The 72089-nt window shown below is 43.9% G+C and overlaps 1 protein-coding gene across 2 annotated transcripts; it reads right to left on the minus strand.

Moving 5' to 3' along the window:
- Positions 1–1717: 1717 nt before the first annotated feature.
- On the minus strand, positions 1718–56386 carry ANXA13 (annexin A13). Of its 2 annotated transcripts, XM_061171453.1 has the most exons (12): positions 56312–56386; positions 54838–54960; positions 33963–34038; positions 21994–22088; positions 18743–18913; positions 15990–16023; positions 15812–15891; positions 14118–14186; positions 13605–13706; positions 9114–9189; positions 5292–5404; positions 1718–2342 (listed from the first exon to the last, which is right to left on the minus strand). In XM_061171453.1, the coding sequence occupies exons 1-12, from the start codon at positions 56360–56362 to the stop codon at positions 2223–2225; spliced, it is 1110 nt and encodes a 369-aa protein (XP_061027436.1). In that variant the 5' UTR covers positions 56363–56386; the 3' UTR covers positions 1718–2222. The 2 variants fall into 2 exon arrangements, with proteins under 2 accessions (XP_061027436.1, XP_061027437.1); XM_061171454.1 differs by lacking the exon at positions 54838–54960 and having other exon boundaries at positions 1720–2342; positions 56312–56381.
- Positions 56387–72089: the final 15703 nt, after the last annotated feature.

Consider the following 72089-nt stretch of genomic DNA (forward strand, 5'->3'; position numbering starts at 1 on the left):
TGCGTTTGAATTCTGGCCCTGATTCTTCCTGGGTGTGACCTTGAGCAAATGACTTTGCTTCTCCATCTTACTCAGCCTGTTTCCTCCCCTGTGAAATCCCTTTCCTCTCTTCGCCATGTCAATCATGGCCTTCAACACTCTCAAAGGATGGCTGTTTTTAATAGATCTCTTTTCAGTCCACTGGTTTGTTTTTCTGTCCTTACTACAAGCTCAGATCCCAAGAACTGGTTGCTTTTGTTTGTTTTTTAAAAGCACGAGGCCAGCTTTGACAAGTGAACATGAGTGTGTTTTGTCACAACCATTTTACATGTTAAAGCTCGTAATGACAGCAGTGTCTGTTAGGTAGATAAACCGGTATGTTGAGGATGCAGATGTTAACATAACTTCTTAATTTGTTGATCACGCTTTTACAGCTACTAGAAAGACACAGCACAGCGTGCTTGGGCTGGTATGCTCTGTGTTGATTACACCACCAAAGTGATTTCCCAAGGCCCAAATCTGATCATGTTCTCACTCATTTAAACGTCTCCAATGACCACCATTGCCCAGAGGACCAAACTCACACTTTGAAGGCAGAACCACGGCTGATGTGACCCAAACATACTCTTCCGCAGCTTCATCACCCGCCTCCCCGGCCCTCTCCTCCCTTTCACCACATCTGTGCCCCAGGAGAATGGATTTCAACGCCTCCTGAACACATCCTGCTCCCTCATGTTTCCAAGCCTCTACACATGTGCTTCTTTCTTTGTTTTTCTGGAAAGTTTCTATGCATTCAAAACCCAGCACAACTGCATCTCTGTAAAGCATAACCCCAGTTCCCTCAGGCAGAGCTCTGTGTTCCCTCTTCTTACTCATGGGTAGAGAGCTTTACATGCCTGTATCAATGTACTTACAGCGTCTGATGAATATTGGAGGCATCTGTCTACACTACTGGCCTGGGAATGAACTGCCTAAGGTGTGGCCAGTGTTCTCTTTATCTTTGTATCCCCAGAGCCCAGCACAGTGATTGGCAAATAGTAGGAACTTAAGCAGGTGAATGAATACAGACCCATTTCCATGTACTTTGTGTTATTTTTCCAAGAAAAGCGGTTACTAGGATGGATTCTGGAGTCCACCAGCCCTGAATTCAAATCTCGGTTCTGTCATTTGTGAATGAATTTAGCCAGGTTACTTAATGTCTCAGTTGCTTCAGCTCATAAATGGGAGTAATATTAACCTCATAGGGATGTTGGGAAAATTAAGTATGAAAGTAAGCTACTTAGCAGTGCCAGGCACAAATAATCATCCAATGAACGATAACTATAATTATTGGACCAAAGTGTCTATGTTCTCATGACAGACCCCTTTATGTGTAGCAGCACATGGCTATGAGACAAACACCTTGGAACAGAGATGCTATTGGTACAGAATCAATCCATTTGAGAGACCATTAACCGTGATCCTGTTGGCACTGTGCCCAGCCTAATTGTATTTGAAGGTCAGAGGGAAGACTCAAGTGGCTCAAATGTCTAGAGAAGCAAGAAAAACCATTTAAACCAGGTAGCAGATCAGGGAATTTTACCTCTCGTTACGTTTCATATAGGCAAGTCAGTTGTTTCCTTGCCGCTGGCCTTGGTGACTGTCCTTGGTGATTATTAATAAATGTAACTGTTTGCATTTTCCAAATATGTTCAAATTTCACAAGTCATTTATTTACAGGACAAACACCAAAGCAAATCAACCCAGTCTTTGGAAAAGCAGCTGATGTAGGTGTAATCCACATCTTCAATTAACATGGAGGATTTGAAATTGAGCACACAGAAGGAAAACGAATGAATTGCTTACTTTGGTCTTTCTTGTACTTTAACCATTTGCTCTTTACCCAGAACATACATATCCCTGCGTGATACATATTCTTTTAAATGTTTTATTCCAAGTGCATAGTTTTTCATCAACTGCAGATTTCCTCTGTGCTCAGAAAGCATTCAGTGACTACCCTCAAGGAAAATTAAGAGGCAGCCCAGATACTCGCTAAACCAGCATTCAGGGTGATCTAGTCAAGCGTCTTGAGGCTGCTGCCCTTAACTTAAACAGTTTGCCCTGGCCGCATGGCTCAAGCTGCCAAGGAAATAAACCAGGACCCCTGAGGGTGTTTCGTGCTGGAGTGGCATTTGCAAATCTGGTTTGGGAGGGGCTTTTGACAAAGGTGGTTCCTCCCTGTGCTCCTGCTGTGCTGGCTCGGTTCAGTGCAAGAGGGCCACCAGCAGTTTCTGGAAGTCCCCAGAGGTGTCTGAGCGAACCATGTCAGAGAGAGACTTCTGATACTTCTCTTGGAACTTGGCTTTTATCCCCTGAAGGTTCACCTGTAGGAGAAACGACAACAGCAACTGGGACATTTATAGCGTTTTCACCATAAACAAAGGCAGCCACTGTTCCGAGCACATCATTCTCACTTGCTCATTAATGCCTCAAAGCAACCCTTAGAGTCGGAGTTATTATTCTTCCTATTTCGTGGCTGAGAATAGGAAAGCTGAGTTCAGTGTCTGTGTGTCTGTTCCAGTAAAACTTTGTTTATGGACACTGAAACTTGAATTTCATATGACTTTATGTGTTACAAAAATATTATTTTTCCTTTGAGTTTTTTACAGTTACTTTAAAATAATCGTTTTCAGGTAACAGGACTGTACAAAAACAGGTGGTGGGCCTGATTTGGCTTGCAGGCCACAGTTTGCTGACTCTTAGTATAAGGTTAAGAAAATTGTCAACACAGTTTGAAATGACACCTTTTTTTTTTCTCTTGTACCCTGATCAGCAAGGATATTAGTGCCAAACAACAAGATTCAATTCATTATCAATTTTTAGGACTTATTTTGAATCTACGGTTGACCCTTGAGCAATAAAGGAATTAGGAACCAGACCCCCGTGCAGTCTAGAATCTGTGTATTGCTATCTCTGCCTCAAAAACAAAGGAATTTGATCAATGACTCACCCAAGGGCAGGAAGCTGAAACAGTTTGCATAGAATCAGGCCTCAAACCCTAGTTCTTTTGATTCTATGTATTGTGATCTCTAATGGAGCACAAACTTTTCCCCACACTTAGTTAATTTAAAGATCCATAAAATGAAAATACAGGTACTGTTATTTACTGAAAAAATCTGCATATGGGTGCACCCACACCATTCAAATCCGTGTTGTTCAGGGATCAACTGTAATTCATTGAAAAGCTTGAAAAACCTAGGTGCTGGAGGTGGGGAAAGGACTCAGAAGAAACACAAATAAAAAGATTGTTCTGCTCTGAAGATTCTGACCACCTAGTAAAGGAGATAATACTTGCACCATGGAAGATATAATTCCAGAAAGAACACAGTAAGTCTCATAAAAGAAGCACAGAGCTCTCTTTAACCAGGAGTTTTTTGTTTGTTTTTTGTTTTTAGCTTTGTTGTTATCGTTGTTTTTAATTTAGACTCTATCTTGCTTTCTTGAGAGACTCACAAACCATTGCTCAAGCTTCTGGTTCTTTTCTTCTCCTGCCCCAATTAGAGGGCCCAACAGGAGAGAGAAAGATGAGAGCAGGAGAGGGTAGGAGAGGGAAGAATTGTTGGAAGTGGATGCTGTGCAAGAGAGAGACTGCATCAGGCAGGTGGGCTGTGATCCCTGCTCCCCTGGCTGGTAGGCTGCTCAGCTGGGGGAGGGGCAGGAAGTGGGGAGGTGGGTCAGGGCAGGGATGGGGTGGGGCTCACGGGGCTCTGTTCTATTACCAGGTGGCTTTGGGGGATTAGGGGATCTGGCCAATATATCTGGCTGGGCCGGAAGCATTCCGAGGGAATGGTCCCCATGTGGAGATGACCCAGGACAGTACTGAGACCCAGTACTGATGACCCAGGACAGTACTGGTCAGTACTGAGATAGGACAGAGCATCTTGGAATAAACACGCTACAGCTCATGCATGCTGGAGTGAATATGGCACCCTGAGGAGCCCTTGGAGTGGTCCAGCCCCCTGGGGTCTTTAGAATCCTTGCTGGGCTTTGTCACCAACCTGCTCCTTGGAGTGTCTTAGGATCTCCAGAGACTCTGGCTGGGGGCGGGGGGTGAGTTACTAAGAGACAGAGAGACAGAGAAGGCTGAGACCTGGAGAGATAAGGGAAAGAGAATCAGAGCAACCAAAATAAAACAAAGAGAGTGGCAGAGAGACTGGGGGAGGGAGAGGGGAGGAGAAAAAAGAAAGGAGCTTTAAGAGAGAGAGGAAAATATGAATTGTGGAGGAGGAGGAGGAGGAGAAAGAGGGGGAGGAGAAATTCCAGGAATAGAAAGAAAAACGAAAGAATGGTTGTGTTGCTAAGTTATATTTCAAAACAGTGTCAGACGTTAAGTATTATTTGTCAAAAAGCTGGGGGCCAGAATTTGGGTTGGTATCTTTTCCCCCTCATTTAACAGGTTTTTGAGGGAAGATGTCTGTGGTTTTCAAGTGCCCAGTTCCACTTCACTTTCCAAGGCCTCTCTGCTGTGGATGAAATGCCATTTCCCATTTATTCTGTAATTCCTCCTCTCTGTGGCCGTGTATTCTGAATATGAGTCTTGACAGCTGCTCCCACGCTTCTGGCCACTCCTCTCCCTGTGCCTTTGTTATACTCATGCATTCTCAAAGGGGGGCGATATTGCTCCCAACGGGGGCAAAAACTGGTTCTTAGAGGGTGAAAAAAAATCTTAATCTTTTTGTGTAAAATTAACTACGTATGTACATAGGGAACATAAACAGATGTACAGTGTATGCCGTGTTAACATTTCTTGGAGGGGAGTGACAGTTAGGAAAAAACTGGGTCTAAGAAGGTTCCCTGGAGGTGAGGGTAGGCGATCGCTAATTTAAAAAAGGTTGAGAAACATTGTCTTGTACTGATGTGGTTTTTTGTGCAAAATTGTGCTTCTGGGGTGTGTTTAAGGAAATAAAGGCTTAGCTCAGGGGTCGGGAAATTACTTGCTCGGGTGATCTAGTCCATTGTTCACCTTTCAGAGTGTCTGTTTTACCTTCCTTAAAATGGAGCTGCCCTATCCGGAACGGCCCCTCCAGGTTCCCTCCACACACTACCCGAAGCTCTCCGGAGCCACAGATGACAGAAATAGAAGCCGCTATCGTTACTGTAGTTTTATAAAAAGGAACAGACTGAAGCACAGCACACTGTCCTCTGCAAAGTCTGGGAAGGCAAGGGCTCTCTCTGTTTTACTCTTTCTGTAAATAGGCTCTTACTAGAAACGACCTGTAGATGACATCAGTGGTGGCAAAACAAGAAGGTGGAGCCCAAGGAGTGCGTCTTACCTCCGCCTGGGTCACAATGATGTCAATGAGGGTCTCCTCGTCGGTCCCCGCACCCTTCATGGCCTTGTACAGACAGTCAGCAAAGTAGCCCTGGAGGTCCCGGGCACTCCTCACTGGGCAGGACAAAGGGAGAGAGAACGTGAGGTGTTCACATTTTGTGGAATGACCCAGAGACCCTCGGAAGGAACAGAGCTGGCTCAGAGTGTCAGCTGGCTGCTCTTGGAGCTGGTGGAATTGTGAGGCGGGTGTTTGAAAGGAGCAGACTTCACACTGTTGCTAATGGGATCTGGAAGATTCCCCTGGGGTCAGGGCATCTGGACTCTTCAACCAAAACCCCTTCAGACACATAAGAACCTCTCCTGTTCCCTGAAGACCCTTGGGAGGAGGAGGAGCACTGTGACCATCCTCAGGCCCTCCCTGTAAAGTTCATGATTCCCACCAGCAGAAATGCCTTCTCATCTCTAAGAGGAATCTCTGATGTCGGAGTTGGGTTTGGAGGGGAAACACGCACTGGCTGGCAACCTTGCCATGATAAAGCTTCGTAATCTTGAAGATACGCTCAGTTGGACCGTGGCCCTCCTGCCCATGCTAAACAACCTTCCTTTCTTTTGTTTTTCCTCACTAGGTTTTATTTTTTATTTAAAAAAAATATTTATTTATTTATTTTGGCTGCCCCGGGTCTTAGTTGCGGCACATGGGATCTTAGTTGAGGCATGCATGCGGGATCTAGTTCCCCGAGCGGGGATGGAACCCAGTCCCCCTGCATTGGGAGCACATAGTCTTACCCACTGGACCACCAGGGAAGTCCCTCGCTGGGTTTTGTTTGTGAGCCTCATCTCTGAATCTTTTCCAAGGTCCCCACAATCATCTTAGTTTTCCATCTGGGATGCGGGCTTGATGCAATGTTTGATCCTGTCTACAGAGCACCTTCCTGTGATGCTGCTAGTTGCTCTTTTCTGGCCCTGCCCCAGCCAGAAATGAATAAAGTATGATCTAATCCCCAAATTAACAAAGTATGGTTTCTATTCACCAATCAGGGGATGGGGTGCATCTCTGCTCCTGGGGATAAATCATGATTGCTCTCCCCTCCTCCAAGGCTCATATGGGTCCATCAGGACTAACACTTTGGGAGAATGAACCCTTTACTGTTTATGTTGCTGACATTTACCTAGAACACTTAACATTTTTGATGTTAGTGATAAATAATAAGTAATACATTCAGCATAAGTGTGGAATGCACATCCTTAGTATGTCCTGCAGTGAGAACTCTTGTCTTCTAGATAATTGCCGATAGAATGCTTACAAGGAAGGGGGAGGAACAGAATTAGGAAAGCAGAGTCTAGGTTGGGGGGGGGGTCTGTCTCCTTATTTTATAGGTCATGTGGCAGCCACCAGAGTGTCAGCGGAGAAGCCCAGACCCAGGAGTCTGAATCCACAAGCTGCTGGATTGGTGGTGGTGGTGATGGGGGGGGCGGGTGAACCTGGCAATTTGGGGAGCAGCGTGTTTGAGACTCGCTGTGACGCACACCCCCAGACGTTCTGAGCTAGTGGCCTCACAAGGTTTTCCCGGGGACCCCGTCCTGTGCACTCGTACTAACTGACGCTGCAGTGATGTCTGCCTAACTTCAGTGCGTTCCGTCCCTACACCAGTGACTTCCCCCTGACATTCCTTCTTCCTGATATTTTGGGGAGAAACTTTTCTACCGTATACAGTCTATGCCTGGTGAACAACCTTTGTTGTTCGCAGCGGCAGGAATACCCCGAAAGTTTGGGTGGGGCCAGCTTGGGAGGATGCGGGAGTAAAGATCTTCGTGCGTGTGAGAGGAAGGGCAGCCAGCCACCCCGCGGTGTCTCTTGCTCCTCCTGGCCTGCAGAACGGGGGTTCGCAAACTCCAGGGAGCATAAGGTGATCACGGGAGGAACTTGTCAGTGTGTGGCTTTGGGCTGCATTCCAGGAAGTTCTAAGTGGGTAACCTGGCATGGGCCTCCAGAAACTGCACTTTCACACGCCTCCCCATGTGAGTCTGATGCAGGGGGTCCACGGACCCCACTTTGAGAAGTGCTGCTCCAGAGGCTGCAAGCGGTGGGAACCGTTTGGTCTCATAACACCTCCTCCTCAATTTTAGTGGCAAACTGGCATCTTTGTGAGTTAGGCGGGAGTAGGGTGGGGAGTGTGTAGAGAATTTAGTCATGAAGTCATGTCCCACTCTTTGTGTGGTTCCTTTTCAAGGTCTTTTCTAATCTCTTTTATATTTGCTACCAGTGGAGTCCACCCAACTCCTGCATTTCATGGTCCCCCAACTGCAGGAATGGGTCCTTTCCTTCCTCTGTACCTGCCTTGCTCTGATTGTTTTTGGTTTTATCTTTACTGTAGCTCAGTCTGTTGATTTGTGAGTATCTGCCACGAGTTTGAAGCTTCTTAAGAACAGGAACTGGACCTATTTACCTCTGATCCCCACGCCTGGGACAACTGCTGGCCCAGGCAGGTGCTAAGTAAATGTTAAAGGGTTGAATGGTTTTATTACCATTAATACTTAATACTAATAAGAATTAGTATTAATCTTCTGACTGAACTCTGGCGTTTTCCTGCTTCTTTACACTGCAGGTACAGAAAGGGTTTGGAGCCTTGTAGCTGGGCCATGAGTAGATCTCTCCGTTTCCTTAAGACACTCATCCTTAAAGCCCTAAGGACAGTCATCTGTGTGTATCCATCGTGGGACAGGAGTGACATTAAGGATGTTCAGGCCTCTATAACAATAGCAGACCTGCTAATCTGAATGCATAATGAGGGTGGAAAAAAAAAAATCACTTGCTGACATTGCCCCCAAAATCCCATCAAAAAAACAAAACAAAAGAGTTTGGCAGCGAGAGCACATTTTTTAGCTTCCAGGGGCTGCTTTTTTGGTTCTTCCTCTTCTTCTGGGGATATTCTCTCCATTTCTCGTGCCATTTGGGTTGCTGCCCTGGCCTCCTCGCCACCGGCGTGTGGAAAATGGACAATGGACAATGCCTTCATTCCGGGGCTTGCAAAAATGAGAAAGGAGCCTGCCAGCCACAGCCCGGTACCCATCTCTCTGCTATTTCCTGTCTACGGGCAACACCTGGAGAGAAATGCCTGGCGTTTGCTTGGCACGGCCTTGATCTAGTCTCCCCCGCCTTGCTTTCTACACAGACCTCATTCATTCCAATGTTGAAGGGAACCAAATGGAAAAGGTCACCCTTGGGCCATCAGGCACCCGCAGAAACTTGTTCCTGGATCCGAACCTGGGTGCTTTTGAGTGTGTGTCACATGAAATGCATGCTGCCCCACGAGACTAGACAATGGTCCCAGGCTGTTGATGGATGCTCTCGGGGCTCCATGATCTTAGTGGGACTGTCGTGGATGCTGTGGTAGTTCCCCCAGCTGCTGTCTTCAGGACAGCAGGCAGTCATGCCAAGTGTTACCTGCTGGCTGCTCAGGGCTGAGTCCCTTCTCAGGAGGGAGGGACTGACTGGGGTCATATCCATTAGGAGTCAAAAGAGGGAGCTATCTTCCCCAAGGTTGCAAATGCTCCCTGGGTGCAGCCAGACGGCTGCTTGATGTTGGGTGTGAAGGCCTGGTCCCCTTGCCTCCACTTGGGACATCCTGACTTCAAGGCTCCTTGGGGGACCAGCACAGCTCCTGTTGCAGCTGCATCACATTCATTCTCTCCCTTCCCAATGCTGCTTAGATGTGTGGTTCCCAAGCTATTCCCTGAAAGCTTCCTGCACACAAACCTCTGTCTCCAAGTCTGGTTCCAGGGAGCCCAACCTAAGTCAGGGGCTTTCCTAGCTTTACTTTACCGAGAGTTAAGTAGGCCTTCTGCAGATCTCCTGACGTTTCTGCTTCGATGGCCTCTTCGATGTCTTTGCCAATGAGCTGGAGAAAGAAAGTGCAGCTGTTAGTCCAGGTTTTGCTTTTGGCCTTGGTGCACTTGAGGCTTGTTCTTCTACAAAAAGCAATAGAAAAAAAAAAAATTTGGTCACACAAGGACCAGATTTGGTCACGCAAGGACCAGAGGAACTCTGGGATTCCTCTCTGGCCTCAGCCCTTGCAGGGCTGGGGATGGTTGCCCGCCATTCGAGTGGGGACTCTCATGGCTTAGGAGTTAGTCCCGATTTGACCCCTAATGGATGTGACCCCCGTCAGGACCACTCCCTCAGCCTCAGTTTCCTCCTCTGTGAAATCAGGGAGTGGAAAAACAATGAATAAATACTGCAACAATATTCTTTATGTTTCTATCGTACTTGAGTTTCCTATGTGTTTATAAAAATTCTTTCCGTTTCCAGTTTTCCAGGAGGCTGTGGTTATAATCATCTCCCACACCTTCCTCCGTTGTGGACCGAGACTGGGAGCTCGGGCACCTACACTTTGGGCGACATGAGTAGAGGTGGTGAGGTTCATGGTAAGGACTTGGTCTAATGTTTCTGATACTGTGGGGCTACTTGGGCTGGCAGCCAGGGGCTGACCGCGTCAAATGCTGCTTTCTTTCCCTCTGGGGAGACTCCAGATGATCTTATATTCACCGCCAGCTCGTTCTGCACAGCATTACACATTAGGTTTCCTTCCAAATATTTATAGAAGCTGAAGTTCGGAGTAAATTGTGACCATGCTTAACACAAGTACCGCCTGGGCCAAGCTCAGGGCAGGCATATGAAGAGAAAAGAGAACTTTTGGTTGGGTTTGGGAAATGCCATTAAGCATTAGAAATACTGAAACTTCTTTCTTAGAAATTATCTCTTGAGGATATGACACAACTGTGAGTCTATAAATAATTGGGGCCTTTGAGGACATGCCAGTGGAGTTTATGTAGTTTATTCTGAAAACACTGGTAAACAACATATTCTTTGTGATACGAGCACAATAGATGTGGGGGGAAGGAGGGTCCAGATTTAATGAAACCCGTCGCTTGATCTCCTCATCATAGTTGGCCCATCTAGAGGTCTGGTGTGGAATCGACCTAGATAAGCAGGGGATTGGACTGGGGGGGCTTTCAGTCCCTTTCTTAGCTGTTCTCAGGTGTTGGGGGCTGGATGTGAGAGCTGGTGTTTCAGAAGAAACTGCTCTCACTTTTCCCGTGAACAGGGTTCTTGCTGTGTAGACTGAGATTGTGTTTCAAGAGGACATTTTCCTCACACAGGTCTGTGTTTAGTAAAAAAAAAAAAAAATCCTCACATTAAACCACTTTCCATTTTTATTGTTAGTACTGGGCTAGAACAGTGATTTTAAATTTTCTGTAGCATCTCAGCCTACACAACAGATAAAAGCAGGAAAGCAGAGCTGTTCTGGGGAGGCGGGAGATGGGCTCCTTAGCGCAGCCCCAGACGGTAATGCCAGGTTCCCGCCCTCTCAGAGTCTCTTCGCTGCCCAACTCCAGGGGGCACTATTCATGAGATACAGTGAGACGGCATTGCCCTTTCTTCTCCACCTACCTCCTCCCCCCATTCCCTCCTGGTAGCTACCAAGGCACCTCCAGGGACTCCATTGAACACAGATGGAAAACAATCCACTGGCCCAAGCTACTGAGATGCTCCTTTGCAAATGGAATGCTTCTCACTTATCGGAACACTTAATTCCTAGGGGGGCTCTTTGGACAAAACCAGATTTTCTGATCTCGGTACAAAAACCCATTGCCAGGGTGGATTCCAGACAAGCCTCAAAGGCTACTAGTTTACCAGGTAGCTTTGCCTGTGGGGAGATTATTAGAAGAATAGGAGACACATTTCTTTCTTTTAAAACCAATGCCCCAAACTGACAGCGTGCCCACGGCAGATCCCTGTGCACTCTGACTTTGGTTATAGCAGTTAAAGGGAAAGGGCTAAAGGTTCTGGAATGGGCTTAGGAACTCTTTAAGGGGAGGGGAGAAGTGGTGAGGGGTGTGGTGGTGAGGCAGTGACCTGGGGCTATGGGTATGTGTACCTACAATTTATACTGAGCCATGTTTGGGGAACTTTATACCTCTACAAGCCTTTCATATTTGGTAGATTTGGGGACGGTAATAATCTTTCATGATGCTGCAGAGTTGGGGAAGCTTTGTTGCTTGGGCTGGGATCTCTGAGAAGTGTCAACAGTTAAGACTCAGGTTTAGAGGGCAGATTAAGGGCAAAAACCTGAGTTTTTGCGCCAAAAATTAAAATTGGACTCTATGCCGGGACAACCTATGCTGTATGATACACTTCACTGATCTGACCCTAGCATCTTAGCGCTTTTAGCCAGAGACCATGAGAAAATTTATGGAGGGAGGTTCCCGAGATCAGGATGAACTCAGAAGATCAATGATAAAGATCAAGATGAACAATGTTCCAACAAGGCTTTCGGAATGATGAATAGGTAGCATTTGAGAGCTGTTTTCATGTAAAGAATTATCAGATCAATTGATTATCTTACTGACCATTTGAGTTTTAGCTCTGTTTTTTGATACTGTCGGTTCACATAAGGTGACTCATGACAACTGCTAATGTTAATTGAGCACCTATTGCATGCCAGGCAATAAATGCTTTAAATCTGTTAATTCATTTAATCCTTACTAACCCTGTGAAGTAGGTACTATTATTATCCCTATTATACGGTTGGGGGAACTGAGGCACAGAACCCTTAATAACTTGCCCAGGGTCATACAGCTAGTAGACTAGAGCAGACTTGTTAAACCTTAACATGTATCAGAATCTGGAAGATTTGTTAAAACACAGACTATAGGACCCTAACTCCAAGGAAGCTGATTCAGTAGGTCCAGGGCAGGCACTAAGAATTCTCATTTTAAACATTGTCTCAAGTGATATGGATTCTGCTGTTTTGGGATTAATTTTGAGAACAATCGGCCTAGGGAGTATGCTTAGATAGTAGTTCATGTACACACACACACACACACACACACCCCCTCACCCTCACACATATGTGTGTTTCTATAGTGATCCCCAATGACAGCCACCCCAGAAACTCCATCCATGGCCCCAGTCTTATGGGAAGAGAGTCTAGGTCATGGAGAAGACTTCCAGCTCAGTCTACACAGCTCCAGGCCCAGGGACCAGGGGAGTACAGGGTCAGCTGCCTTTGATCACGACTCTGGGCAGGATTTGAAAGCAGAGGGCCCTAAGGGCTTATATACAGTAATGATAAAATTCCAAAGCTTTGTTGTCTTTTCATCTGCTGGCAACACATAGGAAATGCTATTTTGAGTGAGGAGCGGCCAGCTCTAGCTGAGGTAGGAGCTCAGGCTGGGGAATCTTGGAGTTCTCATCCACTTTCTGCTACTGACTTGCTGTGTGGTCCTGATAAGTTACAGATGGTTCCTTACTTGTAACAGATTTTCCTCCTCCAGCAGTTGTGGGTAACAATGGCTCTTCAGCCTACATTTGAGTTACAGTATTCTTGTGAAATTGAAATGAGACACAGGGCACAGATGTACTTTGAATAGTTAAAAACATTCCACAAATATAAAATAGGAGACCAAAAAAAAAATCTGATATTCCGCAAAAGTCTTCTTGCAATTAAAGACTGATTTTCAGGGAAGGACTAACCACTAAGTGCCTTGAAATAGCTAACTCACCTCGTTGACTTAAAATTATCATTAGATTAAAAAAAAATAATTGTATAAAAGTAACTGATACACATCTTTCCAAGAGTGTATCTCTGAGGTGTTATCACATCTGTTTTGGGAGCAGTAGGTACTGTTAGCCCAACTGTCAATTGGAATAATAGTAACAGCAAACATTTGTAAGCTTACCACATGCCAGATACTGTCCTGAGCCTTTTATATTCATCTTATTTAACACCTAAAATAACCCCGTGAGGGTGGGATGTTGATGTTCACGGTCTCTGTTTATACAAATGAGGATGGTGACATCAGGTCACTTGTTAGTGGTAGAACCAGGATTTGAACCTGGACCCTCTGACTCTAGGGCTTTGCTCCTAAACTTGACACTCCCCTGCTTCCCTAGCCTCTGTTGCAAAGCGGGGTTTCCCAGCTTCAGCACTGCACTGGGGGCCGAATGACTGTTTGTTGTGGGAGGTGCCCTGTGCACTGTGGGATGTTCAGCAGCGTCCCTGGCCTTGACGCTCTAGATGCCAACTGTGCCGCTCCCCCCAACGCACCTTGTTGTGACAACCCCATGTGTTTCCAGACATTATCAAATATCCCTTGGGGGTGCAAAATCACCCCTGATTGAGAACCATTGTTGTAAAAGACACCCCGCCCCCTGCCGTCCAGTTCCATATCCCAGATCTCGGCTTCTTTTGGAAATAACTTGAGACTCAGTTTCCGTGTGAACTCCTTGCCTTAGTACTGGATCACTTACAACTTGGTAGGCTTGAAAGGTGGCTCGTAACTGTTTGTGATTCCTCTTGGCCAAGACTTCATTGAAGGTAAGCTCGTCCGTGCCCCAGCGGCCTTCCCCTGCCTAGAGGGCCGAGGGCAAACATTTTGAAAAAGCCTTTTGCAGAAAGACTGAATAAACAGAGCTGTGACCAGGCCTCCCTTACAGGAAACAATAAAATATGCACTGAATCTAAGCCACATTGATCGATCTAGCACTTTAAACTTCTAACCCACAAGTATTCCTCACATATTTATATGATTTATATCTTCCCTTGTTCCAGAATGGATCTGAGGTGGTTAACCCCAGAATATAAGAATAGAAAAAGCAATTCTTTTAGGTTCATGAAGACCGTATATATGAAAAATATTTTAAAGATCATACTTATTTCCCAAGTAATTCCAATTCGCATAAAATAAAGTAACAGTTGTTGAAAATAATGTTAATTAAAAAAAAAAAAGGAATTTGCAGAGACTGGCACATCTGCATACTTACGTCATACAGATCTTTGGCATCCTGACCAGCTAGATCTTTGTCTACATTATCTCCTTCATCGCGATTAGCCTAGAAAAATCAACACATTGTTATTAACTTGAGTTCCTGCTTGACCACAGAAAACAAAAAGGGAAAGTCCTAGAAAAGGGGGTGATTTCAGAGGGGTGGCCTGAAGCTAGACAAAACCTGCCAAAGTGGCAATGCTGCTCTTTGCTGCCATCTTTTGGGCACAACTGATAAACAGAGTAGCTTCTGTGACAACACATTTTTCCTTTTTTTTTGGTAGAAACCGGGGTCACTCACAAACCCCACTGACCTCTAAGAAACCTCATGATGTCCCCTAGAATGAGTCTGTTGGGAAGCTATTAGTCTTCCTTCCAAAATATCAAATTTCACTTCTCAGGGTCCCAGCCCTGAAGAGCCCTGAATGCTGGTCATGGAAAGTTTTGGAGGTCTAACCTAAGCCCTTAGTGACAGGTGGAATTCTAAGATGACCTAAGTGGACCACACTCTTGTATAATCCCCTTCTTTTGAGTGTGGGTAAGACCTGTGAATATGGTGAGATACCACTCCTGTGATCATATTATGTTTATATGGCAAAGGGGATGTTTGTAGATGTAATTAAAATCCCTAATCAGTTATCCTGGGTAGGTCTGACCCAATCAGGTGAGCTCTTTAAGGTCAGAGATGGAAGAAGTCAGAGACATGAACTCCTGCTGGCCTGGAAGAAACCAAATAACCATGCTCTGAACTGTCTATGGGGCCACGACAGGGAACTGCAGATGGCCTCTAGGAGCTGAGTGGTCTCTGGTTGACAGCTAGCAGGAAAACAGGGACATCAGTCGTACAACCACAGGGAACCGAAATCTACCAACAGCCAGTGAGCTTGGAAGAGGACCCCAGGCCTCAGATGAGATGGCAGCCCTGGCTGACACCTTGATTTCAGCCTGGCGAGACCCTGGCTAACCCGTAACAGGACCCCTGCCCCATGGAAACCGCTAGATCATGGGTCTGCATAGTTTAGGTTGCTGAGTTTGCGGCAATTTGTTATACAGCAGGAGAACACTTATATACTCTTCGTGCTACAGGTGAAGCCTACTCTGTGTATTCTCTGCTATCAGTCTCTCCACATCGAGAGTAATGAAGCAGAGGAAACACACAAAGCTCACAAAGATGGGTGTGTCAATGAGAGTGCAGATGCCATCTGGCTGGGGGCCACAGGGGCTATGTCCTAGCAGGGCCAATTCTTAAAGCCCTGCTTTCCAGGCCAAGCTCCCTGCAGCAGTTCTTACAGGCCTAGACTTGGGGTGAATCCTGGAAGTAAGTTGTGTCATGAAAAGGGCCCTACTTGGGGTCAGATGGCCTGGTTCTTGCTCCTAAGCTGTGTCTTACTGTGTGTACACCTAGAGGTTCCTCACTGGCAAAGTGAGGTGGTGATGCTTAATGAGATAACTCACTAACAAAAAGGGATTGTAAACTGCAAATGACTAGGCGGATTGTTATGATGGGAAAAATCCCCATTGAATGATTTCACAAGAGCTGGGCTGACAGAACACAGGTTGATGATCCCTCAGTAACATTTTTAATAAAAGAAGGAAATGTTTATCATCTAAATTACCTTTTTCATCATGGTCCCATGCTACCAAGGGCTGTTTCCCAAGATCATAAAGCAGGTTAGACCTTTTTACTTTTACCTGTAGCAGGGAGACCAGAATTTTTTTTAGGCTTCCACTTGTATCACCTTTGACATCTGATTCAAGGCTCCTGTCAAATACTTTTGGGGAAGAAGAAAGGAGGAGAGAAAGCAGATTTAGTCTCCCAGAGGTATTTTGGAAGGAACATTCTTTAAAGTCAGAACAAACGGTCACTTACACCTTTGGTAGGCCTCTTTAATGGCGATGATTTCCTAGGAGAGGTAATAAAAAAAAAATCAATACTCCAAGGTGCGGTTAATCAATAATATAGGCAGAGACAAGCAAAGGGAAGAGGCAGGAGCTTGTCTCTGGATACAGGATGCCTTTATGACTTCCTACAAAGGGGGTTGTCCCTACAAGTCAAGGTCTAGGCCTAGAGCAAGTCCCTAGCTGTGTGGAATCCTTTAGCATATGTCATCCTTAGTTAAAAGTGAAAACATTACAGCTAAGCTAACATCTTCTTTCACTACCCCCTCACCCCATCTCACTCCCCCTTCCCCACCCAGGTAGCCAGTGTTAGAAGTTCAGTGCATATTTTCTCTTTACATTCGTATACATATGTTTGTGCTGGTGCAAATATATAGAACTGTTTTGTGTATGTGTTTAAAAAGTGGAATACTGTTCATATTGTTTGTTTTTTGTCTTATTTTTTCACTCAGTAATAGGTTTTGGAGGTCCAGCTATGCTTGTACATTAGTTAGTCACCTAGTGTTTTTTTTTAAATGGATACAAAATATTCCATCCTACAGTAAGCCCCTGTTTATTTAACCAGCCTCTGATTGATGGACATTTAGGCTGTTTTCAATTTTTCTCTACTTCAGACAAGACTGCACTCAGTAAACAATTTGCTGTGTACAGGAGTGCAAGTCTCTCTCTAGGGTGTGTGCCAGGAAGAACTGCTTTACAGGCACACCTTGGAGATACTGTGGGTTTGGTTCCAGACCACCCCTATAAAATGAGTATCATAATAAAGTGAGTCACATGAATCTTTTGGTTTCCCAGTACATACAAAAGTTATGATTATACTCTACTGTGGTCTGTTAAGTGTGCAATAGCATTATATCTAAAAAAAACAATGCATATACCTTAATTTAAAAATACTTTATTGCTAAAAAATTCTAACCATCACCTGAGCCTTCAACAAGTCGTCATCTTTCTGCCAGTGGAGGGTCTGAAATATTGTGAGAATTACCAAAATATGACACAGAGACAGGAAGTGAGCAAACGCTTTTGGAAAAATGGTGCTGATAGGCTTGCTCGATGAAGGGTTGCCACAAACATGCTATTTGTAAAATCGCGATAAAGCGAAGCGCAATAAAACAAGGTATGGCTGTATATTGCAATGGCTTGACCCACTTGGGAGCTGCCTAAGTTTACACTTGAGCCAGCAGCGGATAAGAGCAGGCGTTTCCCTACAGCATCTCTCATAAACTATTTAAAATGAGAGTCATGGGGCAGTGATGGGAAGAAGGGAGTGGGAGCTATAGAAGATGAGGGCCAGGCCGATGTTGCTTTGGTGGGTGGGAGAGAGGAGGAAGCAGGTGGGGGCCGAACACCTGTGACTCTGCAGCCCCCTCCCCTTTCTCCTCCCTCCAGCCCACTCTCAGGCTCTGCCTGAACCCAGGGCCTGCTCTCTCCCTGCTTTTCTTCTTTTTACTGTCAGATCTATTTGATTGAAAAAAAAAGAAAAGATCTTGCTCATTGTTTGAGACCAGGACCTGAAAGAAATTAGGCTGAGGGTGAGCCACGTGTAGGCAAGTGTGATTAGAAAAGTAACGACCAAATTAACCTTCTTGCCAAGGCAGGCTGCCCAAATATTGGCTTCCTGGTCGCTAGGACTTTGGTGCTTCTGGAAAGGATAGGAATATTGAGTAAGGAGAGCTGTGTGGTTATTGGACTGAATTGATGCTGCCCTCCTGTGCTAACCCTCCCTTAAGGCACAATCCTAACCTGAAACTCCCCAAATGGAGGGGTTTTATTATCCTTTGGGAAGAAGTCCAGGGATGTTCAGGAAAGGGGTTTGCAGCTGTAGCGTGGAGCCTGCTGGTGCTTCAGGAAACGTGGATGGACGGCACAGGCTGAGCGGGAGGAACCAGCCCAGGTGGTAGGCACTCGGGGGCTTAAATGGCACTTCAGTGTCCCAGCACTGTGGCGGTTTTCCTCGCCGTCTTCTCCAAGTGCTGTTTCTGTTTCCTACCCGGAGACCTCAAGAATGTTGGATTTTCCTGGCATTTCCTCGCTGGACCTCCCCATCCTATGTGATGGGTGTTGTGGAAGAGGCAGGGGGTCTCCAAATAATGACCTGTGGGCCCTCTTTTCTCCTGATGAAGTCCTTGGCCCTTATGGGTTCTGGAACCAAAGATGAATGGGCTTCTGCAAGGGCCTTAACAAACGTCCTTTTCAGCTCCTGAAATGGTGGCATGTGCCCAAGGGACCAGGGGAGGACAGGATAGAGGACATGGAAACCTCTGGGGAAGTGGTGGTGGCCCCGGGGGTGTTCACTGGGACCCCCCTGGCACCACCCACCCCCCAGCCTGTTCTTGTGCTCTCTGCTAGATGCAGCCATGCTTGGACTGTTATTGTATTATTTGTGCCAGGAGACCCGCAAAGTCAGGCTGGGAGGGTAAAGTAGAACTTTCCTCCTTCATGTAAAACTGTGCATCTCTTTAGAAAAATGAAAGCTGGATTGACACTGTGCTTCTGGAAGGATCTATCCTGTCAAGCCAGGAGCAGCCACACCAAGACTGACCATCAGAAGATTGGAAGAGGGATCTCTCCAGTGTGAACCAAGTGGACGCGTTTCTGCCCAGACACTTGCTCACCCCGTGGGTGGAATGCAGGGAGGACTTTCCCTTCCGGCTGCTGTAACCATCTCTGATGGGCATATGGACGTTCCCTTGGGAGTTGGTCCCGGGCTCAGCTGGGACTCACCTTATTGGTTCTCGTGCACAGGACCTTGATGAGCACTGCCTCGTTCGTGCCCAGGCCCTTCATGGCCTTCTTCAGCTGCCGGGCGGCATACCCGCTGGGGTGGTCCAGAAGGGCCAAGGCTGTCTTCTCGAAGTTTCCACTCAGCTCACTCTTGAGCACCTCCTCCAGGTCCTGTGGGAAGACAGCGAGAGTCTTGTTGGGGAACGTCCTGAGAGCAGAGGGACAGGTGTCTGCTCTCCCCACCGCAGGACACCTGCTGTGGACACACGGGGCACAATCTAGACTGGAGCTCTGCAGGCATGAGTGACCTGCTCTGGAGGACAGTCGTCACCCAAGTGCCCATCCATCTTCTGCCAAGGCTGGCAGAGAGGCAGAGGGAAGATCCCCTGCTCAGGGCTGGGGACCCCAAAGATGAATCACAATAACAACCAGCATTTGCAGAATATTTTAGGGTTCAGAGAGCTTCCTCACTGATCCCTAAAACAGCCCTGGCAGGAGAGGTATTGCATTATCCCCATGGACTGAACCTCAATAAGATAAAGGACTCATCTCCAAATACTTGGCTAGAGAAGACTGAAATACAGGTTTGTCATCTCTAGGAGACCAGATCATTCATTGTCCAAGTTGGGATGCTTTTGACAGTGAAAGGGGGGGGGCACTATTAATAATTGCAGGGGGACAACAGGAATAAAGAGGGACTGTCCTGGGCAAACCTGATATACAGTCACTTTGGCATTTTGTTAAATTCTGAAAGGGACACACGTGGGAAAGAACTCAGGTGGGGGAAGGGAAGTACATGAAATTCTCACTGGCATCCTGTTTTGGGCATGCCCCCTCTAATCACAGGTGAACTGCCTACGCCTACCTGTCTCCCTCCGACCTGATGGTTTAATGAGAAAAGCGTCAAGAATGGGCGTTCAGTCCAACTAGAGTCATCAATGTTCCAAGTTAAATGAAGGACCTCAAAGCAGGACCTTCACACAGAGACAGCCCCGTGTGGGTCAGACTGGAAGCCGATAGACCAAATTACAGCATGGGGTGGACCTGGCTACTCAGCACCATGGCAAGATGTCTAACAACACAGTCATGTAGCTCTGTGACCTAGGAAGTGTGCTTAATTTCACCAACTGTCAGTTTCCTTCTCTGAAAAATGGGAAGAATAATAAGACTTACTTCTTAAGGTTGTTGGGAGAATTAAATAAGACAATCCTTGTAAACACTGAACACAGTGCCTGGCACATTTTCAATGTTCAATAAGTGATTATTATTATTATTATTATTTCATGTTGAAAGGAACTTTCAGAGAGAAGGCAAATCAACTATTTCTCAAATGAACCTCTGAGCTCCGGGCCTGGGAGGAAAATCCCAGAAGATTTTTGTCCAAGGCCCTGGGATCTGCAGTCTTAATAGCAGGTTGTGATATTACTGGCTCCATCCCATGGCAGTTGCTGCATCTAACCCTGATCTTGTGAAGACAGGCCTTTGGTCAGTACTCTGTTGTGGATCCACCTGAAGACTGGAAATATTTTTTCAAGTCAGATGGGCATTATATAGAACTGTAGAGAAGAGAAATCCCAGCTGCCTGTTCTCGTACGTCACACGGATGAAAACAAATCCTTGTGTGTTTACATTCTGTTTGGACCTAGGAGCCAGCTCAGGATTCTTCGGCTCTAATCCTGGTTTCCTGCTAACTAGCTGTGTCACCTTGGGATACTTATTCTCTTTGGAGCTCAGCTGACTTTAGATTTGATTGTCTCTAATGTCTTCTAGCTTTGTGGTATGATTCTCGATCACCTCTTTGGCAGTCTCAGCTGTTTGAAACACAGCTGAGAATTGGAAAGTAAGCAAATGATTGGCAGATATAGGTATTGCAGAGTTTTGTGCTAGAGCGTGCCCACTTTAGCAGAGCCCCTGAGTCCTCACTTTGAACCCATTTACACTTATTTTACACCAAAGCTTAAGATGCCTGTATCTGACTTTCCATATCAGTAGGATATGAGTAGACACAGCACTTGAGAGGATGCTATAGTCAGGCACGCTGACAAGGATGAAAGTTCAGTGTCATTCAATTCAATTAAATGCAGCTAAACTGAAGCTTCACTTATTTTCACCAATGTCATCAATGAGTGACATTGACAAGCCTGATTGTGAAGAGGGAAGCAGAAAAACTACAAAAGCACAGCTGTCTGGACTGTTTAATGTATAAATCAATAGCTCCTCTCATGGCAATGGATTCTTCAGGAGTGGAGGCTGGCCCTGGAGATGGAAGACTTAGATTTGAGTGCTGGTTCTTTTTCTTACTAAGTGTGTGGTTTTGCATGAGTCATTTAAACATATGAGCTCCACTTTTTCTCTCTGTAAGGTGGAAACAATCATACCTATCACAGCCTCCCTTTACTGGTAGGTGCCAGCATTACCCTGCTTGATTCTCACAGCAACCTGAGAAGGGAGGCAAATTACCATTTTCATTTTATTTGTGAGGAGACCAAGGCCTAGAGAGATTGTTGCTTGCCCAGTGACAAATAAGTAAGAAAATCCACCTCTATCTCTATATCTATTTATACATAGAGTTATTGAAACTGTAAAGGAAGTATAAATTTGGATTAGAATGCAGCATAATAATTCATATTTATTTGGCAAACTGATAATTCTAATGACATTAAGAAAATGTTAAATCATGTTCATGCTATATTAATAAAGAAAACAGAAAGCCTAATGCATCCTTAAAGATTTCTAAATGTAACACCATCAACAAGAAGAATGAAAGAAAAGATACGCAAAGAAAGAAAAAGGCATTGATGCTTAACAAAATGGAGGGTTTTTTGGTTTTTTAGTTTTTGTAACAATCACTTATGAAGAATATATCATTCTTGAAGACACCTGAATAAATGAAGAATTCTTACATAAAGACCCACCTGTGAAAACTGGTTTTCAAATCTCTGGCCTATCTATAAGTTAATATGTGGAATTAATCCAAATGAGTGGGAAAAAAAGACTGAGGAATCAATTTAAAAAGAAGTCAATTGGAAAAATAATGAGTTAACCAATATTGATTTTACAGGCTGTTAACAAGGCCATTTCAGTTTTTCTGAAGTCAATTAAAGTTTTAAATAGTTGTTTCATTTTGTTTCTCTTGCGCTAACTCAATAAAGCTTTAAGGATAGTCCTCACTGTCTTGGGAAGATCAAAGAAGCAGAAGAGACAGTCAAGACCAAGGCCGTGTGCACACGGCCGAGGACCCTCGGCATCACCTTGCCATACGTTGTCTTGTACTTTTGTTTTATTTGTTGCCTCTCATTCGATGTCCTGCTTGATAGGATTTCAATGATGGTGGCTTCATCAGTACCTGAAGTGCAGGAGAAAGAGACAAAATCACAATGAGCAAGAAACAAGATGGACATTATTTTAGTCAATCTGGGGAAGCCAGGGTGGTGGTCACAGGCTTTGGTGGAACCTAGGTGGACCCTTTGGCTTTAATATCTTATGCTGAGAACTGTATTCTTTTCACTCACTTGACAAATATCCACTGAGACCTCACACTGCATGAAGCACAATGCTAGGCATTGTAGTGGAAAGAGGAACGAATATGGTCTATTCCTTAATTTCACTCCTTGGCATAAATGCAAGAGAAATGAAAACTTATGTCTACACAAAACTTGTATTCAAATGTTCATAGCAGCATCATTCATAATAGTCAAAATGTGCAAACCACCTGAATGTCCATCAGTGGACAATGGATAATTAAAAGATGCTATATCCATACAGTGGAATATTACTTGGCCAGAAAAAGGAATGAAGTACTGACGCATTCTACAGTATGAATGGGACGGACCTTAAACACATTATGCTAAGTGAAAGAAACCAATCACAGAAGAGCGCATATTATGATTCCATTCATATGGAAGTCCGGAATAGGGAAATCTATAGAGACAGAAAGTAGAATAGTGGCTGGGGAGGGGGTGGGCAGAGGTGTGATAGCTAAAGTGTAGGAAGTTTCTTTTTAAAGTGATGAAAATGTTCTAAATTGTGGTGATGCTTTCATATTTCTGTGAATACATTAAAAACAACTGAATTGAACACTTTAAATGGGTGAATTGTATGGTGTGTGACTTATACCTCAAAAAAAGTAAAAAAAAAAAAAAAATATGGTACGTTCCTTGGTCTGCAGGTACTTAAAATGGAGTGGAAGAGATTAAGATATAGACCCAAATTGCTATAGTATCAAGCCCATCCATAAACTTGTTAATCTCAGGAGAAAAGTCCTGATTGGGAGCATGAGGGGCAGTTACCCTTTAAACTCTTTTGAATCACACTCTTTCTAAAACGATTTTTTCCCTGATGCTCATAGTAATACTTGTTCATTGTAGGTATTTGATCAGTACTGAAACGATAATGACTAAGAAAGAAGGGGAGCGTATCATTTTTTGAACCTGGAGACAGGATTGGAAAGATGACCCAGGTGTTGCAGGTGTGAGAGTGAGAAAGACTATTTGATCAGCGAACCCTGAATTCAATTTCTTTGGACTGGATTCAAATCCCTTAAACCGTATGACATCAGGCAAATAATTAGCCTCACCAAGCCTCAGTTTTCCCACCTATAAGATCGGGGTGATAATAGACAAGGCTATTGTGAGAATGAAATCCAAGTAGGGGTCCATGGTTGCCCTGAGGTGCACATGGGTCCTGGGACACCGGGGAGCATAAATGACCAAGTGCCCCAGGACTGCCTCAGATCCAGGCAAGGCTTGTGCTGAGGCCACTGTCCCTGGGCTGTCACCCCAGTGACTGAGCTGGAAGGAGCATCAGAAGCCTTCTGGCTCAAACTCGTATTTACAGAGGAGGAAACTGAGGCACAGCTCGGACCCTCTTCTTAGTTCTCGCATGTACCTTACTGTTTGGCAGTATTGGAATTTGTTGACTGTTCTCTGCTTGAGGGCTTTACCTCTGTCCTCCGTTCCTTCCTTCAGCCCCTCCACCATCTCCCTCTCAGCATCCTCCATCAGCCCTTCTTCTTCTACCTGCCCTCTACACTCAGCTGCCAGTTCTCCTTGCTAATTGCCATCACTCCCCCCACCCCAACCCGTGACCATTGCCCTTTGGCTGATGAATCCTAAACTAGCACCTCTAGCCCTTACCCTTCATGAGTTTAGATCTTATTTCCAGCTGCCTGTGGCCAGCTTCCCATGGAGATCCCAAGGCCTTTCAATTCCCCGTGTAGCTAAAGCTGAGCTCATCCTGTCTATCCTTGAATCCACTCCCCACCCTGTTAATTTCATCTCAGTGTGTGGCATCACCTGAATTAGAAAATCCAAAGTCACTTTTGAGGGCCCACCTTCCGTTTCTTTTATTTTCCGACACCGCCAAGTCCCATCTGTCTCACCTACGAGATGACTCTTCCCTCTTCATTCCTCCTGCCACTGCCTAACAGGCCCTGCTTGTTTTCAGTCTCCCTGACACGAGGCTGTGGTCTCTGCAGCCTGCCCTCCACACTGTCATCAGAATCATCATTTGGAAGTACGCGTGTGCTCATTTCACTCCCTAATTTTAAAACCTCTATTGATTCTTCATGATTTCCAGAATTAAATCATTGTTCCTTAATGTGGCATTGAGACTTCCTGCAGTACGGTCTCAAACTGCTCTTCTAGACCCATCTCTGCACACACACACCCCCAGGCTCACTCACCTTACCTGAACCACGTTTGTCAGTAGGTCAGGCACTTTCCGAAATCCCGAAACATTAAGTTTCTGCTCCCGCTGTTCCTCTAAAGAACATTGCTTATATACCTCTAGAGCCATTGCGTGTTATATAAGATTTTATCAGATTATATATATATAATATATAAGATTGCATGTATGTGACATTCTAAGCCTGGTACCTAGGCCATAGCGAGTGGTCACTGAGAGGTAGTGTGTACTATTAGGTGCCAGTTACTGCCGTCTTCCTTGGGTGAGTGGGGCTGTTGGGTCCGTCTTGCCTGTCAGATCTGCTCTTCTAGGGTGTGGTACTATGCATACCACTGAAGGAATGAAAGATCATTTTAGGACCGTTTAAGGTTTTAATAGTTATGTGTTTTTGTGAAATGCATACTGGATTTCAAAGACTTGGTGTAAAAAAAGTGTAGAATATCTCAATAATTTTTTTTTTAATTTTTAAAAAATTTATTTGTTTTATTTATTTAGTTTTGGCTGCATTGGATCTTCTTTGCGGTGCGCGGGCTTCTCATTGCAGTGGCTTCTCTTGTAGAGCACGGGCTCTAGGCACGCGGGTTTCAGTAGTTGTGGCTGGCGGGCTCTAGAGCGCAGGCTCAGTAGTTGTGGCGCACGGGCTTAGTGGCTCCGCCGCATGTGGGATCTTCCCGGACCAGGGCTTGAACCCGTGTCCCCTGCATTGGCAGATGGATTCTTAACCACTGCGCCACCAGGGAAGCACTATCTCAATAATTTTTATATTGATTACCTGTTAGAATGTTAATGTCTTTAGTTAAACAAAATATATTATTAAAATTAATTTCACTTGTTTCTTTTTACTTTTTAAAAAAATGTGGCTTCTGGATATTTGGAAATTCCATGTGTGGCTTGCATTATGTTTCTATTGGGCAGTGCTGCACCGAGTCTCACTTTTACTCTCTGGGAGAAGGAAGTTATGACAATCTGATCGCATAGGGGCTGTGAGAGGATGAGACAGAGACTCTGAAAATTCGTATCTAGACAATAATAAAGCTCTGTTCGAATATTATCACTTTTTCCATCCTGGCACTGGCAGACCTCCCATCCGACTCCTCTCTTGTAACCTGGCTGTCGCGGGACACCTACTATTATGTGTTAAATTGTGTCTCCCCCAAATACATTGAAGTCCTAACCCCCAGTACCTTAGAATGTGACCTTATTTGGAAATAGGGTCATTACAGAAGTAATCGAGTGAAAATGAAATCATTAGGGTGGGACCTAATCCAATATAACTGGTGTCTTTATAAAAAGTGGAAATTCGGGCACAGAGAGAGACTTACACAGAGGGAAGATGGTGTGAAGGGACACAGGAGAGCTCCTTGTGAGTTCGGAGGATTGGAGTGATGCATCTACAAGCCAAGGAACGCCTGCGGCTACCAGAAGCTAGAAGAGAGGCATAGAACGGTCCTTCCCTAGCACCTTGCGGGAGGATGGCCTGCTGACTTCTTGGTTTCAGACTCCTGGCCTCCAGAATTGAGAGACAATAAGTGTCTGTTTAAAGCCACCCAGTGTGTGGTGCTTTGTTATGGCAGCCCTAGGAAGCCAGTCCATCCACTGTCCTCAGCAGTATCTCAAGACTTCAAGAAAGGAATAAAAAACCCCCTCTTCACAGCCCAAAGTCTGGAGATTTCCTGCATTCGCCTGTTCCTAGCCCTCCTCTCAATGTCTGCTCCCTGTAAATAGCATGCTTGGCAATTTTTCAGTGGAACTGAATTAGTTGGACTTGTACGATGGCTCCTGTTCCGCTGAGAGATCAGGATCCTGAAGGAACAAAATATGGGGCAGATGCATTTTGATAGATGGGTTGGGAACAGGAAAAATCTGGGTCAAGGGTGTGGGAAGGGATGAAGGGGGACCTGGCTGGAGACGGGGAAGGGAAGAAAAAGGGGTGTTGGCAAAGACTTCAAGTGTTTGACTCTGGCCCCGACTCTGGCCCCAGCCCTCAATGCCACGTTTGGAAAGCCAGTGCTGGGACTTAGAAAGACTGCTCTGACCCAGGGGTGAGAGAGCTGTGCGCTGCTCCTAGGACAGCCACCAGCTCTGTGTCCGTGGCCTGTTCACCTAGTCTCAAGGACTAGTTCCACCTTTACGGTTCCGGGAAGATCTAGCTCTCTGATTCCAGTTGGAGAAACAGAAAATTCTAGGATGAGTTCACTTGCAACAATAGTCAGCGTTCGTTGCCTGCCTCATTCCGGCTCACTTCCAGCACTTATTTCGGTCCTTCCTCTTCATTTCCTCCTGTAGCCTCACCTGCGTACTGTGTATCCAGTTACTTCCTCTGTGACATTGTTTCTTTTTAACCACGGAGTGCCACAAATGTCACCTCAAAAGGGATTTCTTTTTCTCATAAAAAGTCTCTGAATCCAGCCCCCCAACTTTTTTTTTTCACATGGGCTGCTCCAGCCCAGGTCTAGGGCCTCCGCATCTCAGACCTTTATCCTTACAGTTGTCATCTCTGGAAGGAGCCTTCCTGCCTCCCAGGTGGCCCATTCGCTGTATTGTGCCAGCCGGGAATGGAGGGGTGCGGGTGCTCACCCCTGGCTCTCTCTTTCCCCTCGCCCCACATCTAATTTGTCACCACGAAGACCTCACCATTCACCTCCTTGGTAGCCCTCATCTCTCTCCATCCTCACCTCTGTCGTATCATTCACCAGCGCTGATCCCCAGATGGCGTTCCTGTCTTACTCTCACCTTTTCCAATCAGCACTCACAGTCTCCAGAGTGACCTTTCTGTGGAGCAGATCAGCCTGCTCACTCTTCTGCTTCAAACCTTTCCATCTAGGCCCCTTCAAATCCAGAATAATAGCCCGGGGTCTTCCCTCTGCCTGCAAGACCTCTAAGCTTTGTCCCTCACCTTTATTCCCATTCTTCTTTCAGGACTCAACTCGCTGGGCTTTTCTGGGACACCTGCCGTTATCTGTCCTACTCCTCTGTCCTGTCTCTGCCACCCCACACTGCAAGTTCCACAGGAGCAGGGGGCTTTGCTCATTGCAATATCCACAGAGAAGGCTCTCAGTCTTCATCAGACTTGACTTGCTGAGTGAACGAATGTGTAAATGCATGCATGGAGAGGTTTGCACTGCATTATGATGGAGCTGGTCTCTGCATGCGTGTAAGCTGTGTGTGCTACTCAGGTGGCCTGTATGTAGCAGGGACCAATAGGAAATCCTCTACTCTGTTGCTATAGTCAACCCATATCTGCATAATTCTGGAAAATTGAGTTAAAATTTTAAAAATAAGGTTTTTTAGACTTTCCTTCCTGAATGTTCTTTTAAAAGGAGAGCAGAGAGCAAAGCAGTCTGGGGATGTCCCAGCAGCAGCCTGGAGGTGGGGGAGAGCCTGGAACTGACTGGATTTCTCTTGAGCCCTTTGAGTCCGGGTGTCAGGTTCATCCAGGGAGCTGTTCCCACTACCCGGCCGAGAGGCGATTTACCGGACGGTGACCTCACTTTACATTTCACAGTATGTGTGTCATATAAGCAGTCTGTGCAGTGGAACAATTTCCTGTAAACATTTACAGTGATTTGAGGCACTGGGGCCAGTCCCCAGTGGTTCTGGGAAAGACTTTTTCAAAAAATGAGAAAAGAAGGAACCTCAGCTCTGACTGTTCATCTGACGCAGTAATTACACAGTAGAGGTCAGAACTGGGTGACCGTCAGCCCCGGGAGTGCCGGAGGGCCTCCTGGCTTTGGCTCTTCCAGCCATTTTCTGGGAACACACAGAGCTGAGTTTCAGCAGGGTGGGGACCTCTGGGTTTGAAGTCCCCTCCCCGTTACCCCTGGGACTCTGGTGCCTAGTGAGTGAGCCACTTCCCAGCAGGCCCCAAAGCCAGCCACAGCCGTCTCTCCCCATAGCAGCTCCATAGCAGCTTTTCCCTCTAAGCCCCTGTTTCTGTGTTTCTCGGAGGGAGAATGACAAACATCCTCTTACGTTTCAGAGAGGATAATGAATGTTGGGGTCCACACACTATCGGATTAAGACGTCGTCTTCAGAAGGGCCTTGCTGGGATGGGGGCAACAGGGTGGGCATGGAGCCCTGAGAGGAAGGCCTGACAGTGTCAGCGTCGGGGGTTCTGGGTTAACCAAGACCCAGACCAGGGAGCCAGGTCTTAGGAGCCAGGAAAGCAGGGGCACCAAAGAAACCACAAACAAGGAAATTTGTCAGTTTTATGTTATTTGTAAGAATCAAATATTATTTTATGGTACAGCATTCTTATTACTTTGACTTGCATAGGTGGGTGAACGGGTGAGGAGCACACATAATCTTTTTGATGCGTAGGGCCTCTGACCTCACTCTACCTGATACAGTGCGTGCATTTGGCTATTGAGAACTCAAGCGTGGCTGGTCAAGTTGAAATGTTCTGTAAGTGTAGAATACATACGGTCTTTTGAAGACTTAATTCAAAAAACGGGACGTCAAGTATCTCATGAATAACTTTGATACTGACTATCTGTTGAAATGATATTCTTGATACAGTATTGAGTTAGCTAAAGTATAATTAAAATTAATTTCACCTGCATTTAAAAAAATTTGGCTTCTCAAAAATTAAAAATGGGGACTTCCCTGGTAGTCCAGTGGTGAAGACTCAGCTTCCAATGCAGGGGGTGTGGGTATGATCCCTGGTCGGGGAACAAAGATCCCACGTGCCTCGCGGCCAAAAAAAAAAAAAAAAAAAAAGCGGTTTGAGAGAAAAATATTAAAATTATTAAAATATTAAATATTAAATCATTTAATTAATATTAAATATTTAATATTAATATTAAAATATTAAAATATTAAAAATATTAAAAGTGACCTGTATGCCTCACCTTGGTGGCTATTGGACAGCATGGCCCTAGACATTTAAATCCAGACCTTGCAGCCTTGGGCTGGTATAGCAACAAGATAGGTGCACGGTCTTGCAGACGAATTTTGCCAATGGTACGATTTTGCTTGGGCTTGCTCTTATTAGTAGTGGTGGGAGTTCTAGACCTTCATCCAAATGATATCTTTTCGAGATGGCCCTCGGTTGCAATCACCCTACCCTCATCTCATATCTTGTTGACCTTGGGCAAGTATTTAACCTCTGAGCCTCGGCATTCTCATCTGTTGTCATTATAGTACAACTTTACAGGGTTGTTGGTAGGGTTACACAAGGTGATGTGTGTGTGGTACCCAGCATAGAGCTTGGCACCTAGAAGGGGCTCTCCAACAGTCACCAGCACAAGAATGGCCTCACATTGTGGCCACACCCGAAGGAGGGGAAGGAGAACACTGCATGACTTCGGCATTCAGTAGGTGCTCCATCTGTGCTTAGTGAACTAAACTTGTGTGGTGGCTAAGAGCTTGGGGATTTATCATAAACCACAGCTGACTCATTCCCACACCCACTTCAGCTCCCGTCTCCAACCCACATCCAGATGCCAGGCCCTCACTCGAGAGGCAGCAGGGAAACACCTGTGAGGCTGGCTCAGCCGCTCAGCACAGCTCAGAACTATAAACATCCTGACACTTGCAGGCAAACATACCTCCCAACAGCTGTTGTCCGAATACAGGATTAGCCAGGATGTGAGCAAGGACCAGCTCCCCTCTGCTGAGCTTTCCTCTGATGCCCCCAAACCAAGCAACCTGCTTGTCATCCTTCATTTCCAGCCCCACCCCGCCCATTTATTCAACAATACTTACTATGTAGAAATCCCTTCTACCACTTTCCTACCAGATTGTCTCCCACCCCAGCTCCTTTGGGACTTCAGCATTTCTTGGGCAAGGCAGACTGTTCTATAGTTAGATAGTTCCTTATACAGAAGCAGAAGATGTCTTCCTAGAACTTCCACTGTGGATCCCAGTTCTTCTCTCTGGAGTCACACAAAGAGTTTATGGCCGTCTTTATTCTACCACAGTACCCATTCCTAGGAAAGTAAATCTGCTAATTTACCTCTAAGTAAAAATCTGGCACTTGTCTTCATAAAACATTATGCCAAGTGAAAGAAGCCAGACACAAAAGGCCACCTATTGTATCATTCCAGGTGCATGAAACGCCCAGAATAGGCAAATCCATAGAGACAGAAAGTGGACCAGTGGTTGACTGGACCTGAAGGGAGGATAAAGTGGGAGTGGCTGTGAATCTATGTGGGGTTTGTTTTAGGTGATGAAAATGTTCTGGAATTAGAGGTGATGATTACACAATCCTGTGAATATACTAAACGCCACTAAACTATACGCTGTCAAAGGGTGGATTTTATGATATGTGAATTATAGCACAATAAGAAAAAGGAAAATTTAATAAAACAGACTGTGGACTGAGATGGCTCCTACCAGCCATGTCTTCTCAGCCCTGTCCCCACCCACTGCCTCTGTGTGGCCGAGGCGGCTTAGCTGTGGTGTCTAAATTGGTGGCGTTTCAGACAATGATAGGAATTGGTTCGATCCCAGTGTTCACCACTTACAGGGTTGTGGCTTTTGGTATGTTACTTAACTTGTCACAGCCTCTTTCCTCATCTGAAAAGTGGATTTTTGTGAGAATAACTTAATGGGATTTTATATATAAAGTGCTTGGCTCAATGCCTAGAATATTAAAAGTTCCCCAGTAGATATAAGAAAATAAATTTGAGGAAATTAATCAACCTTGCCCCTTGGTCCCTCTATCTTTTTTCTCCTAAGCTACTGCCCCCTCAAATGCCCTCACTTTCTTGTTCTTCTGGAACCCCTGATCAGCAAACCCGGGGTCAACTTAACATCCATTTCCCCTGTCCTGCCTTCAGGCTGCAGGAGAAAATCACAGAGCCGTGTGGGCTGAGCCAATGTGAAATCGTGGTCTCTCTAGTCAACGGAGACCTCACAGGGGATCAGCAGTCATTTCCTGGTCATCTCTACTCAACGTCTATTCCAAAGCACCACTCAAACCTCATACTACATCGTCAAACCCAACACTTTGAGCAGATAACTTCGCCTCCCACCTTACTGAGCAATGTCACGTTGCCAGGCCAGAGCTCCTTCAACGTTCTGCCCCTGTTACCCCCATGAATGTATCAATTCCAGCTCTCAGTCGCACCTCCTCTTTCCATTCAAGGTCAATCCTGCTATCTGTGTTTTGGATTTCCCCCTCCTCCAGGCTTTCTAAAATCTTGTTTTTGTCAGCAACCCCCTTTCCCTCCTGTATTTACAAGCTCTCCCCTTCAGTGGACTCCTTCTTTATGTGTCTAGTCTCCCCTCACCTCAACATTCCATCAGCTGTGAGCCTCTCTCTTCTCTGATGGGATAGAACCTCATCCCCATTCTCACCCCAGTGAAGGGCAATGAGCCTTCTGCTTCCAGCTGTCCGCTGAGAACCACTCTGGCAGAGATGGTCAGTTTATTCTTAGCTGCAAAATCCAACTCTCACTCCTCATCTTACTTGACCTCAGGGTGGATAGGGTTTTATACTGTTTCCCACTCCTTTCTTCTGGGAACTCTCTTTTCCCTTTACTTCTGGAGACACATTCTCTCCTGTTTCCCATCTTGTCTCTTTGGCCACTCCTTCCCAGTCTTACTTTTACATTTGCTTTAAATGCTGGGATTTCCTGCATCTCTCCTCTCTTTACACAGACATCCTGGGTGAGCGCATCCTCACCCATAGCTTCAACCACCACCCACGTGTTGGTGTCTCCCAAGTCTACCGTCTCTGTCCACATCTCTCTCCCGGGTTCTAGACATATTTCTACTAATGTGGATCATTCCCTTGGATTTTCTCAGACACTAGAATTCAACATGTCTGAAGTAAGACCTACACTTTTACCAGAACACTGGAGGCTCCTTTTATATTCCTTTTCTTGATGAATGATAACACCTATCTCATTCCCTGAGACAGAAACCTGGGGGTTCTTTCTGACTTCTCACTTTACCTCGCACGCTGACTGGTCTGTGACCAACCCCTGTGGTGTCTGCCCATTAATGCCTCAAATCTTTTCCTTCTTGTCTGTACTCACTGCCCAGCAGCCTCATCATCTGTCCCCTGGTCACCTCCTAACTTGTCCCCCTATCTCCCTTCCCACCGTCCTCCAGTCAACTCTCTATGTTGCTTTCCAGATGAATTCTTGCTTGATTCCACCTTGTTTCAGAATAAAGTGCAGGTCCCTAAACATGTCACACATGACCCTCCAGAGAAGGTGCTTAATAAGTGTTTGTTGGTTTGTTGAGTGAATGTGAGATGTGTGTTAAAGAGCCCTGAAGGCCCCCATGGAGATGAAAGCTGCCCTAAGCTAGGAAGGTCATCAGCTGGTGGTCAAGAGCAGGAAATTAATTCCTGCCTGGGCTTAATGCTGGCTTGACCACTTACTCACGAGATGTGTGAGTCTGGACAAGTCATTTAGCCCCTCTGAGCCTCACTTTAACCATTTGGAAAATTAGGATTAAATGAGGTTTGCTATTGTCAAATGAAGTAATGCATGCAAAATATATGGCAAAAGAGTTCAATAAACATTACCTATTATTGTAAAGCTGCTTTTTCTGTACAGTTCCAGAACTTAAGATACCATTGAAGGCAGGTAAGTTTGTTCTTTGACCTCCTCCTCCACCTCCTCCTCCTCCGCCTCCTCCTTTTTCTTCTCTTATTCAGTAGTGCTCTCAGCATGAGAAGTCGATACTGGCCACCTCTGCCTTCTTTTCTACTCAAGAGCTAGTATTCCAAATTATCACCCAAACTCCATACTCCATTGTCAAACCCATGTCTTTAGCAGATATCTTTGCCTCACATTCATGGAGCCATGTCCCATTACTAGGCATGACCACCTTCAGCCTTCTCCTCTTACAACACCCATGAATGTATCTATTTCTACTCTCAGTCTTCCCTCCCTCCCCTCCCCCCCTCCCACTCAAGGTAAATCCTTCTATCTGAGCTTCGAATTCCACCTTCTTCCAAGCTTCTGGGACTAGAACCTTGTTTTATCAGTGACTTCCTTGGGTTCCAGAGCCTCTTTTCATGGTCCTAGCCCTAGATGGTCCCTCCCTCATCTCCCCTTGTTCCTGGGCCTACCTTACTCCTGATCTCTTGCTTAGCCTCCCATCCTTGGCCGTGCACTTAGGCCTGGATGTAAATAGTTGCTCCAGTGTTGCCCCTTGATTCTCAACCTTGGCCACAGTTTTATCTCCACTTGCTCTGCTCGTAGATACAGCTTCCAGGTCCCTAATCCAGTTCTCATCAGCCCTGATTCCCTACCACCTCCCATAAAAGGCATCAGAGGGTTTAGATGACATTAGAATCATATGAATGACACTTCTCATGAAGTTTCCCCCATCTCAAGTTCAAATTAAATGTCATAATATTAAATTTCTAGCTATTATGTTGAATCCTGACAAGTAATAGGATCTGCTTATAACTTTGAGAACTTTTATAAAGGGAACCTTAAAAGTGATCAACTTAGCTTGGAAGATACGAGATAAGTGGGAGGTCATCTTCCTAAGATCGTGGGAAAGTTGGACATGAGATCAAGTTTAATCAAGTTCAGTAGTAAATTAGCAAACAAAATATCTTTCATACCCATTCCTTTGCAGGCTTTGTTCAGCTTTTTGGCATCTCGATCAACATCAAAAACCTGATGACTTCTCTCTTTGGCCTAGAAAAAAATAATTGAAAAGGTTGAGTGGACAATACAGGCATTTAATAATTATCTCTGGCTGAAGTTGGCAGCTAACGGGAAGACCAAGCAGACATCCAAACGAGGGACCAGCTGCCGCTTTACACATGGGTGCATGTGGAAATCAGCTGGGGAAACTCTGGCCCCAGAGAGATGGCTGGTACTCCCTGGAGCCAGCTGGACTTGGATGACCACGGAGAATGGCCCCCTCTGTTCTCAAGGACAATCAGCCCAGCCAGCTCTGGGAGAAGTGATTTTCATATCAACCCCACCTTTGTGTGTCTGTCTCTGAAACAGAGAGTAATACAGTGGGCCAACGTCCTGGAATGCTGGTTTTCAACCTTCGCCATGAGACACAGTATGTCTAGAGAATAGGTGTTGTCGGCCAGAAGCTGAGGATTCTAGGATCTTATTACAGATCCATTTGACAATCTGGGCTAAAAGCTTTACCATTCACACAATGAGAGACATAATATTTAGTTTGTCAGAGATAACCCTATGGACCAGCAATAGCAGAGTTATTGGTTTTTCCCGCTCCTTGGGGAGAAAAAGTTCTGTATATACATTAATGTTTCCCATACTTCAGTCATTGGCATAATACATGCACTGAATGTCCACAGCTATCTATGTCTACATTATTATTATTTGCTTATTATTTTTCTTTCAATTGACCTACTTTGTTTTTGCTTAAAGTTATTTTTCAAAAAGAAACTTTCTATTAGCACTGAAGTGGAAAACCAGTGTTGCTTGCCTAAACAAAAGGTAAGCATAAAAATCAATGCATGGCTATTAAAAATTTAAAGATGTGAGGTTAGTTGCAGTCATGCAACGAGTAGCTTTGAACACACCCTGTGTTTTCTCAGTTCTTTGTCTTTCCTCACAGAGATGGTCTTTGATGACATATGTCACTTATTTCCCATCCTTCAGTGAAGGCTGGTTTAAGTGCTACTGTCTACACTCCCCGATTTCCCTGTCCCTCCTTTCATTTCTTTGGGTACCTATTGGGAATGAGCAGTAAACCACATAAAGCACAGAGGACGAGTTGCATTTATCTGCCTGGTATCCCTATGTCCTTTGGGGGACTTCCCCTCCCATTTCACGTGGTCTCACGGGAGATGTCAGTCATGAAGCTTGAGCCCCATCGTCCTGCCCTTGGGTGGACACACACCCTGTCACTCTGGCACTAGTGACTGGTTCAGGAGTGGGGATGTAATCCAAGCAGGGTCAATTAGAGTTTTCCCTGGGTTGATACATAAATATTGAGAGAGAGATGTCTCTCCCTGCTGGGTTTGCTAAGCCAACAGAGTGTGAGTCTAGGGCTGTTGGCAGCCATGTTGTCCACTACATGAAGGAAGCATGGGTTCAGAATGAAGCAAAGCAAAGACAAGAAGGGTGGAAATATGGAGAGAGAGAGAGAGAGACAGAAAGAGAGAGGGAAAGATAGAGGTTGAATAACTATGGACTGGAGGAAGGCTGGCTTGTAGGTTTTGGTTAATGGAGAATCATATAATCTTAAGAGCCAAAGGGATCTCAGGGCCCCCTATCACCCCACTGCCTTTTGGAATGTAGTCCATTGGCCCGTCTTGAAGTATCTATTCCCGAAACAAGCTGGGAGAAGGACTCATATTTGTTGAGCACCCGCCATGTGCTAGACAACTTCTTCATTGACAGACCTTTCTTCATTATTCACAGGGAAGAGTAGGCATTTGTCATCTGCTTTACAGAGGAGGAAGCCTGGATTCAGGCAGGTGAGGGAATTTGTCTGTGGTCTTGCAGGATGCAGGTTTGCACCAGCTCAATCTGCCTCCTAAAGCTCATGCTCTTGGATCCCGTGCACCATCCTGCCTCACACTCTAATTATGACTGGGGCCTTCATGTTCGGCAGAGCGATGGCGTGTCCCATGTTCCTTTCCCAATCTTTTGTGGGCTGTAAGAAGGCTATCTGGTGCTTCTGAAGGCTTGTTGGGAGGACCAGAGACATAATTTGTGGGGCTCAGTGGAAAATGAAAGTGTAGGGCTCCGTGTTCAAAAATGATTAAGAATTTCAGGATGGTGACATCAGAGCATTAAACGAAGAGCAGGGCCTTTCTGAGCGTGGGGCCCTGTGCAGCTGCACAGGCTGCACACTGACCAAGCCCACCCTGCCTTTTGATCACATTCTAAAAGGGCTGGTTCTCTAGTTGTGGGAGTGTGGGAAGTAGCAACCTCAAAGAAGTAAATTGTGTCTTTGCTTTTCATCAGGAGTATTAGGTGCGACTCAGGAAGTGAGGTAGAGTTAAACCGGAGCAGCAGAAATCTCGTGACAGGCTTCATAAACTATTCTGTGTGTCATTTTAGCCTCATCGGTGCAAGAGTTTGGTGGACTTATTATCTATCCCACTTCACAACTGACGAGTTGGAACAGAGAATGGCTGTGAACTTGTGAATGGCTGTTCAGGTTATGCCCAGCCTGAGGGCAGTGGGAGCTGGGTCCTGCTGGGGATACACTTGCCGAGCTCTGTGCTGACAGGGCTGCTTCTCCCCCAGAGGAATACTTTTTCCTCGTTTGCACAAAGATGCTGTCAGGGCTTGCAGAAGCCATGAGGAGACTTGGTTAAGATCACCTGGCCAGGTAACGGCTGAAATGGAGCCAGGGCTCGAACCAGGACTGTCTGACTGACAGGTATGAAATGACATTCCCTCTCTGTTTTAGCAAGATGGTTCCATGATACAAATATCATAGAGTTATAAGAGCGGAGGGATGGGAAAAGGACCCTCCGAACATGTCCAGTTTGTTTATCCAAGGCCAAAAAATGAGTAAAAATAAATGTCTTTTAGTCCAAAATAATAGTAATGTCTGGTGGGGTGGCGTGGGGTGCAGTGGGAGAGTGTTGAACCCCATGTTAGGAATAAAGATGATATTGAGACTTAATATTTTCCTTTTTTGCTTTACAAATAATGCAGCGTAAAAGTCTATATCAGATGCATGACCCTCAGCAAGGCAGGTTGAAGTCACCGTCCCCTTCTAGGAATGAATGACTCTTAGCCATGTTGGTTAGCTTTCCTTATCAGAAGAGAATTCCATCTTGTTCCTAGTAACAGCAGGATATTTGATGTCAGAGGGAAGGAATCATGTGATGTGATTTAAAAAGGAAAGAAAAAGAAGACGGTCTGTGCGGAAGGAATCGTCCCCTTGGCATGGCTGGGACTGTGTCTACAATGGATGCATTCATCAGCGATGGCCAGTGTTGATGCAAGGGGTGTCCTTGGCTTGTTCCGATGATCTGGGTAACGAATTTCTCGGGAATATACACAGAGAGGACATTCCACCTCCATTGTTCATTGTTAGTGGGCCAGGCAGCTGACTTCGGGGCCTCTGGCCTGTTTGCCTATCAGGAGATTTTGTGTTTGAAACCTGAGGCCACTGAGCAGAACTTCCATATAAAGCAGGTCTGCGGGAATGTGAGTCAGACACAAAATGGGGGTGCAGGGGACTCCAGGATGGGGACAGAGGGTTGAGTTTGTGAGGGTTGAGGCAAATACATGGATAGTCCACCTGCTTTCAACTACAAGACGTAAAAGAGGTGGGGCAACATTCCTTTTTTTGGTTTTGTTTTTTTTTTTTTTTTAAACAGCATTTGCTTTGACACTCAGAAGACACATTAAAAAAGACATGATGTTAGATGTTAATAAAAATGATTACAGAGTCTGGGTTTGAGCCCATGTGGATCTAAGTTTGAATGTGATCCTGCCCCTCAGCAGTCATGTAAAGTTGGGCCATTTAAACTCTAAGCCACCATTTCCTCATCTGTAAAATGGGGGCAGTGTCTGCCTTCTGAGATCTGAGGCTTGCATGAGATAACATTTCCAGTGCCAGATATTTAGAGGAACCACAGGCATGCTAGTCCTGCCTCTGCTGCTTTGGCCCAACTCTTGGGTTTTGTCTTGTAGTGATATTTAGGTTTTTGATTCTGCATATTTTGACTTGACACATTTGGAAGGTATACATATAGAAATATACAGACATCTTCCAAACTTGATATTGCGAGATTCTATTATCTATCTATGTATCATCTATCTATTTATCTATCTATCTATCCATCTATTCATCTGTTATCTGTCTCGCAATGCCCCAGACATCATGTTTATAATAGGTAGCCACAGAGGATATAATAGTCAACTTTAAGAACATAGGTTTCTAGTCAGACTAGACTTGAATCCCAGCGGTACTGCTTATTACTTCTGTGACCTTGAGCAAGTTTGGGAATCTTTCTGTGCTGTGGTTGCCTCATGGCAAAATGCGGATAATAATATCCCCTATCTCATAGGTCTCTTGTGAGAGTTTCAATGAAGTCATTCATGCAAAACATCTAAAATGAAGCCTAGCAGAGGGCACGTGCTCAATAAATGTAAACATTATTTGTTGAAGGCAGATCAGTAATGACCTTTCCAGAATATTGCTTGAGGGGTTTTCAGCTTGTAAATGGCACTCTGAGGATCAGTTTTTCATTCATCACCTGCAGTTGGGATCCAGGCATGCATTTCACCCAGGGCAGTAAAATGGTTAAAAATTCAGGCTCTGTGGAGTCCAGGTGATCTGGGCTGACACCACAACACCACATTCTGGCCAGTGTGCTAATTGGCACCCCAGGGTGTGAGGGTCCCATTGAGATACAAGGCGGGTGCAGTGCTGGCCATCGTGCTGGTGTGTCAGGCTCAAGATGAAACGAATACTCCTGACTCTACAAAGGGCACTGCCTGGTGCACGACTACGCTGGGAGCTTTGCTGTTGTTTTCCTCCTTCTAGTGCGTCTACATGTCACTTTTCTGTGTTTTCGTGTTCTTGCATTTAAAACAAGGAAACGAATGAACGATTTTTTTCTGGAGGGAGGATGCAGAGAAAATAAACTGAAATTTTAGGAGCCTAGGAAGCAGTGTCACCTGGGCAGAAAGAATGTTGAAAACACCCACTCCGAAATGACTCAGGGATGTGCCAGCTTCAGCCCATCAACGGCCCAGGAAGCAGCGTGGCTCTGTGTCTGATGCCCCCAGGCAGAAGGGCCAGCGTGCAGCAACAGACACCTGCTCAAAGGCTGCTGACCCAGTACAGTTCAAGGAAGGCTTAACTCTTATGATCGAAAGGGGGTTTCAAGAAATCTGCCTCCAACTCACAGCAAACTCTGGGGATGGCGTGTGTGAAAAAGTTAGCTGAGGGATGTGTTTGCAGACTTGTGGCTCTATACATTATGTAGTAACCAAAATTCTCCAGGTGGGTCACCCAGCCTGAGGACACCCGTATTTAAATACACTCCTGCTCATCAGTAGCTAAGACCTGATCAGGTGACCTGATCTTCTATTTGGATAACATCAAGACTGGAAAATAAGAATATACTCTCTCACGAGAGACATGTGAATTCATTAAAAAGCAATACACAGGGCTTCCCTGGTGGCGCAGTGGTTGAGAGTCTGCCTGCTAATGCGGGGGTCACGGGTTCGCGCCCTGGTCTGGGAAGATCCCACATGCCGCGGAGCAACTAGGCCCGTGAGCCACAACGACTGAGCCTGCGCGTCTGGAGCCTGTGCTGCGCAACAAGAGACGCCGCGATAGTGAGAGGCCCGCGCATCGCGATGAAGAGTGGCCCCCACTTGCCGCAACTAGAGAAAGCCCTCGCACAGAAACGAAGACCCAACACAGCCATAAATTTAAAAAAAAAAAAAAAAAAAAAAAACTCCTCTTGAACTGATTTAAAAAAAAAAAAGCAATACACAGCAGGCAAATTAGACCATCCTCTGAACAGTTCCTCCCTTTTCCCCTGCTTCCTCTCCTCCCTTCTCTTTTTCCTTTTCTTTCTTCCCTTTTCTCCTTCCACCTCCTTTTTTTCTTCCCTCCTCTTCCTTCAACAAACAAGTACTGAACATCTCTTGTGTGGCAAGCACTACCCCAGGTGAGGCGGGGGGACTCAATGTCTATGAATCGTAGTCCTCAGAGAAATTAACATGGAAATAGATCAATGAATTGCGTTATGATATGGTAAGCACTTTGGCTGCCAATAGCTGAGAGGAGAAAGAGGAATTTTTATGGAGAAGTTGACATGTGTGCTGGTTCTTGAAAGATGAGTAGGAGTTAGGCAAGCAGAAAAAACAGGGGAAGAGGAGGGGCAGAGGTGGGGGAAAGGATATTCCAGGGAGAGACTACAGCATGATGCTTTCTGGGTCTGTGTACATGTGTGCTTACTATGACCTGTCACAGCGCCGCTGCAGAACAAACATGATTGATCTAAATGTGACATAAAGATACAATGTGGTCTTGGGAGTCAGACCTACTGTGTTCAATTACGCTTTGCCTCTTGCTGGCCGTAGGACCTCGGGCAAGCTGACCCATCTCTCCGAGCCTTTGTTGTCTCCTCTTCACAGGGGAGGTGCACCAGCTCATGGGTAGCGTGAAGTTTGGATGCAGTCGTGTCCGGGATGCAGTAGCACAGTGCCGGATTACAGTAAGCACACGGTGGGTGGCACGTGGGCGGTGGGATGCTGGGTGATATAAGGATGTAAAGGTCATTTGTAAACTCTGAAATAATATCAAATTGTAATGGGAGTGGCATTTGGATTGTTTGTTCCCCAGAAGGCTTGTCTGGCTGCAGTCTCCTCGGTAAATATTTAAAAGTGGTTGCTTAGTATCCAGACTCTGAGACAGGAAGTCTCCGAGGAAATGCTGGGGAGCAGAGGGCAGAGGGCTCGCTGTACACTGATCTAAAGAGGGCTACTGTTTGAGCTGACATGGAATCAGGAGGGGGGCTGGGGAGACTAGAAAGAGGGCCAGGATTAGAACTAGGCGATGGCCTGGTCTTATTAAACAGGAGCAAAATGAAGGCCGTGCTGGGGAGAGGCTCGGACATGCCTGTATTCTCCTCAGCATTCGCAATGACCGTCCCCACGCTAGTTAATGGTACTTGAGTTAACATTGGCCGTTTGGGCTAAACTTGCCTTGTATGGAGTTGGGGATACTGAGGTTCCTTTTGGGAGAGAGACTTCTTTCTGATCACATAGGTAACCCCCCTGTTCCAGGATATCTACCCTTGAATCTGGCGTGATGCTATTTCTCTCCTTATCGTTTCTAAGTCTCTGTTTTCCCATCTGAAAGATAGTAATAATAGTATCTATCTCCTGTGGGTTGTTATAAGGATATGGATCAAAAGTGCGTAGCAGGATGCTGGCATGTGGTGAGGGCTCAGCGTTATTTTTATTACTTCCTTCCCTCTTGACCTGATTCCTGCTGAGTGTTGAATGAGCGCCTGACATGGTGCCTTGTGTGGAACTTTAAAATAGCTGATTACATAATTCTGTCCTAAATCAGAAAGGATTTTGTACTTGTAGAGAAGTAGTAGCAGGAACTAAGAGTTTAAGAGAAATTTATGGGAGAAACACTACACATTGAGAATGACAGCTGAATACAACGCACTTACTAAGTGCCAGGCACTGGTCCAGACAATTTACGTATAGTCACTCAGTCCTCGCAACAACCCTATGAAGTAGGTATTATTACCTCCTATTTTGCAGATGAGGAAATCAAAGCACAGAGAGGTTAATTAATTGCCTGAGGTCACACAGCTAGTAAGTAATGGAATTCAAACCTACACAGTCTGGATACAGAAACTCTACTATTGACTTCTCATCAACCATTTTTTTGTTCCTGTCAAAATTATTTATTAAAAAAAATTTAATGATAGAAAGCTCATTTCAACTATTAGAATGCTGTTTTTCTTAGTAGAAACACCAGTCGAGACCTGTGACTTGTCTGCTGACCAGGGAAGCTGAGGACCACTTGCATGACCATGGGATCAATAAATGTTCTTGATGATGAGAAAATAGGAAGTGAAATGAAAAATGAAGGCCAGTTATCACTATTTGCAAGGCAAAAGGGACAGCCTCTCTCAGGGCAAAGTGTGTGTGCGGGAGAGGCGTTATTGTCAAACTCTGCTCCCAATATTCCTTCTGAGTCAAATAGAATCATATTTTCTGCTTCTTTTCTGTAAACTGGGACTAATACCTGCTGTACCCAGCAGAATCTCAGGAAGAAAAAATAAGACAATGTGATTCACTGCAGCATCATTCACAATAGCCAAGATATGGAAACAACATATGTGTCTGTCAATGGATGAATATATAAAGAGGATGTGGTAGAAGGAAAGAAAGAAAGAAAGAAAGAAAGGGAGAAAGAGAGAGAGAGAGAGAGGGAGGGAGGAAGAAAGGAAGGAAGGAAGGGAGGGAGGAAGGGAGAAAGGGAATATTATATATAATGGAATATTACTCAGCCACGAGAAAGAAGGAAATCCTGTTATTTGTGACAACATGGATGGACCTTGAGGACATTCTGCTATGTGAAGTAAGTCAGAGAAAGACAAATACTGTATGATATCACTTATATGTGGAAGCTGAACTCATAGAGACAGAGACTAGGATGGTGGTTACCAAGGACTAGGGGAAAGGAGGAGAGGTTGGCCAGAGAGTACGAACTTGCAGTTGTAAGATGAATAAGTTCTGGTGATCTAATGTACAGCATAGTGATGATAGTTAAATAATATGGTATTATATGCTTGAAAGTTGCTAAGAAAGCATCTTAAATGTTCTCACCACAAAAAAGAAATGGTAACTAAGTGCCATGCTGCAGGTGTTAGCTAATGCTATGCTGGTAATCATTTTGCAATATGTAAGTGTATCAAATCGACACATTGTACACCTTAAACTTACATAATGTTATGTGTCAATTGTAGTTCAATAAAGCTGGGGAAAAGAAAGACAACGAGAGTACTGGGCAGAGAGATCTCATGATGGTGATCAGAGCTGGCCAGGGAGGGATTGGCTTTTCTGACCTTCTCCAACAGGCTCTCAGGACTCTTCCTCCTTCTCTCCCCATCTCATCCCAAATCTTTCAGTTACCCCTTTCCTAAAGCATCTTGCCCTTAGTTCATAGGGATCGTCATTCGAGGACCAGAGTGTGCCAGGGAGTTGCATTTTAGCGGAGGCATTTTGAAGACTGAAGAGGCATGAGGCCAGCAGGATGGCCAATTTCTGATGTTTGCTCCTTTTGGGTGACTGCTTTCCAGCCTGATAAACTGTCAGACATTTTCACAGGTAAAAGGTCACTTCTCCCTACCTGACAGAATCTATGCAAAATGACTGCCGGTTTGTCTTATTAGCAAGGGGCCTATCAGTGTGAGGTAGGGGAGGCAGAGGACAGATGCTGTGCTGGATTCCTCACTGTCCTACCTGAGTCCTCAGAGGGCCAAAGAAGCTTGGGGACTGACAGCACGGAGCCTCGTGCCCGTCCAATTTTTAAACACCTGGTTGCCCACCATTGATTCTGGGGGCAACAGTGGAGAATGGATCTACTCAAGGAAATTTGCTGACGCCTCATCTCCTCTCTGAAACTGTTTCTGACCCTCTTGGAGAGAGTCGAGGACTTTCTGCCAGTGGTGGGCTGGCACTAAGGTGAACAACTGTCTGACTGCCGAAGGTTGAGGATTTCCCAGGACATCCTGGATTTTCAGTGCTAACACTGGGCCAGTTCCAGGGAAACCGGGATAGTTGGTCACCCTGGCTGGGACTGACTTTGCAAGTTTGCCACAGCCAATTGTGAGCATACAGAAATGACTGAGTCACATCCTGGGCCTATTAGATCAGAATCATTAAGATATAGGTATATACTAGGTATAGGAATTTTTAAAACTCTCCAGATAATTCTAATGTGCAACCAGGGTTGAGAACCATTGGTCTGATAAAAATTAGGAACTTTCCCATTGACATCCCAGTGAATGAGAAAGACAACTTAAAAAATATATACACTGAGAGCTGTACAAGTAAGAAATCCTAGACTTTATCCAAGGAGCAAAAGATAAAGGGAAGAGGTTTATCATAGATTCTTAGGGTAGAAATTCAACCAAGCGTTTTTCAAAGTGAGTGACATGGAACACTGAAGGTATTAAAGCCCATTAGATTCCAACTGGGAAAGGAGTTCTTTTTAATGGATAAAGAAGATGTGGCACATATATACAATGGAATATTACTCAGCCATAAAAAGAAACGAAATTGAGTTATTTGTAGTGAGGTGGATGGACCTAGAGTCTGTCATACAGCATGAAGTAAGTCAGAAGGAGAAAAACAAATACCGTATGCTTACACATATATATGGAATCTAAAAAAAAAAAAAAAAAAAAAAAAAAGATGGTTCTGAAGAACCTAGGGGCAGGACAGGAATAAAGACACAGACGTAGAGAATGGACTTGAGGACACGGGGATGGGGAAGGGTAAGCTGGGACAAAGTGAGAGAGTGGCATGGACATACATACACTACCAAACGTAAAATAGATAGCTAGTGGGAAGCAGCCACATAGCACAGGGAGATCAGCTCGGTGCTTTGTGACCACCTAGAGGGGTGGGATAGGAAGGGTGGGAGGGAGACGCAAGAGGGAGGAGATATGAGGATATATGTATATGTATAGCTGATTCACTTTGTTATAAAGCAGAAACTAACACACCATTGTAAAGCAATTATACTCCAATAAAGATGTTAAAAAAATAAAATAAAATAAAATTCTCTCTAGATTCTTCTGAGTAGTCAGTCTTTGCCAGGTAATAGTATGTCTTTCATACTCCTCCAATCTAGGGGTTGACAAACGGTAGGCTGAGGCCAAATCCAGCCCATCACCTGTTTTTGTAAATAAAGTTTTATTGGAACATAGCCAACCCACTCATATACATTTGGTCAGTGGTTGCTTCCACACTACAATGGCAGAATTGAGTAGTTGCAACAAAGGCTGTGTGGTCCAGAAAGCCTCAAATAGTTACTTTGCAAACACCTTCTCTATTTCATGCAAAAGGTCTTTTTATCAGAAAACAGGTGACAGGATCTGAGCCTTTGGCTGGCAATAGTATTTAGTTCGAATGTAATACACTCACTTTCTGTATTAACATCGAATGATATTGGTTTTCCATTTATGGTACTAATACAAAGTTTCTTTTTAAGCTAAATTTGTGTCAAAAAGATGAGTGGATTTAAAGAAAATAGTTACTAGAACTATTAGTACAACATGTGGCACATGTATCTGGCAATGTTCAAGAAGGTCACACTTAAGTCTGAAGTCTGGGAAACATTATTCAATGTATCCAATTCCGTCATTTTACAGATAAACTGAGGCTTGGTGGTTAAGTCATCTGCCCAGGGTCACTTACTTGCTTATGGAAAAAACTGGACTCCTCTCTCTCAGGACAATGTTCTTTCACCTCTAACTGGTCACTCATTTGTACTTTGAACCCAGTTAGCACGAATGCAAAGTATTGTACTATTTAAAGTCAATGAACTGAATTCAGCCAGAAAATATCCTGGTGACATTTCCACAGATACATTTAGTAGACACTGATGGGCAATTTGAAACACAATAGAGGGGTCATTCACATCTTTAAACATGAATCTTGGGTAATTAGTGGCATATTGTTTAATTAAGTTGATTGCTTCTTGGGCATGGTTTCCTTGAAACAATAAATTTGATTAAAAGTCTTGTTTTTTTTGGTTTTAAATCAAAATCTACGTAAATGCTGGTCAGAGCAAAAAGTTAATGGTCACCATGGTCTCACTGACTGATAACAAAGCTGATTCCTCCATTCTTAGATCCTATTCTCACTTGGATCAGCTTTTGAAGTTTGTTAGCCAAGGATGTAGACAAGATAGCTAGGAAAGTGTGTTAGGAAACCTTTGAAGGGTGCTGAGAACACAGGGAGTTCTTCGCTGCTGTTTATTCACCCTTTCAGAGATGCAGTTATAAAGTGACAGGTATGACTATTAATAGTTTGGCCATCATTCTAAATGGGTACAAATATTTGCATCATTCGTCAACTAAGGCTGAAAATAGAAAAAACATCCCCTTGGATCAGATCTCAATATGATATATGCTTACATATGCTGTGTGTTCTGAAAATTAAGTGAAACTTTTTAGATTAAAAAAGTGATCTTTCTCCTAAATTTGGGGTTATTTTTATGTTGGCATTTTAAGAACACCTTTTAATGAAGATTGGTATAGTTAGGTCATTTTCCAGAAGGACAAGCTTCCTTAGGCTATGTTGTCTGGGTTATACATGTCAATGTGATATTTACCATCAAAGGTGACTATGGGGTTGAGACCTGACCTTAACGAGATGTGAACTTAAGACTCTTCGAGGTGGTGGGTACCATTGTTTCCAAAGTTACTGGCAGTATACTCAGAAACGCAAACAATGCGATGGGCCTACCATGCCCTGAGCTCTGGTAGAGGAAGATTTATTGGGGCAGCCCTTTTGGGGGCTACACCCAGAGGAGAGGTGAGCAAATTGACTCCTGATTATTTCACTCATGATTATGTCTTTCCAGATGAGCACTGTTCATCTAGGCAGGAAAACCAGTAGCTTAGCAGCCTTGTTACTGGGTATTTCTGCAGGGAGGCCCTTTGCATTCTGGCCATCAGAACTTAACTTATGAGCTAACAGCCTTTTGGGGGAAAACCACCACCTCTCAGCTGCCATTGTCATCAACAAGGTGAGTTGGCTTTTACCCTGTGATAAGAGAGGCAAATCAGTGTGAGGGAGAGCCTAGACCAGAGGGGCAGGAATGCATCATCGCTGGTGGAAATTCAGCCAGATAAAGACATTATGGGGACATCTGCCCACTAGCCCAGCTTTCCCATTTAAGGTCTGTGTCTCATGAAGTGGTTCTCAACCAACCAGGAGCTATTTGCCCCCCTGAGGACATTTGGCAATGTCCAGAGACATTTTTGCTTGTCACAAATAGGGGAGTGTTAGTGGTGTCTAGTCATAGAGGCCAGGGATTCTGCTAAACATCCCACAGGGCACAGAACGGCCCCTCACAGCAAAGAATATCTGGTTGCAAGTGGCAGTAGTGCTAAAATCTGATATGTGAAGGGTCTACAGCCCTGATCTAATGGCTATAACAGTTCTGTCTACATGTTACTTTAAGGTGTTGAGAAGGCTGAGCTTCAAGTGGTAAATGGTACATAGGTACTGACTAAAGCAAGGTCCCCAGTCACAAAGAATGCATTGCTGTGGTTACCTAAAAGGGAGGATTAGAAGTGGACTATGGTGACTTTCTCTCTTTGATTTGATTTCAAAGGAACCCAGATGACAAATCTGAAAGATGAGTACTGGGATAAGGTAACTAGGAGGAAGAATTTGAGTTAAAGTGGGTCCAAAGGGAGAAGTCTGTCATCACCCCCTGCATCTTTGTCTGCATCACATCCTCACTGGCAGCCCCAGTTGGCTCATTCTTGGGGGCCCTTCAGTACTGTGTTGGGCTGGACAACTCAGAGTTTCTTCTAGAGGCAGAATAACATGCATTGTCTTGAAACCAGATTTTGTGTCCTGGGGAAAATGTCTGCTTTGAGGTTGTCCACTGATTGTTTGGGGCGTTAGAGACCTCTGAAGAGGGTTACACCTCTAGATATCCAATGACTGCTGTACTGCCTCAACAAAAGTTGAGGGAAAGGTGGTGATGGGGAGGTGACGACTATTTCTCAACTGTGAAAGGAACCATGCCTTCAAGTGTTATGAAAAATGAAGCACTTTTCTCATTAGAAAAGAATTATCCATCTCCTTCTTCTATTGCCAAAGGCTGTTTTTTTTTTTTTCTTTTCTTTTGTTTTTTGCCAATTCAGTGAGAGTATGAACTTGGGATTCATTGCTTACAGGAAAAAAGGAAGCTAGTGTACTCTGGCATCCTCCAGAGTCAATGATAACTGGGCAGATGGAATTGAAAATGAAAATATTGGGGGCTGAGCTGAGCCGTTACAGCATGGAATAGTGCTGTGTAGTAGGGCATAACCAACAGTATGTGAACAAGTTCAGATTTGCTGAAAAGGAAACAAGGTGAAAGAGCTAAATTTGCTTTGAGCAAGTTTTTGTCTCCTCCAGAATCAAAACAATGAATGTTATTCTTCCCCCTGGTAAGAGAGTTGCAATATGCATTGGATCCAAACTTATTATTTCTTTAAAATTCTTCTTAACATTTTTATCTTCCTTTTCATTCCCACCACAATCCAAACCTCCATCACTGAAAGGGTGAATTATTTTACTGCCTTCCCATCTGATCTTCAAATCTTCATTCTCTTTCTATTTCAGTCTATCCAATAGTAGGCATAGTCATTGAAGTAGTAGTAGTAATATTAATAAAAACAATAGTTATAAGAAAGCAATACTGATAAAGCAATGTTGCCCATCCCTAATGATAGGTAAGGCCAACCTTGACCACAGTGATATTCAAAGAGGTAGGCACATACCTCAACCAATCAGAATTTTCCCTGGCATTGTATGTATAGATGCTTAGAGAAAACTCTTTTCCTTGGGGTAGTTAATCTGGGGTTATGTGAGGCCATGGAACTCTCTGTGGTGCCTGAACTATCTGTGGCTGGGCCTCCCTCTCATCAACTCCTTTTGCCTCCCCCATCATTGAAAAGAAAAAGTTCATTTTCAGTAGGAGAGAATGAGGCTAAGACATGGAAATAAAAAGAGTGTGTGAAAGAGAGAAAGAGAGGGAAAGAACACTAGCTAACAAGATGATTTCCCCAGCCCTGGGGATGAATCATGATCCATCACTATCCTCTTCACCTTTGCCAGTGATTGGTCTAGGATGGGCTTTTGACCAATTCTGGCCAATGAGATAGAAAGGGATGTCTGCCTGGGCATTCCCAAAAGATTTTCCTCACTGATAGGGGACTGGTACAAGAGGAGAAAGACATTTTTTTTCCTCCATCCCCTTCCTTCCTGCTTGTGACCCTATCATGTGAGATTACTAACTTGAACACACACATGGCCATTGTCTTGCAGGAGGGGAGATGTTGCCAGTACCTCAAGGGTGGCAGAATGGAAAGGCAGACATAGCCTGAGTCCTTAACGACGTGACTGAACTGCTGAACCAGCCCTAGAGTCCCCTCCTTTCAGACTTCCTGTTAGGGTTAATCATTAAAGGTCTTTGTTATTTAAGCCACTGTGAGCCCCGTAGTCTGTGAACAAATACATACTAACTTAAAAACAAAACAAACAGACAAAAAAACAGAATTTATACACACAAATTACCTCAATCCCAGACTTCTCTCTTGAGTTCCAGATCCAGCTACCTGCTAGGCATTAAACCCAGGTGGAACACAGAAATCTCAAACTCAACAGATCCCCAAACCAAACTCATCCTCTCACCTTGCAGACTTTGCCTCATCCCCCGGGTGCATCACCATCATCCACCTGCGTGCACAAGCCCGTTACCTTGGAGTCCCTCTGTAGTCTTTCTTGTTCCTCACCTCCCATATCCTGTCAGCAAGTTTTGTCGATTTGACCCTCCAATCTGTCCTCGTCTCTCCAATTCCATCGTCACTGTTTTAGTTGGGGGCAGGGGTTCATCATCTTTCTCCAGGCTTTCAAGTGCTTTACTTGGAAGTGCTGACTTTCAAGTGCTTTACTTGCCTTTGGTCATGTTTCTCTCCAGACCTTTCTCCACCAGCTTCCAGCATGGTCCATCCAAAAGGCAGTGCTTACCTTGTCATTCCCTTGTCTGAGATCGATTAGGGCTTCTCTATTGCCTAAGGTAGTGGTTCTCAAAGTGTGGTGCCTAGACCGGCAGCATCAGCATCACCAGGGAACTTGTCAGAAATACAGATTCTCAGGCCCCACCATAGAGTGTCTACTGAATCAGACGCTCTGCTGATGGGGCCCAGCTCTCTGTTTAAACAAGCCTTCCAAAGGAATCTGTTGTGCAAAGTTTAAAAACCACTACTAGCTTAAGGCAATAAAGCGCAATTTCCTTGGTGTAATGGGCTGAATAGTGTCCCCCCAGTTCATGCCTACTCAGAACCTCAGAATGTGACCTTATTTGGAAATAGAGCCTTTGCAGATGTAATTAGTTAAGGATCTCAAGATGAGCTCAGGACTTCCCTGGTGGCACAGTGGTTAAGAATCCACCTGCCAATGCAGGGGTCACGGGTTCGAGCCCTGGTGCAGGAAGATCTCACATGCCACAGAGCAACTAAGCCCATGCGCCACAACTACTGAGCCTCCGAGCCACAACTATTGAGCCCACGTACCACAACTACTGAAGCCCGTGCGCCTAGAGCCTGTGCTCTGCAACAAGAGAAGCCACTGCAATGAGAAGCCCATGCACTGCAACGAAGAGTAGCCCCCGCTAGAGACAACTAGAGAAAGCCCACGCACAGCAACAAAGACCCAATGCAGCCAAAGATAAATAAATAAATAAATAAATAAATAAATAAATAAATAAATAAATAAATAAATAAATAAATAAATAAATAAGGAAAGAACGCCAAACCTCTATAGGTGGTTTAAAAAAAAAGAAAGATGAGCTCATTCTGGACTTAGGGAGGGTCCTAATTCCAATGACTGGTGTCCTTAGAAGAAGAGGAGAAAGCATAGAGACACATAGGGAAGAAGGCCCTGTGAAGATGGAGGCAGAAATTAGGGTTATCCTGCCAGGAGCCAAGGAATGCAGTGCCCCAGGGCCACCAGAGTCTGAAAGAGGCAAGAAAGGATTCTTCCCTAGAGCCTTCGGAGGGAGTGTGGCCCTGCTAACATGCTGATTTCAAAGTCCCTAGACTCTAGAACTTTGAGAGAATAAATTTCCATTGTTTGAAGCCCCCCAGTTTGTGGTAGTTTGCACAGCAGCCCTAGGAAACCAATACACATTGCATGGCATGCAAGGGACTTCGGGCCTCAACCCTGTGCACCTGTCTAGTCTTGTCTCCTGTCTCTGTCCCTGCTCATCAATCTTTCTATCAAAAATATGTATGGAACGCCTGTTATGTGTCAAGCCCCAGAGCTACAGCAGTGAGTAAGACACAGCGTCTGCCCTCAGAAGCTCACAGCCCGGGGGACAGGGTAGCAGCTGCCCAGGCAATTGCTGTAGGATGTGCTGAGTGCTTTGGCAGGGCTAGAGCTCAACTCACCAGCAGCACCAGCCTTCCTGGACCTCTCTGTGCTCCTGCATTACAAAGAATGCCTTTCTCCACTCTAGAAACCCTATTCTACTCTCACTTCTCCCACAGGGCGTCATTCCCTCCTCTGTCCAACTTTTGAACCTTGTTACTATGGACATGTTTCTATTAGTGTATCCACCACACGTCATTATAATTATTTATTTGTTTGCCTCCTGACCAGACTGTGAGCTATTTTGAAGGCATGGACTGTGGTCGTTTATCTTATTCCTCTTTTTATCTCCAGAGCCTCAAACAGTACCTGGATTCTGGTAGTTTCTCTAAAAGAATATGTTGAGCTGGCTGAGAGGATGGAGAGTGGCTTCCTGCCTTTCTGCCACCAGTTCACTGCGCAGCTCTAAGCTGGGAGGCAGGAGAGTGTGAGGCCTGGTTCGGGGTGGAGGAAGGCGCAGAAGGGGGTAGTTCTCTGGGTTGCATTTGGCGTGAGAAGCCCAGAAGGAGGGCATGGGGCTAAGAAGGCTTGAAATGCCATGGTCAGGGCACCTGGGCAGGCTGAGTGGTGGGGATGGTTAGTGGTCAGAGCAAGGGCACAGCTCTAGTGAGGCCCGTGAGAGGCTTTTGCTTCAACACTGGTTCTCAAACATGAACGAACATCAGAATCTCCTGGAGGGCTTTTTCAGCGGCAATTGCTGGGCACCACCCCCAGGGTTTCTCAGTGGATCTGGGGGTAGGCAGCTGATCATTTGCATTCCTAACAAGAGCCTAGGTGATACTAATGATGCTGGTCTGGGGGCCACATTTGAGACTATTGCACTGAGGAATACCTGATAGTAGACCCATGCGTCTACATTAGGACCACAGCTCTCAGAACTGCTCACAGTCTAGCAAGCACTTGAAAAATGTCTGTTATTATCATCATCCTCATCATGTCAGAAGGCCCCTTTAAACCTTCAGTGATGCCCATCATTGCTGGGCGTTTGGATTCATGTCGCTGTGCTGTAGAGCAGAGTTGCCCAGGTGCGCTGGGATACGCTGGAGTCCATCCCCTACACGAAGTGACCCTGCGTTCCTACAACTTTAGAGTTCTTGGGTCAAGTTTTCAGTTTGCATGTTCTTCCTTCTGTCAGTGGTTTTGTCCTTCTCAACCTTTTCCCCCACCTCTTTAAAATGACTGCTTTTAATCTATTATAGCCGAGAAACCTCCACAGCCCAGATTGTGTAATTGTGCCAAAAATGTAGCTAGACTTTAAGTGGGTGAGTTGTCATTAAATAGAGAAGGTATGCTTTAGTGCATGTCATGTTTTCGCATCAGAAGCCATTTTTGTTTCCTCTTATGGATGGTGGTGATACGAAGGACTAACTTTCTGGGACAAAAGGTTTCCTGATAGGAGAGATACTACTGCATGGTCTAGGCTGGTTTCTGCTTGGGGTTCACTGCGATTCTTTGAGTTTGAGGATCACAGTTGAATGTACACTCTTGGTTAAAGCCGTGCTTACTTTTGTCTCAAATTCCCAAACACATTCTCACCTGTCTCTAGAGCCTCCCTTCTTTTCTCAGGAATCTGGACCTAGTCCCCACCTGTCAAGTAGCTCCCAGGTGTTCCCGATCCACCTGCATCTGAACTTGCTGGTTCGGAACTCCTGCTACAAGTCCCAAACTAGTCTCTATTTCAGACAATATTTGTGTTGGCTAAATATTAGCACAAGTGAGTCATAAACGTGGCATTTTGACAAACACTGTGGCAGATCGCTGAGCAGATGTCCTAACATTTACAAGTTGGTTTTCATTTACCGACACTCAGAATGACACTTTGTTCATCAGCGGTGTGCTGAGCTAGTCTTGTCAGGATCGTGGCGTGCAGTTCACTGTTTCTCAAGCTCTGTGCTCATTAGCATCACCTGGGGAGCATTTAGAAATCCCAAAGCCCAGGCCAGCCACCAGACTAATTAATTCAGACTCTCTGGGGGTGGGACTCAGGCATCAGTGGTTTTTAGAACTCCCCAGGTGACTCCAACACCCAGCCAAGTTTAAGAACTTGTTCCCCAGTCCATTGCTTCTCAGACTTTAACGTGCATGGGAATCACTTGAGGATCTTGTTAAAATGTAGATTCTGATTCAGTAGGTCTGAGTGGGCCTGAGACTCTGCATTTCTAAAAGCACCCAGGCCATGTGGATGTTGCTGCTAGCCCAGGGTCCATACTATGAGTAAATAACAAGGCAGCAGTCCTTTCTAGCGCCTGTTCATTAGTCTGGAAAAAAAATTCCAGAAATCAATAGTCCTCTTGAGTTTGTGATTATTTCCACATTTATCCATGGCACCCCTAGATCTTGCTCCCTGTCTATGACTCTGCCACCTATAGCCACACTCTTATGGCAAAGTCATCTCACTCTTTGTGTCAATATTCTATTTTCCTCTAGATGGTGATTCTCTTGAAAACAATTCACACAGTAGAATAGAAGAGTTATCTGGCTGAACCTAAGCTTTTTCCTGTGGATCTATTTTTCTGTCTCTGCACAGAGCTCACTGAGCACAGGGACATGGCCTCCAGGCTAAGCAAACTCTGAACACGGTGTTTCAGCAAATGATAATATCCAAGTGTCCGTTATTACTGCTCCAAATAGGTTAGGCACAAACACTATGTCTTGAGTTCAAAAAATGATGGCAAAAGGATTGGAGGAAAGCACAAAGAAAAGTAATTTTTCAGTTTTCAGAATTGGCTAGGATTCCATATCAGAGTACCTTGGAAAATGTAATTTCCTGGCCAACATTCTATTGGCTTTAGAGCAATATTTGTCAAACAGATATCTGTGGACTCTTGTTTGTGGACATATTTTTGGGAATTCAACCTTCCTAGTAGGCTTTTTATATAGTGTCTTTAGTGCTGATAATAACTAATATATAAAAACAAATATAAAGCATACTGGATCATCAGGGTGAGCAGGGGCTAGCACATGATTTCAATGCCTGCATTTGTGTTTCTATTTAAAAAGCATGCCAAATAGCCATACTTTAATTGTCACAAGCTCATCGTAAAAGAACAGAGAACAGAGGGAGGTTTAATATAAAAAGCCTGCATTTTAGCCAAGAGAAGGCCCAATTGTCTTACAGGGAGTCTTACAAACAAAAGTTTCTCAGTAGTTTGGATAGAGAAACGTGACAGGAGAACTAAGAAGTCACACACTGCATCATATTTTAGACATGCTGCAACTCAGAAAAACCACATTATAGCAATCTGCGCCATTTTTACATTTAATCTCAGCAAAATAACATTATCTATTACACTAAATCAATAACATACTTTTGCACATCATGGACTTGAATTTTACTAGCATTTAGTTTGCAAATTTGTTTTGGTTGCGTAGTTGCTTTAAAACTATAAGCATCGTAGTTTTAAGTTTGTACATATTCAAATCATTGTCTAATGCAGTAATTTGTCCTTTAAAAAGGTTTTGCATTTACTCATCTAGAAACACAGTCTTAGAACATATTCATTCCTTATGCACATGTTAAATTCCACTAATATTTTCTACAGTGTCACAGGGGCATAGTGTAGGATCATGTACTCTGTTCCAGGACACCATTAAGGGGACACTGTTGGGAAGGGAAGCTGAGTTCCTAAATTATATTTTTACCTTAGCTGCAAATATTATAACAAACATTTTCTAGGGAAAAATTTCCCTGCTTGGAAGTAATGCCTGATGGTGACATTTTCCGACGAGAGGATTGTAGAGGGTCCAGTATAATAAGTCACTGGTGAGTAATATGGGCCCATGAGAAAGCCTGGTCATACCTATGATTTGGAGGGAAAATAAAGTGCTTACAGGCTGATGGAACTCTGGCTCTCCACTCCCTGATGGGTGGCTGAGAGGCTGCACGGCTGCCGAGGGTTGGGCCTGCCCTTCGTACAACTGTTGACTGCCTTCTGACAGGGAGTAAGATTGGCTCTGGGGATTCAAAAAAGAAATACATAAAATGCTAGACCACTCACACAAGCCAGCTGCCCCTTTCAAGGGGTGATTTTCAAGGGGTGAAAACATCCTCTTAAGCTGCTAAAGCAGGAGCCAATGATTTTTCCTGAGGTCCTCTGCATGGTTCACAAGTATTTTATTTTATTTATTAAAAAAAATTTTTTTTCTTTTGGCTGCGCTGCACGGCTTGTGGAATCTTAGTTCCCTGACCTGGGATCAAACCCATGACCCCTGCACTGGAAGCTTGGAGTGCAAACCACTGGACCACCAGGGAGCCCGGGATCAGAAGTATTTTATTTTATTATTTAAAAATTTTTTTCCAGGATCAGAAGTATTTTAAAAGTCGGTTTCAGTTTCTCTGAAAGATAATCTAAATGGAAGCCTCATAACCTTGGCTAGTATGAAAATGCTACTTACAGATGATTTTAAAAATAATGCCTCTTTGAAGAAAACGCTTATAGGTTTGCAATCATCTGAGCACAAGTTTGATTTAGAGCAAAGGAGAAAATCTTATTAACAAAGTTCTAGTTTGCAGAAAATTTGGAGTTTTATTCTCTTCACTCCTAGTGTACACAAAATAAATCCGTCTTCCTGTGGGAAGCCACATTAGGTGCAGCAAAACCTTATTAAAATTCTTATTGCCATAGCTTTAAGTATACATTTTTCACTGTAAAAAACCCCAAAAATCAAGACTTAACTCTGACCTGCCTTGTGCATAGTTAGCTCCAAATGGTAGTATTTTTGTCAGTTTTTAGCCATTAATAATTTGTAGACATGCTATTCACATGAGCCTAGACATTTCAGAAAAAGTAAAATATTAAATCCATTCCGTGAGTATTTGCAAATATCTGGTCATTTGGTGCTGTTTAGAAAAAATACTGGGATATTTTCAACTTTCAATCCAAGTTGTATAGGTTTGTGAGAGTACTTGTATCTTTATCTACTGATATTTGCAACATGAACCTGTATTCCCAAAACACCGATGGGCACAGTCTATGAAGCTTTGTGCAGCTTTGCTGCAAACTAACATCTTTAGTCATACATTCCTTAAATACTATTTTAACTGCTTGCTCTCTGCAAGGCACTGTTTACCACCTTGTTTTAAATACTTCTCTTTCACGCCTCCAAAGAGATTTCTGACTAATGGAGAAAAAATATTTTCCAAATGCATTTTGAAAGCATGGTTTGCTGTTGTGAAAACCAACAATTAGGAGTGATCACAATGATAAAGTATAAAAGTATCAATCATGATTTCATAGTTTAAATTTCTCCACATGCTAACCAAAATTAGAACTTGGTTTGATTCCCGAAAGCAATAAGTACTTACATGGTGATTGCCCATTTTCTTTTTTTCAGAGATAGTTGTTCTGTATTTCATTAAGAGATCAGTTCTCCTACAGGCCAAGTTTATAATGGTTTTCCCAGGGCATAATATCTCTTGAGTTTAATAAGTAACCATTGGCATTGCATTTGAATACATTGTTGGGGTTGGGTAGGGAGTGGCAGCAGCTACAAATGATCTTAACCTGCCCACGCTGCCTTGGTTGGCCATCTTTTAAAACTAAAATATGTATTAATAAATCGAGTGTTGGCTTTTCAAGTTGAATATCTTATTCACAACTAAAGGGCTAAACCTTTCTCACTCCTGGATTATTGAAAGAGTTACTCTTTTTTATTTTAGGTGTTCATTTAAAATTTTATACCTTTAGGAGCTTCCCTGGTGGTCCAGTGGTTAAGACTCCGTACTCCCAAAGCAGGGGATATGGGTTCGAACCCTGGTCGGGGAACTAAGATCCCGCAAGCCGCATGGTGTGGCCAAAAAAAAAAAAAAAAAAGTGTACATTTTCACTAAGATTTTATACCTTGGAGTGATAAAAGCATTAACCAAACAAGACTGAAAAATCTTCGTATTTTACTAACATCACCCTTATTATTACAAAGGATCTTTTTGAAGGCTACATTGAGTTATGCTAACATCATTTTTATAATTTAGCTAGTTTCTAAATTTAAAAAGTAATATGTGCAGATGGTACATTTTTCCCCCTAATAATATGAAGAGGTACCATGAAAAGTATGCTGACCACTCAGTCCCTGCCCTCTGAGGTTTGAGTCCTTCCAGAAATGGTATGCATACACAGCCATGTTTATCTGTCTGTTTATCTGCCTAGCTATCTTTGGTATGCTTTTTTTCAACAAATGAGTTGGTACATTGCCTTCTGTTCCGTGCCTTCTGGGCTTCATATACTAAATAGATACAAGACATTGGCACATTTCTTTTTCGGTGGCCGCATGTTCGTCTACTATGGGTATGAACCAAACCTTATTTAATCAGTCCACTATTCAAGGTCATTTAGGTTATTTTGGTCTTTTGAATGACTATCTTCATTTATGCATCTTTGCATATGTGTGCATGTTTATCTGTAGAATAAAATCTAAGAATGCAATAGCTGGCCAAAGTGTATATGCTTTAAAATTCTGAGAGATGTTGCCAAGTTGTCCTATGCACAGACATAAAAATGCTGAACGACTTTCAAAGACCAGCTGACCCACGAGGCTGACTTTCAAAAGACAAAGCGTATACCTTCCTACAGTAATATGCCAGTGCTCCTTTCTCCACATAATGGCCAACACTGAAGATTTTCAAACTTTTTCATTTCTGCCAATTTCAAAGATAAAAAATGGTTATCTCACTGTTTAATTTACATTCCTTTCCTTTGATATTCTTAAAATTATATATCCCGATCCTAAAAAGCTATTTGTATGAATTCTACTGTGGTCTGCTTGTTTATGTCCTTTAGTTTGTTGTTTTTTTTTTTAAATTAATTTATTTATTTTTATTTATTTATTTTGACTGTGTTGGGTCTGTGTTGCTGCGCGGGCTTTCTCTAATTGCGGCAAGAGGGGGCCACTCGTCATTGCAGTGTGCGGGCTTCTCATTGCGGTGGCCTCTCTTGCTGCAGAGCACGGGCTCTAGGCGCGTGGGCTTCAGTAGTTGCAGCATGTGGGCTCAGTAGTTGTGGCTCAGGGGCTCTAGAGCACAGGCTCAGTAGTTGTGGCACACGAGCTTAGTTGCTCCGTGGCATGTGGGATCCTCCCGGACCAGGGATCGAACCCGTGTTCCCTGCACTGGCAGGTGGATTCTCAACCACTGCGCCACCAGGGAAGCCCCTGTCCTTTAGTTTTGAGTTATTAGTTTTTTCATTATATACTTGTAATAATATATATAATAAAATCCAGGCCTTTGTCAAGCATAACAGTTATAATTCCCCAATTTATCTTTTGTCTCTGTTGATGTTTTGAGTGCATATATGTGTGTGAAGAAAGTGTTAGTTTTTATGTATTTAAATATATCTATCTTTTCTTCTTTGGCTTGCTTAGAAAAAGTCTCTGCATTAAGATGATTAAGACTTCTTGTACATTTTCTTCAAGTTTTTTTTTTTTTTAACGACTTCATTTTTTAAGGTTTACATCTTTGATTCATTTGGAATTGATTTTGATGTAGAATAAAGAAGAAATAGATTCAGCTTTAGTTTTGGTTATTCAATCGATCCTAGATAGTTATTAATTAATCCATCTTTCCTCTTCTGGTCTAAGATGCCCTCCTTATTTTATGCTACCTTCCCATGTAACATAGTATGAAAATTCTTATAGGTTTATTACCTTCTGCTTATATATTCATTCTTTTGTTCTTTAACCTTTATCTGTTGCGTCTCTTGGATGGGCTAATTGCTGGGACTACAACAGTGAACAAAAGGGATATGAATTTTCTCTTTCTGGAATGTACAGCCAAGTGGAGGAGATATACAAAGAACAAATCATTACGAATTGTTGTACGGGCTATGGAGAAACCAAACAGGATGCTGTGATGGAAGCTAAAGTGTGTGTGCACGAGCACGCTCGTGTGCATGAGAGGGTGTATAATTTACTTTAAATAGAGATAGAACTCTTCAAGGAGCTAACATTTAGGCTGTGAACCAAGGGATGAGAAGAAGGGCATCATTTGAAAAGAGAAAGTGTTCCAGGTCAGATGTTTTAGTTTGTGCTACACCTCAGAAATAGGACAGGGCTTTGCAAATTACAGGAAATGAAAGGTGGCCAAAGAGATTGGAGTCCATTGTGTGCCAGGTGGGATGCTGGGTGCTGGAGATACAGTGGTAAACAAGACACAGCTGTCCTCTGGGTACTGACAGTGGAATGGGGCAGAAGGCAAGAAGATATAAGTTGGACTTAATTGATATTTATAGGACATTCCACCCAAAAACAACAGAATACACATTTTTCTCAAGTGCTCATGGAACATTCTCCAGGATAGATCATATCTTGGGTCACAAATCAAGCCTTGGTAAATTTAAGAAAATTGAAATCGTATCAAGTATCTTTTCCGACCACAACACTATGAGACTAGATATCAATTACAGGAAAAGATCTGTAAAAAATACAAACACATGGAGGCTACACAATACACTACTTAATAACAAAGTGATCACTGAAGAAATCAAAGGGGAAATCAAAAAATACCTAGAAACAAATGACAATGGAGACATGACGACCCAAAACCTATGGGATGCAGCAAAAGCAGTGCTAAGAGGGAAGTTTATAGCAATACAAGCCTACCTCAAGAAACAGGAAACATCTCAAATAAACAACCTAACCTTGCACCTAAAGCAATTAGAGAAAGAAGAACAAAAAAAACCCCAAAGCTAGCAGAAGGAAAGAAATCATAAAGATCAGATCAGAAATAAATAAAAAAGAAATGAAGGAGACAGTAGCAAAGATCAATAAAACTAAAAGCTGGTTCTTTGAGAAGATAAACAAAATTGATAAACCATTAGCCAGACTCATCAAGAGAAAAAGGGAGAAGACTCAAATCAATAGAATTAGAAATGAAAAAGGAGAAGTAACCACTGACACTGCAGAAATACAAATGATCATGAGAGATTACTACAAGCAACTCTATGCCAATAAAATGGACAACCTGGAAGAAATGGGCAGATTCTTAGAAATGCACAACCTGCCGAGACTGAACCAGGAAGAAATAGAAAATATGAACAGACCAATCACAAGCACTGAAATTGAAACTGTGATTAAAAATCTTCCAACAAACAAAAGCCCAGGACCAGATGGCTTCACAGGCGAATTCTATCAAACATTTAGAGAAGAGCTAACACCTATCCTTCTCAAACTCTTCCAAAATATTGCAGAGGGAGGAACACTCCCCAACTCATTCTATGAGACCACCATCACCCTGATACCAAAACCAGACAAAGATTTCACAAAGAAAGAAAGCTACAGGCCAATATCACTGATGAACATAGATGCAAAAATCCTCAACAAAATACTAGCAAACAGAATCCAACAGCACATGAAAAGGATCATACACCATGATCAAGTGGGGTTTATCCCAGGAATGCAAGGATTCTTCAATATATGCAAATCAATCAATGTGATAAACCACATTAACAAATTAAAGGAGAAAAACCATACGATCGTCTCAATAGATGCAGAGAAAGCTTTTGACAAAATTCAACACCCATTTATGATAAAAGCCCTCCAGAAAGTAGGCATAGAGGGAACTTACCTTAACATAATAAAGGCCATATATGACAAACCCACAGCCATCATCGTTCTCAGTGGTAAAAAATGGAAACCATTTCCACTAAGATCAGGAACAAGACAAGGTTGCCCACTCTCACCACTATTATTCAACATAGTTTTGGAAATTTTAGCCATAGCAATCAGAGAAGAAAAAGAAATAAAAGGAATCCAAATTGGAAAAGAAGAAGTAAAGCTGTCACTGTTTGCAGATGACATGATACTATACATAGAGAATCCTAAAGATGCTACCAGAAAACTACTAGAGCTAATCAATGAATTTGGTAAAGTAGCAGGATACAAAATTAATGCACAGAAATCTCTTGCATTTCTATACACTAATGATGAAAAATCTGAAAGTGAAATTAAGAAAACACTCCCGTTTACCATTGCAACAAAAAGAATAAAATATCTAGGAATAAACCTACCTAAGGAGATGAAAGGCCTGTATGCAGAAAATTATAAGACACTGATGAAAGAAATTAAAGATGATACAAATAGATGGAGAGATATACCATGTTCTTGGATTGGAAGAATCAACATTGTGAAAATGACTCTACTACCCAAAGCAATCTACAGATTCAATGCAATCCCTATCAAACTACCACTGGCATTTTTCACAGAACTAGAACAAAAAATTTCACAATTTGTATGGAAACACAAAAGACCCCGAATAGCCAAAGCAATCTTGAGAACGAAAAATGGAGCTGGAGGAATCAGGCTCCCTGACTTCAGACTATATTACAAAGCTACAGTAATCAAGACAGTTTGGTACTGGCACAAAAACAGAAATATAGATCAACGGAACAGGATAGAAAGCCCAGAGATAAGCCCACACACATATGGTCACCTTATCTTTGATAAAGGAGGCAAGCATATACAGTGGAGAAAAGACAGCCTCTTCAATAAGTGGTGCTGGGAAAATTGGACAGGTACATGTAAAAGTATGAAATTAGAACACTCCCTGACACCATACACAAAAATAAACTCAAAATGGATTAAAGACCTAAGTGTAAGGCCAGACACTATCAAACTCTTAGAGGAAAACATAGGCAGAACACTCTATGACATAAATCACAGCAAGATCCTTTTTGACCCAGCTCCTAGAGAAATGGAAATAAAAACACAAATAAACAAATGGGACCTAATGAAACTTAAAAGCTTTTGCACAGCAAAGGAAACCATAAACAAGACCAAAAGACAACACTCAGAATGGGAGAAAATATTTGCAAATGAAGCAACTGACAAAGGATTAATCTCCAAGATTTACAAGCAGCTCATGCAGCTCAATAACAAAAAAACAAACAACCCAATCCAAAAATGGGCAGAAGACCTAAATAGACATTTCTCCAAAGAAGATATACAGATTGCCAACAGACACATGAAAGAATGCTCAACATCATTAATCATTAGAGAAATGCAAATCAAAACTACAATGAGATATCATCTCACACCGGTCAGAATGGCCATCATCAAAAAAATCTAGAAACAATAAATGCTGGAGAGGGTGTGGAGAAACGGGAACACTCTTGCACTGTTGGTGGGAATGTAAATTGATACAGCCACTATGGAGAACAGTATGGAGGTTCCTTAAAAAACTACACATAGAACTACCATACGACCCAGCAATCCCACTACTGGGCATATACCCTGAGAAAACCATAATTCAAAAAGAGTCATGTACCAAAATGTTCATTGCAGCTCTATTTACAATAGCCAGGACATGGAAGCAACCTAAGTGTCCATCATCAGATGAATGGATAAAGAAGATGTGGCACATATATACAATGGAATATTACTCAGCCATAAAAAGAAATGAAATGGAGGTATTTGTAGTGAGGTGGATGGAGTTAGAGTCTGTCATACAGAGTGAAGTAAGTCAGAAAGAGAAAAACAAATACAGTATGCTAACACATATATATGGAATCTAAGGGAAAATAAAGGTCATGAAGAACCTAGTGGCAAGACGGGAATAAAGACACAGACCTACTAGAGAATGGACTTGAGGATATGGGGAGGGGGAGGGGTAAGATGTGACAGGGTGAGAGAGTGGCATAGACATATATACACTACCAAACGTAAAATAGATAGCTAGTGGGAAGCAGCCGCATAGCACAGGGAGATCAGCTCGGTGCTTTGTGACCACCTAGAGGGGTGGGATAGGGAGGGTGGGAGGGAGGGAGATGCAAGAGGGAAGAGATATGGGAACATATGTATATGTATAACTGATTCACTTTGTTATAAAGCAGAAACTAACACACCATTGTAAAGCAATTATACTCCAATAAAGATGTTTAAAAAAAAAAAAAAGAAGATATAAGTTAAAAACTAACGCTTTGACCATTCATGATTACTTTGCCTTTAGTGTCTAGTTTGCGTTCTATAGTTCACTACCTCCTTTTCCCAGCCCCAGACTTCTCAGGGCCAAGTCTTCCCTGCCCTACCTCCGTGCTGGCTTTGGAATCTATCTCTGTGTCACTAATCCCTCCTAGAACCCTTGATCAGTGACAGTTTTCCTCCCTCCCTTCCTCTCCCACCCCAGGCTGTTGAAGCTCAAAGTTCAGGAGGAACAAGGGCAATCTGACGTGCAGTGCTCAGTGTGGAGATAAGTTCTGCCCAGTTACTGAACACCGGAAATTCATCAAGAAGAGATATGGTTTATGGCTCCAGGGAGGTGAAAGATAGAAAGCTTAGAGGCCAAGGAAGAAGCTGACACACCTTCTTATTTTTCTAGATCACCACCACTACAGCCACCTCTTGATGATTTAAATGTACCCACAGTCAAGTTTGGATTTGACTGAAACAGAACTATTTCTGGTATCATCTCATCCTTTTCTCCTTCCCCATGGGGGTGTGAGGAGGTGGCTGGGATAATTCCAAGCAACAGCAGCAAGGGGGAATTCCTATGACCCCAGGCCATTACTGGAAGGATGTCATAGCTGGAGGTCCCGAGGGCAGAAAAAGAACTGCCTAGGAAAGAAGAGTGAGCAGACTTGATGGGGGAAAAGAGGGCACAAGAGGGGTGATGGGAGGGGTTTGGGGATTTTATTTTTTTGGTATCTTTATAAATATTTAATGATTCTAAATTATTACAGGTGCTGCATCTTTCTTTATTAGACTGGGCCTGTTTATTTACATCTCTTGGATTTTGGTGGTTCTCAAAGTGGTGATGCCAGCCAAAGTTCTAATCTCCTAACTTTATGTGTCTCAATAGCAAGTCAGAAATCAATCTTGCCAGAGAGTCTTTCCTTCTTAGCCCACCAAGGTTAAGTTTCTAACACTTCTTAAAAATGTTATTTACATATCTGTTATGGGTTAAATTGTATCTCACCCCCCCCCAAAAAAAAGACACACTGAGGTCCTAACCCTCAGCACCTCTGAATGTGACTTTATTTGGAAATAGGGTCTTTGCAGATGTAACCAAGCTAAGAGGAGGTACTTAGGATGGGCCAGAACCCACTATAACTGGTGTTTTTATAAGAAGAGGAAAATGCCATATGAAGACTCCATCACACAGGGGAAGGCCTTGCAATGACAGAGACAGAAATTGGAGTGATTTAGCTGCAAGCCAAGGAACACCAGGGACTGATAGCCACCATCGGATGCCAGGAAGAGGCAGGGCAGGATTCTCCCCTACAGATTTCAGAAGGAGAACAGCCCTGCCAACATGTTGATTTTGAACTTCTAGCCTCCAGAGCCATGAAAGAATAAATTTCTGTTGTTTCAAGCTGCTCAGTTTGTGGCACTTTGTCATGGCAGCCCTAGGAAACTAATGCAACATCTCAAAAAACAAACAAGAGAATCTCATCAGTTGCTATGATTCTCAGAGCAAATACATTACGCTGGATAATTTGTATTTAATAAAACATCCATTTAGAAATACCCTGGTGAAAGCTCATATGATAATAATACAAACAAGTATTTCAGATTATATTGTAGCCATACAGTATTAAAAATAACAAAAATACACAGATGCTGATTTTCTAAATATAACCATCAAGTTGAACACTTGCCTAATATCTATTTCTGCAGGGAGAATTAATAGTATTTTCTTTATTTAGTGTAATTTAATTAGAACCCAAAAATTATAGTTGATTTTTGGACTGATTTTTTTTTTTTTTTTTTTTTTTGGCTGCGTTGGGTCTTCGCTGCTGCGTGAGGGCTTTCTCTAGTTGTGGTAAGTGGGGGCTTCTGTTTGTTGCGGTGTACGGGCCTCTCATTGTGGTGGCTTCTCTTGCTGTGGAGCACGGACTCTAGGCGCGAGGGCTTCGGTAGTTGTGGCTCGCGGGCTCTAGAGCGCAGGCTCAGTAGTTGTGGCGCACGGGCTTAGTTGCTCCGCGGCATGTGGGATCTTCCCAGACCAGGATTGAACCCGTGTCCCCTGCATTGGCAGGAGGATTCTCAACCACTGCGCCACCAGGGAAGTCCCTGGACTGCTATTTTCTTCCATATAAACAAAAGCAAAAAAGTTAATATTTTGTCATGTTTGTTTATACTTTTTTTCTCTACATTAAATAATAAATGTAGATGCTAATAAATCTTGCTTGATTAAGACAAAAAGACTAAAATCTGCAGGAAATGATTATAGTTGCTGAAAACAACTGTATTTTCATACTCCAAATTTTTTTCAGTAGTAAAAACCCTGAAAGTAACACATTTCATCTTGTAAGCATAAAAGCAAAACTCTCACAGATCAAAATACCTTCTTAACTCACTGATTGGTTAACAAGGACTTATTGCATATTTGCCACATGTAAGACATCATGCTAAGCTGCAGGGCGTGTGAAAAATTTAGGACACAGCTCCCTCAGCCAGATGCTTATGTTCTGGTTGGAGAAATAAAGCATCTACATAAGAGAAAACACCTTGATTTAATGTAGCATTTTGTGGCAAAAAAAAAAAATCCAAAACCAAAAAATAAACCATAGCTCTGGGAGAGCAAAGACCTGAATTTTAGGCTGGTCTCTGGTACAACTATCAGAGTCACAGTCTCCAGTTCTTGGGTTTCAACTAAGTAAATGTAAGAGGTGGACTTCCTCTCTACATTTACTTCCAGACCTAAAATACTACGAACAGTTGGATTTAGGAAGGTATGTTGGGACTCTTTTGGTTGCAAGTGACTAAAAATCTGATTCACAAAAGCTTAAACAAACAAGGAATTTAATGGCTCGTATAACTGGAAAAAGTAGTTAGCTTCAGGCATAGCTGGATCCAGCTACTCAAACTATATCCCCAGGATCCACTGTCTCTCTCCATTTCTCAGTTCTGCTTTCTCCCTGTTTAAAGGGATCCCCCCTCTCACAGGCAAAATGGCTGCCAGCAGATTCATATTTTCATCCTCACAATTCCAAAGCTATAGAAAAGAACATGAGAGCTTTTCCTTTCCTGTAAGTTTCACTGTATGTCCTGGTCCGATTCTCTGGCCCAAATTGGGACTCAACACGCATCTGTGAACTGACCACCATAGCTGGAGGGAGGTTGTGAGGAGTGGGTTTCACGTCACCTCTGGAGCTGAGAGAGGAGCCAACCCCACCCAAACCATGAGGTCTGAGGGTGGGGGAGGGCTGGTCACCCAGAGAAAATTGGAGTGCTCTTAATAAAAAGAGGGTGAATGGATGGTAGGCTGGCCAAAGCAAGAGATGTCCACTGCAGAAGGGCAAAAGGGAAGGCATAATGGGAGTAAGAGAAGAGAAAGAAAGGGGAAAAAGGAGAAATTGTGAGAATGGGAGGAGGAGGTGGAAATAGTAGCCCAGAGTGTTTTGAACCCTCTCAGAGGCTGAGAATTGACTGGAGCCCCCAAAAGGGGAGCAGAGTGCCCTTCCCTTGGAACTTTCTCTTCCGGTACAGCTTTCTGTGCATCCCCTTGGGTTGATCTGCCTGTGGTTGGCCACTGCCACCGGCACCTTCAACAGCTGCCCGGGTACCCGCGCAGCATGCCTCTTCTGATGGCTCCATCCTGTAGCCTCTGCCCCTGTGAGCTCTGCCTCAGTGCTGACTGGTTGACAGGGCTCCATTGTCAGTGCTTCTCTGAAGATGAAACACCTTCGGTCTACACTGCAGGATTTCAGAACCCAGCACTCACTCATCAACACATATGTATCAGTCGCTAAGTGAGGAGTGTAATAGTGCTGTGCTGGGCACCACGGGGCAAAAGAAAGGAAGGTAAAAAACAGAGTGGTTGACCTCCTGGAACTTAAAATTTATCTGCAGAGGATAGATATTAAAAAGTACAGTTGGAAGCCAAGATATACTTGAGGTAGTAAATGACTATCCCAAAGGGATGAGGAAGACTTCCTGGGGGCATGAGCCTTACTCTGGGGGTTGTGACGTGGCAAGAATTTGAAAGGGGTGGGGGAAGGGCACGGGGGACAGCACTGGAGGTGGTGAATGCTGTTTGGGGAATGATCAGGAGGCGACCGGGAGTGCAATACGTGGAGGGGACGGGGAGAGTTGAGGCGACCTTGGAAAGCTGATGTGGATGAGAATGGCTGCACTCAAACAGTAGCAAACGGAAAACTTGAAACCAAGGTTTCAAACGGGAGTGACTGGGACTTGGTGGCGACCTTTAGCAATAGGGCAACCAAGGAAGGAGCTACTCTAGCAGGGAAACGTGGAAGCCAAGGTTCCAGAAGACCCCCAAAGAGAGGAGTTCAGAGGGCAGGTGGAGGAAGAAGAGCTTGGCTTGGCTGAGAAGACAGGGATGGAGCCAGGTCAGGGAGCCATCCACCCAGGGGGTGTTAGCGTCTTGAGATGTGCAGAGGCCGAGCACAGAGAAAGGGAATAGAAGGCTGAAGATGGGGCTCAGAAAGCATATTTGGTGGGTGGTAAAAAGAAAGAGCCCATCAGAGAAGTCAGACGGTTCATCAGAGAAAGTGATAAAAAAGAAACGAGATAAAACAAATGCATGTGTAGCATCGTGGGATGCAGGCTGTCTCCTCCAGGTCAGCCCTCGCCCCACTGGATTGTTTTTATTTGTTTCTCTGTTTGCATGTTCTCGCCCTGGAATAGGGCAGCGAATATCTCCTCTTCACTCTTCTATATCCGGAGCTTGTATGGCACCTGTCATGTGGAAATAACGGCAGCTGACTTACAACATGTATTTGGTGAGTCAGTGAGTGAGAGGAAGGAATTCCTTAGAAAGCTGTCTGTCACAGACCAGATTTTGTTATGACAAACCCCAAGGGATGGAAAAATTTCTTGAGCAGGAATTTAATTCGTGCAAATATTCCTTTAATAAATGGATGATTTGGCTGGAAATGTGTGTGTGTGTGTGTGTGTGCGCGCGCGCACATGTTTTTCTCACTTTAAACCAGTGCAGGTTAGAAAGGCTGGGATTCTCACCTACATACCCACAGATGAAGTATGTGCATGTGAGTGATTCTGTAATTCTTAAATTGTTTCCCATGACCGTTCTTGTAAGTGTGGTGAATTAGCACATACGAATCCACTACTTAGTTCATGAGTGAAATAGATAATCTATTGAGTATCTACTACATGCCAGTGGCTCTGCCTCACACTGGGGGTTGGTGGTGACGAGACCAAGTCCCGGCCCTGGTGGAATTCACATTCTATTGGAGAAAACATAAAGACTAGACAGTGACACAAACAACATAGTTACAGATTGTGAAAAGTGCGAGGCTGTGAGGAAAGAAACAGGGTGCTATGAGGGTGAGCAGTTGGGGAGGCCACCTGTCAGGGGGCAGGAAGAAGAGGCAAGTAGGAGGAGGGGGCTGGGGGGTGAGCCCTGAAGAACAGACAGCGTTTGAAGGACAAAGGGAGGCGATTTCAGGCCAAAAGAGGTCTTGAGGTCAAAAGGCTTTGGTGCCTTTGAATAACAGAGGAAAGATGTCCTGTGGCAGCTGGAGGGGAGGGTGGGGAGAGTGGGCTGAGTGGAGAGAAGGGAGAAGCAGACCAGGTGGAGCAGGGCCTCGAGGGCTGTGGGGAGGGATTTGGAATTTACTCGTAGAGAATTGCAAAATCCCTAAAGAATTTTAGACAAGAGAGCAGCACGATCCGATTTAGCGTTTAAAAGATAGCCCTTGCTGTGTGTACATGATGGATCCCAGGGAGGTAGAGCAGAAGAGATAGGTGAAGAGGCTTTTGCAGCTGAGCAGGTGAGCGGTGGAGCTGGCCTGGATGCAAAGGCGGAGTTTAGAGGTGGGCTCGGGTTTGGAGGTGGAGCCAAGAGGATTTGCTGATGGATTGGATGTGGGGACAGAGGGCAAAGGAAAATCAAGGATGTCTCTCCCAGATGTGAGGTGAGGAAGGCTGGGGTGGATTGAAGAGATCTCCCAGCAGGGCATCAAGATTTTTGGCTTTGGTCATGTTGAGTTTGAGATGCTTATTAGACACCCAGGTGACGATGGCAGACTGACAATTGGGCATGAATGATGCCTGGGTTAGAGAAAACTTTGGGAATCGTTGGCATATGTGAAGTCATAAGCTGGAGGGAGATTATTATTTTTTTAGATTGATTAATTCAATTTTATTTTATTTTATTTATTTTTGGCTGTGTTGGGTCTTCGTTGCTGTGTGTGGGCTTTCTCTAGTTGTGGTGAGCCGGGGCTACTCTTCGTTGCGGTGCGCGGGCTTCTCATTGCAGTGGCTTCTCTTGTTGCAGAGCACGGGCTCTATGCACGTGGGCTTCAGTAGTTGGGCTCAGTAGTTGTGGCGCATGGGCTTAGTTGCTCCGCGGCATGTGGGATCTTCCCGGACCAGGGCTCGAACCCGTGTCCCCTGCATTGGCAGGCGGATTCTTAACCACTGCACCACCAGGGAAGACCCAGAGGGAGATTACTGATAGAGAGTGTAAGGAGAGAGAAGGAAAGAGAAATGAGGCCCAAGACTGAGCCTTACCTGTGCCAATGCTCATCTGCTGGACAGAGGAAGAGCGCGTGGCAGAGAAGGTGCCTCCATGACTGTGAGCAGAGGAGAACTGGAGGAATGTGGTGGCTGGAAAGGCAAGATAAGAGAGTGTTTCAAGAAAGAAAGCAGTTAACTATGCTGAGTACCCCTGGGAGTCATGTGAAGTGAGCACAAGTATCTAGACTGTATTTGATTGTGAACATTAACCTTGCAGGTTTTCAGGAATATACATATCACATGAACAGAAGCAATCTTTTCTCAGATGGTTTTATTTTCTCATTACAAATTAATAATAAACTTTAATTAATTTAACGTTTTTAATTAGTAAATATAATTTCATTTGTGTAAAGAGGTCTGATTAGAATCAGAGTTGGCCTGATTGCAGTGAGTTAGAGCAGGTGGCAGTGTACAAGGTCATGCAGGACATGTGGGTCTCCTTGGTCACCTCGGCCACAAGATACTCCACACCATCCCGTGTCTCTGTAATTATCTGATGACCACACCCAAGTTCCTTCCTCTTTATGTGCGTCCATTTTTATAATTCTAAAGCCAAGGGGGTTAGGCCAAGTACCTTGTAAAGTTCCTTCTGTTTTAAGACGACTTTGATTCTGTGATTCCACCTAGGTCCATTTATGGAGACCTTTCTTATTAAAACGTATTAACACCAATGAAAGACTTTTTTCGTCGTTGTTCCAAAAATTTGCCCAAGGCTAACATTGCCTGTGTCGATGTGCAAAAGAATATTTTTATTTCTGACTCTTCATTTCATGATTCTGGGCAAAGCAGTGTCAGTAGCAAGATGCAAAATCCCCACTTTCAAACTCCTGTTACTTTTATGGCATCTTAAAGCCTGACTCACGTTATAAATTAAATTTTACTTTTTAAGGGTACACTATGACTACGATGCCTGAGATAAGAGTTCCAAGCCTTTTGAACTCCCCCATATTTTGGCTCTATATTACTGGCTGACTTCAAGGCCTGAACTTTCTATAAAGAAGGTACATGTTGAAAGTTATTTGTTCTGAGGCCCTTTGCTTTCCCAAGGACCACAGCCTGTGTGGGCTCCTCTTAGCAGTCTGATTAAGCTTTATTTGATGAACTACACATGGCAAAAGGTAGACTAAGTCATGCAGTTCCATAAAAATCTTTCTTTTCAGCCTGCATTTCAGATCTCATGAATATTCCCAAACTATCTTTAAAGAAAGGCTGTAGCAAATTGTAACATGTCATGCATAGTGATAACAGATAAGTAATTAATACAACAGAAAGTTAATAAATCACCTGCTGACCAATATGCCATTCAAAATGTAGTTGCCAAAAGGGTGAAGTGGTGAACTTTGTGCATCACTTTTTAACAGATAACTAGGTTTCTTTATCTTTCCTGATAGTCAAGACTACTTTTAGAGATAGGACTCTTAAAGTAATAAGTGGAATCAAGCATTACTAAGAGTTTAATTCATAATTTAGATACAGTAACTTATTTTATTTTCCATAATTTATGTTTTAAAATCCACCTTTTAATCCCACTCGTATATTTATTAGCCCCTGGAGAAGAGAAAATTGAAAATTTTGCAGTTTACTTTTGGGGTACATGTTAAATGGCTAGAAAACATGAAGCCTTTTAAAGTATCAGTGAGTGAAGAGATCTAGCCAGGTGCTATGTAGCCAGATGTCTAGTAAATAGCTGAGAAAACAAACAAACACACAAAGAATAATTATGTGCTAAGTGGATGCACAAAATGAAACGTGAAAAGAATTGCAAAAGGCACTTTTTACCCCCTAATAAATACAAAAATTCCATATGGGTGGAGACTCCTTTTCTATGTAAAAATGCTCATTTGTTGTTGGTTCTGTGTCATCAGGGGAATTCTGGGGGTGGAGAGAAACTCTACTGAGGGCAAGTGTTTAAAACTAATTAGTACGATAGAGACCATTAAAAGGAACATTTTTATTTGGTTGAAAAAATACACAAAAACCTTCTTGTAGAAAAGTCAACTGCATTGTATAGGCGTGTGAACATCACTCAACATCAACAAGAGTAAAACCCCAGGTGCCTAATGGTAGATATTGTATACACTGAAGATTTTTTTAATTTGGTGGCATTTTATCCAGAGCCACCACCCAAGGTAAGATTGTCCTGTGGTACCTGAAGAGAATCTAGATGCCTGAGAGGCCAGAGGGGGTGGGAGAGGCAGGGGGGGAAGGTGTAGGAATGGAGAGCAAGGCCAGAAGCCCATGCACCTTGGATTGCTAGGTGTGCTGGTTAATTCTGTGTCAACTTGACTGGGGAAAGGGATGCCCAGATAGCTGGTAAAACATTCTTTCTGGGTGTGTCTGTGAGGGTGTTTTAGGAAGAGATCAGTATTTGGTTCAGTAGACTGAGTAGAGAAGATCCAATCTCACCAATGTGGGCAAGCATCATCCAATCCTCTGGAGGCCCTAATAGAACAAAAAAGGTGAAGGAAGAACCAATTCCTGCTCTCCTTCATCTCCTCCGGCCCTGGGATTTCGGAGCTCCTGGTTCTCAGGCCTTTGGACTCAGACTGAATTATACCACGGGCTTTCCCGCTTCTCCTACTTGCAGATGGCAGATTGTGGGACATCTTGGCCTCCGTAACCGTGTGAACCAATTGCTATAATAAATCTCC

Source organism: Eubalaena glacialis, chromosome 17 (assembly GCF_028564815.1).
Source record: "Eubalaena glacialis isolate mEubGla1 chromosome 17, mEubGla1.1.hap2.+ XY, whole genome shotgun sequence".
Taxonomy (NCBI): Eukaryota; Metazoa; Chordata; class Mammalia; order Artiodactyla; family Balaenidae; genus Eubalaena; species Eubalaena glacialis.

What these genes read in the sequence shown, in the direction of transcription:
- ANXA13 (XM_061171453.1), bottom strand. Translation starts at nt 56,362, where the DNA reads ATGAAATACAGAACAACTATCTCTGAAAAAAAGAAAATGGGCAATCAC. An exon ending in GAAGGCCTACTTAACTCTCG is followed by an intron (nt 5,405 to 9,113) that starts GTAAAGTAAAGC and finishes TGTCCTGCCCAG; the next exon opens with TGAGGAGTGCCCGGGACCTC. An exon ending in TCATTGTGACCCAGGCGGAG is followed by an intron (nt 2,343 to 5,291) that starts GTAAGACGCACT and finishes TTTCTCCTACAG; the next exon opens with GTGAACCTTCAGGGGATAAA.